The following is a 59,350-nucleotide window of genomic DNA, read 5'->3' as shown; positions in this document are numbered from 1 at the left end:
ATGGGGGAATGGGGGAATGGGAACGGGGACCGGGACCAGGAACCGGGAATGGGGGGAGGGGAACTGGGAACGGGGACTGAGAATGGGGGGACGGGAACCGGGAATAGGGACCAAAATGGGAACTGGGAATGGGAATGGGGGGGATGGGAACCGGGAATGGGAGGATGGGGACTGTGAATGGGAACCGGGAATGGGGGGATGGGGACTGTGAATGGGAACCGGGAGTGGGGGGGGCCAGGGCTGTGTAACAGTGGGGGACGGTGTCCTAGTGCACCTTAGTGAGGGGTAATGGGGTCCAAGTGAACCCCAGGGTGGGGACAGGGTCCTAACGCACTGCAGTGGGGGGAGAGGAGTCTCAGTGCTCTATAATAGGGGGTAATGGGGCCCTAGTGGACCTCAATGGGGGGAAAGCGGTCCTAGTGCCACATAATGGGGTAACAGGGTCCTGTGGGTGTACCAGCATGGGGGTAATAGGGTCCCAGTGCACCTTAATGGGGGGTAATGGGGTCCCAGTGCCACCCAATGAGGAGTAATGGGGTCCCAGTGCACCCAAATAGTGGGAAAACAAGAGTCCCAAAACCATGCAAACCACCTCCAGTTTGCATCCCTCCCAATGAACTTTACAGTTAATGAGTCTCTCATTAATCCCCCCCCCAATAATTTGGCCCAAATCTGCACTAACTCGGGCTAAAATCGGTTTAATCTGATGGGATTAACAGAACCCCTTCCTCGAAGCCTTGTTTTGCAGTGGGGTTTTTGCTGTGTTTGGGTTTTTTTGTGGTGAGCACTCAGTGAATTGAAGCAGGAAAGAGACTGAACAGCCATGGTCCAAAAATGTTAATCAGCAGGAAAAAAATCTAAAACCAGTCCCTGGAACAGCCATGACAAAAAGAAAAGAAGAGGCCAAACTTCCCTTGCTCTGTTGTGAAAACTCTGGGATTCATTTAGATGATTCCTTGCAAAACTGGGAGGAGAATCAGAGCAGAGAGTTGGACTCTGCTTAATTCCCTTTCACTTCCTCTTATCTTGGCTTTATATTCCCAGGGATCTGTATTGTAACCCTGATACACAGCAGCCTCCTGTTGCAACTCCTGTGTAAAGCAGGAGTAAAATAGAGCTGATTTCAGCCTATTATACGTGTGCAGGGGTTGTTTCCACTTTCATAAGACATAATTTTCAGGGAAATCTGCTCCTGGCTATCCATGGTAACTCCTGAATCACAGAGGATTAACACAACAACCTAAGGCTGCCATCCCTCACCTTCAAAATGCTCTGAAAAGTCTCGATCAAGGAGTGTTTGATGGTGAAACTGTTGTAGATGGAGTGATCTAAATCAACCAAGAGCCAGTGCTGGTTCCTGTAGATGCAGAATCAGATTTGCTTTTTCTCACTGGCTCTGTAGATGTGGTTGTTGCATCTTTAAAATGGTTTCAAAATGATTATTTGTAACCATTTCAGGAATAAAGCATCAGGTGGGAGCAGCAGAGATGCTTAGTCAGTGCTGTGGGTTGTTACACGTGCTTGTATCTAGCTCGAGACTTGCTCTGAGCAGGACACAAGGGAAATCAGGTCCAAACTACCCAAATTCATGTCTGGAAGACATGAAATTCAGCGTGGCCTGTGCCCTCACATCCTCCAAGTAAGGCATTCATACCACCAGCCTTTAAACCTGCTCCATGAGGCCTGGAAATAAACCATAAAACTTCAAAATGAAGGACCACTGACTTTCTTTTTAAGGAATTAATTCATTAATAAACTGATCATTCCTGGATGCAGGAAAGATGGTAGGTTTGGGATCAGAGCACTACATATCATCACCATGGAGGGGCACATCAGCCTCCCCAGCCTGGCTCCAATCTCAGTTTCCTCTCCCTGCAGCAGGAAAGGCTGTTTACTAATAACAGTTTATTAGCCCTCGATACCTGGAGAGGTTCTCCAGTGATTCCCAGATCCATGGCATTTGCTGGAATAAACCAGGGAAGGAGCTGTATTGATTTCCACATGCTCAGGTTTCCCAAGCTACTGGGTTGTCCTTTATTACTCTGCTTTTTCCGTGGAGTTGCAGTTCCTCAGTGAGGAGCTGAGGAGGGTGTTTTATGAGGTGAGCTTTGCAAACTCTAGCAAAATAAGGCTGGAAGAGGGTACGAAACCACCCTTTCAACACATACCTGGTGATGCTCATGCCTGGGGGAGCAGCCTCGGGCATCCTACATCCTCTGAAAGTGCCTTATAAGAGGAAACATGCCCATAAAATATAATTACCCCCAACTGGGGAGCAGCATTATGTGCAGCAAAGGCTGGGAGGATCCAGTCTGTAAATAATTTCCCCCTGATGGAACTACAGAGATGCATTTCTGCCCTCTGGTTTCCATTGCCTCTGGGATACAACTGTGAATATGGTGACAAAGAACTTCCCATAAGATTAACTTCTTGTCCCACAGTTTGCTTTCTTATCACACTATTCTTTTCTAAAAAGTTAAATGATGATGGTTATGTTGCTATAATTAATTAAGGGCTTTTCCCCAGCCTGGTAATATCCTGAAGCCTTTGGCATTGTTTGAAATTCCAATTATTCAACTCCAACCCAACAAAACAACAGAGTGGAAATGTGGGGGAAAAGCCGGGCAGGCTGTCACCTTAATGAGCTGAACCCCAGGGGCTGTCCGGGTGCCAGGGGAAGTCATGTGAAATGAATGTCACACCTGGTTATAAATAGGGTGGCAGGAGTCACTGTGCCCATGGACATGGGGACATGGCCCTTAACCCTTTCCCTTGCCCTCCCACAGGGGTGAACACAGGCAGCCTCTGCAGCATCCTTTTCCTGCTCCATCAGTACATTGGAAATCCCCAATGTATAGAAAATAAACCACAGCTGCTATTCAATGTTAGGCTGGGCTTTCTCCTAGGACAGGGTTACAGGCATCCAAATTACCCTGTAACAAGCTCATGCTTATTCCAATGAAATGGCTCCAAAATCTCCATTGCCAAATCCCAAATTCCAGCCCTCCTGTTGCTTCTGAAGTCAACCTATAGAGAGACAGCACCAAATTCCCACTGCCTATAGCTGTTACATAGTTAAGCCAAGGAGTCAACATCCCCTCTGGTTTAGCCCTGTTTAGGCTATATTTCCTCCTACAAAGTACAAGAATTATCTCTGTGTATAAATAACCTATATGATATCTGTCATATATATATATATATAGGTAAATATAGTATGCATATGTATCTATAATATATATGATTTATATATAGATATAGCCCTGTTTAGGCTGTATGTCCTCCTAGTAAGTACAAGAATTATCTATATGCATAAAGCGATATACTTTCTCTATGTTATGTATCTATAAAACATATGATGTATCATGTACCTATTACATCATGTATATATAAATATAATATTAGCATAGAACCACAGAATTCATATATAATAGAATTTATAGAATATACAGAATAATAGAATATATAGAATAAAATATATAACATAGAATATATAATAGAATGCATTATTATAAAACAGTATGATATAATAAAAGAATATAATACATAACAGAATTCTATAATATGTATTTAGAGATACACTGTACATGTATAGAGAGGAGGGAGGTACTCACAAGGCAACTACAAAACAGATGATTCACAATTTCAGTGGACTAATTTTTGCTTGTGGGTTTTGTCTATTCGCTCATGTATTTTCATTCAGCATCTTAAAACTGAATGAACCATTTATTTAAGGCTCAATAAGACAAGGAAAAAGGATATTTAAGTTATTGCTTCTGGGATAGAGATAAAAATACTATATCCTGAGAAAAGTGCAAATAGAGACAAATGCGAAGAGGTAAAAGGCAGGAAATCCTTTATTGAAAGGGAAAAGGCAGAACCACAAACAGACTGTTTTCAAAATTAAAAACAAATACAAACAAGAGGCTAAAACCTGAAAAATTATAATTTCCCCCCCCCCCCCTTAAAATGCAAGTCCCAAGCTTAATTTTAATTGGATTTGTTATGCTCACACAGTTCGGTTGGTGCTCCAGGGAGGAGGGAGACACCAAAGACCAGAGAGGTTAAATGATGAGCAAAGACATCCCTTCTCTACCCCACTGCAGCTTTTGGAGAGGGGATGTAGGAGCAGCATGTTAAAACACGGTCTTTTTATTTTTTCTCTCTTTTTTCGTGTTTTTTTTTTTTTTCCTCCTTTCCAGACGGCTACTGTACAAAACCAAACAGAAATTTATAATAAATACCTAACCCAAGAGGCTCAGTACATTGCTACAATCCTTCACTGAAGGGAAACATATATATACATATATATATATCCTAGTATATAACTTCTTTGACTTAAATCAGCATAAAGGTTCGTGTTTCTACGGAAGCCTAAGGCAAGAATCCCACTTACTATCACCCAGACCCCACACCTCAACCGAGCAGGGTCCCCATCCTCCTCCTCCTCACTGGAAAAACAGCAGGATTTGCCCACAACAGGGAGTTCTTAGGAAGCTCAGGGATTATAAAAAAACTGGAAGAGCCCCTCGGCGTGCATGACTCCTGTGTGATAAATACAGACAATTTCCTTGGCACTGGCTCAGGCTGATATTCCTGCTCTGTCCTAAATGCTGGTTGTTACACTGGAGAGGAGACACATGCTGGCTTGGAGTTAGAAGCCTCATAGACTCAAAGGGGGAAAAGAAAATAACCCTGCAAGGCTACATGACTTTAACATCCAGCTATTTGTTAGAGCTTAAATTCCTGGAGATTAATTAGCAGACACAGAACACTGCCCGAAGGTAGATCTGAACCACAGCCCAAACAGCTCTGCATCCAAACTCTGCATCTGGCCTTTAGTTTTCCTTCCTTCCCTAAAGAAACAGAGCCAAGCCCTCAGTACCCTCAATCCTGGACTGTAGCTCTCTTGGTTTTGACAGGAATCATCTATGGGAGATAAAACAGGAGTATTTCATATTTTCAGGCATGGCTTTAGGGGATCCCATCCCATCCCATTCCTGCCTGGACAGTGAGGAAAGGGTCTCACATGAGCTTAGCTCAGGCAAAAAGGTTCGCTCTGTAATTACAAATGGGGAAGCTCAGACATCAAAAATTCCAGCCCTCCTCCCCTTCCTATGAGAAAAAGGCAGATCCCGCTGGAAATTCAACATGCCAAAAGGGAAGCCAAGGAAGGGTACGAGAGAGGAGCCTGGAGACACCAAATTGCTTGTGATATCAAAACCTTCCCAAATTCCATCCCCGCTCCCCAGGCACCGGCTGCTGCCAGAACATAGATCACTTTGAAAGGGCAAAGTTCAGGGGCTGAGCAGCCTCCGTGCTGGGGCCAGGCAGCAGCCAGGCTGGGGAAAGGCATCTGGTTGCTTCCTGCTGCGAAAGAAGAGCTCCAGCCTCGCCAGGCTTGGTTTTGGACTGAGAATTGCTCAAGGAAGGCTGGAGCTGGCATCAGATCCGAGCAACTTCAATATCCCAGGAAAGCAGAGGTGGAGAGTGGCATCAGTGACCTCTGGCAAGGTCCTGGGCAAGGACCTCTACAGGTCCTGGGCTTATCCTGCTGCAAGCCAGGTTAGCAAATTAACTCCAAAATTCAAGCAGAGATGAAAAAAAATGAGTCTGCAGGGGCCTGAAAGCAAAGGATGAGAGAGGAAAGGCTGGTACACCAGAGTGTCCGCTCCAGAGAAGGAGTGGGATATTGCAATGGGCATTTCACAGTCAGAGCACTGCAGAATTAGCAATTAATTAATCCTCACAGCAACCCTGTAAGCCAGATCAGGTGTAATTAAGCCTTGGTTTTAAAGCTGGGGAAATGGGGACATGGATGGGGTAGCAGCTCTAGGAATAACTCTGCAGATGTTGGGGGTGTTCGGAGAAGAGGTTTGTCAGTTTGTGGATTATAAATTTAGCAGAAACCACCACGAACACCTCACCTGTTCTCCTGCCTCACTCATGCCATGATCTCGTCCTCAGCTTATTCCTGCTCCCATCCAAACAAGCAATTTATCTCCCAAGTTAACACACAGCTGATAAAACACTTCTCACGCTCAAGGACACCCATGCTGCTGCAGGGAGGGGACGGCAACCCATTCCACACCTTTTGCACAGGGATCCCAATTTTATCAGCAAAGCCACCCACCCTGGATCTCCTTGACCTGCAGCTGGGACAGGGTGATGGCAAACCCGGACTCCACATTTTCTCCCAGTGAACCTCCCAAAAGGAATCTGCAACGACGTTCAGCCACAGCTCTTCGGAAACACCCTATGCTTATTTTTCCCTTTAAATTACAACTTGCCTGTGAGCAGCCAGCCAGAGAGAAAGGAAGAAAGAAAGAAAAAGAAGTGATTCCTCCTCATTTTGCCGCCATTATTCCTCACTCTGAGGTAGACATCAATGGGGTGAGGATGAACCACTGGAGAGTGGTTGGTTGTCTGGTAAGCAAGCCTACGGCACCCTTGCTGTCCTGCCCTGGCATGGTGGGATCCCGCGGCATCCTTGGCTCCGCGAATTCTGGCGTGGCTCAGCACTGCTGCAGGACACAGGCGGCTGTGGCTGGTGGTGGCCCTGGAGAGCTGCATTTCTCCGGGGCAGTGATTTTCCCGGTGTAATCGATGCAAGAGGCATTCCGCGTCCGCACACCCTCACCACAAGTTTGGGAGCAGGGAGACCAGGGGCCCAGGCGCCAGAGAGGGCATGGCATGTCTCCACAGGGCTTTATGTCCTCAGGTTTGAGGGATTTGTCACAGGTGGAGGAGGTTTGACCCTCCACATCCCGGCAATCCACTGTCCGCCGCTGCCAGCCAGAGCCGCATGTCTTGGAGCACTCGGACCAGTCACCCAGGATCCACTGGGAGTTCAGCATAGGGCGGATGACATTGGGCGACTTCTTCTCTTTGCCCTTCTGCTTGCTGAATGGTATGTCCTTGGGGATGAAGAAGGTGTACTTGACTTTTGGTGGGAAGACCTCACTGGCGATGGTCAGCAGCTGCACAGTCAAGGGCTCCGGGAGCTGTCGGAAGCTCTGCAGCCTCTCCAGGGTTGTCATGGAGCCGCTGTATTTCAGGATGGTTCCCTTAATGAGGATGTCCTGCTCCATGGCTGAGATGGCAAAGTCTCCGTTCAGCAGGTACTTGCCCTCAAGGGTCCTCAGGGCCAGGTAATTCCCATCGTGCCGGACCCCGCGGTGGCTGCGCTGCTTGATGTCGATGTTGGTGGCTCCGGCTGGGATGGTGACGATGTCGTTGTAGCCATATCTGCACGGAGCAAAGGGACACTTATTTTCCAAGACTTATAAAGAGAAGACCCATGTAGTGAATAGCACTTGAGATCATGGCTCTGAACCCATCTCTCCATAACCCCAGCACTCCAGAACCAGAGGTATTGCGGATGTGCCAGATGTGAGCTCAGCTGGGAGATTTCACTGAATTAGATGGGAAAATGAGCAATGAAATCAAATGAACAGCCACATGGCAACCAGCCTTAGTGGAAAATTCCCCTTGCTCCTTTCCTTTGGAAATGGGTGAAGTATTTGTGAAAGCATGTCACTGGTGATGCTGAAGGCATAGATATAGAACAGCAGAATAGGAGAGAGCATCTGCACCCTCAGCATCTTTGGAAGGCTTTTGCAGCCACCACTACATTGCGGAAGCAATCCCACTGGAGGACACAGAGGGCATTTCCATGCCAGGGAAGCATTTCCCTGCAAAGCCAGCCAGACCCTATCCCTAGAGCTCCGGAGATAGCACCCTCAAGGCTTCAGCACTGGTGCCCTCAGCACTGTGACTCATGCCGTGGGGCCCCAGGACAGCTTTCCATGTGTCCCTATGGTGGATGCTGTGGTCAGTAATTAGGTTCAGAGTATTTTGTAAAAAAGCTTTTGAGTCAAACTCTGCTCTCCGTCATCCTGGCCTCCCTCACCCTGATCTTAATGGGATCTCTTCTTGGCTGTAGCTCCTGCACTAATCTCCCTTTAGTCAACCGCAAACAATTCATAGGAGGGTGGAAGCCCCATTTCACTAGTTCCCTGGAAGGAAACCATTTAGGAAATCTAATTTGCCTGCGTGAGTCAACTCTCCACATGGAATTGGATGCGTTGGCCTTTTGTTACAATCCTTCCAACAAAAGCCTTAACTTCTGCTCTTTGGCAAAGCGACAGGGATGTTGGGTGAGGGAAGTGTCCTCAATGTCCATGACCCAGGATTCCAATTCACCCCCAAACCCAGGGGAAAGTTTTGAACTATTTATATCACATGTCAGCCCTCAAAGATGTGTCCAACTCCCTGCACAGGGGTGAAATGTGCATTGTAAACTCCTCTGGGCAGCACATTTATGCGCAGTGGTCTTCTGAGCCCATCGTATTAGTTATTACTTTAGGAAATAAACTCAACTTGGCTTGTGTAAAGCTGCCCTGAAACAAACTGAGCGTAAGCCCTGGAGTCTGGGGAGGAGCCCAGGCTCTTGCAATGCCACCTGGCTGAGAGTGCTGGCACAGAGTCCTAATATTCCTAGTCTAGCACTTCAGCCATAAAAGAGGAGAATGAGAGGGGATGATGTTTTTTCTTCCCCAACCTATCCCTGCAGAATCCTTCTCCCTGGTGCCTTACTTGGATCTGTTGAGCGAGCCGGATATTTTCCTGCACGTGGAGCCATTACCACCACACACCCCACACTTGTCCAGCTTCTTGGAGGACCCAACGATGTGATCACAACCAGCCTTGATGCACTGCCCGTGGACACAGATGGAGAGGGTCTCCGGGCCACACAGCGTCCCATCAATCACCTGAGAAAGAAGGATGTAGAGCAGCAATTAGTGGATGAGTTCTGAAATGGGGTACATAGGGGTGATTCCAATCACCAGGTATCTTACTTTGGCCTCAAAGACTTTGAACTCGCTCCTCCCTCGGGCTCTGCAGAAGAGCTTGCACCGGTCCCGAGGGGACACTCCTGCATACTTGGGAACCCACTCCAGGCGATTCCCTTCCAGATCCGTGAAATTGTAGCTGTTGTACTTCTCACACTGCTGCTCCCGAAAGCTCTTCCCTGAAAGGGAAGGAGAAACACAACTCAAAACTGTGGGAAGCCAGCAGGAACCACTGTCCTTGGCCATCAGAGAGATGTGGAAGTGAGCTGAGGAGAGGAGGAGTGAGCTGAGGAGCATGTGGTGAGCATGCAGAGGCGGGTTATCACAGAGAAGAGATCCCACACACTCTCCACCCAGCCAGAGAGGGTCACAGCCCCCAGCAGAAGGCTGTTGCCCCTCCAAATATGAATATTCAACGAAGAGCAGAGCAATCCTTGGTGATGTATTCTGGAGGAGCAGGAGTGGGAGGTGAGTGTGCATTTGGTGGGCACTCCTTACCATCTGGTGGGCACTCCTCAGTGTGGCAGGACTGGTACTTGGTCCTCTGGCCCTCGCAGTAGCTCCCACCATGCTGGGGCTTGGGGCTGTCGCAGTGCCGGTGGGAGAACTGGACGCCTCCACCGCAGCTCCGCGAGCAGGAGCCCCAGGGGCTCCAGGGGCCCCAGCTGCCATCCACTGCCAGCTGCAAGAGGCCACGAGAAAGTTATTGATCCACTCTGAGCTTGTCCATGCCCGGCTGCTCAGTCCCAGGGTGAGCAAAGGTCTGGAGCAACACTAAAATCTCCGCCCAGCCCTGATCCAGAAAAGTACTTTGGCACATACGAAGCTAATACTGACTTCCATCAGTCTGTTCATGTGCTTAAAGTTAAGCTGGGCTTTAAGTCCTTTGCTGACCGACTCTGAAACCGCTGCTAATTCCCCCAGCAGGGCAAAAAGTGATGATTTAATTGCAGATCTGCACTGCTTGTTCTGGGTCAGACTCGTCCGTACCTCGGCAGCAGACTTTATGACCTGGACTTGCCGGTAATAAAAATTAATGAAGGAGAGACATCCAGAAATAAAGCAGCCAAATCCAAAGCCAGTCAAGGAGATGGCAGGGCTGGGGTCAGAGGTTTGGGAATCCCAAAGGGTAAGCCCCGGGCAATCATTCCCCAATTCCCCATTACCTGGGGTTTCAGGGCATCCTGTGGCACACAGCGCCCGTCCCAGCACAGCCCGTTGGCTTTGCAGGGCGTCCCGTCGGCCCAGGGCAAGCTGCCGTTCTTGGTGTGGCAGAGGGGCTCCCCACTGCCCGTCCTGCACCAGAGCTGGGCACAGATGTCCTGCTCTGTGGTGTTGGGGCAGTGCTGGAAGTCCTTCCCGAAGATCTGCTGGCATTGCTGGTCCAGGCTGTACAGGGCTCTTTGACCGGGCAGCTCGGCAGGCAGGGACAGGGCCTCAGCTGGGGCGTCCAGCAGGCAGTCACCTGGGAAAAGTTCACGAATTAGGCTGGAGTTGGACCATCAGGGCTTGGATTGCACCAAGCAGGGCACCCCCAGCCTCCTCTGAGGTCTGGTTTGACTCTTCCTTCACCCCACATGCCCCTCCAGGTGTTGCAGAGAGCCTGAACAATTAATGAAAAGGTGGGTTTGAGTGCTGAGGCTGCTGAGCTGAGGCTTACCATGCCCTCCATCCAGGAACTCGGTGAGGTACATGGCGCTGCAGGGAGACCAGGGCTGGGTCTTGTTCAAGTGGATGAAGAGAGCAGCCATCATATGGTGCTCACCAAGAGGTCCAAAGAGCCGCTCGCAGTTCTTGGAGTCATCATGGGGCATGCTGAGCACATGGCCTGGGGAGCAGAGGGCACTGTGAGTGCAGCCCCCCAGCATCAGAGAGCTGCAGCCCCCCCAGCCCAACTCCTGGGCAGCTGGGAGCATCAATAAGGTACCAAATAGCTTCTACTGCTGCAAAAGCCATTTGCCTCCATAAATCAAAACGAATAAAAACCTGCTTGCTCCATCTCAGTGGTATGGCCCATTGTATGCTGGCCAAAGCAGCACAAATTCATACAATCCCCAAATGGTTTCGGTTAGAAAAAACTTAAAGCTCATCTTGTTCCACCCCCTTTCACTAGACCAGGTTGGTCCAAGCCCTGTCCAGCCTGGCCTTGAGCACTTTCAGGGATGGGGCAGCCACAGCTTCTCTAGGAAAAAATTAGTCAGTGCAGGAATGACAAACCAAGGGAGATATGTGCTTGATTCCACATCTGAGCTCATCATAACAGGTAAATCATGAAATCATTAACATTGGAAAAGACCTCCAAGATCAACAAGTCCAACCTTTGACTGATCACCACCTTGTCACTAGACCAGAGCACTGAGTGCCACATCCAGTTGTTCCTTGAAGATCTCCAGGGATGGGGACTCCACCACCTCCCAGGGCAGCCCCTTCCAATGCTTGACAATCCTTTCAGTGCAGAAACTCTTCCAGAACCAGTGTAAATGCACCAATTTACAACAATTTGGGTACTTCTAACAGCCTTTGCTGCTGCAAACCAGCTTCTACCAGTGCCAGAAGCTCCCCACACTGCCCAAGGTCTGGCAGGTGGTCCCCAGCTGGGAGATGGTGGTGCTGGGCTGTGCTGTGTTATAACCCCTCCCAGCAGCAGGGCCGGAAAAATCAGACTCCCCCTCGGGAAGGGATGTGTTACCCAGTTCATGAGCCAGGGTGTAGGCTGCCTGCAGGCCCTCGTCCTCGATCACCGAGCAGCTCTTGTTGCGGTCGCACATGGTACCAATATCTGCCACTCCCAGCGTGTCGCAGCTTTGGTGTCCACAGAAGTCCTGTTTGTGAGCAGCACCGAGGGGGTCAGGGAGGGGGAAAGAGTCCCACGTTCAGCTCCAACATCTCTGTGGGCAACCCACTGGTGGTCTGCACCCCAAATGAAACCATCCCCCTGCAACTACTTTGCTGCAATCTCCATTTTTTGCATGGTGGGGCATCAACCTCCACGGTCAACCCTCTTCTCTCCCTCCATGGACACCTTGACCCCTCTACCGCCCAGAGCACTCCCCAGGAATGCTGACCTGTCTGGTGAGCAGGATGGCCGTGTCATAGTGCTCTGGGTGCCGGTCGCTCAGTGGGTTGAACCTTTGCTGCCAACTGCAGAAGTTCCTCAGGGTAAGGCCTCCATTGTCTGACACCTCTGGCCCCGCTGCTGCCTCCTCCACCACCAGCACCTTCACCACCACCAGGTTGATGGAGTTTTTCAGGCTAGGGTGCTTGTAGATGTGAGCAGCCATGGACATCAGGGTCAGGACGTGGTTCTGCAGGGAAGGAGTGGGGCAGGCAGAGCCTGGATAAAACCTTTGTTTTGGGGCTCTTTTTTTTGCTCAGAAAGGAGAAATCAGCCTCATTTATGAAGCCCACCACATCCAGAACACAAGTTGATGGACTCAGTGCTGCCTTTCTAAAGTGATGTTACCCTCTAACAGCAGAAGGGATAGGCAGCACAAGCCCATCCCTGCATCCCCTTCTCCAGCTACTGCGTCTTACCTGCCATGACCTTTGCACCCAGAAATCCCTAGGGAGGAATTTTCTTATGGAAAACCTGCGTTCTGTAGAGTTCCCTGCATATTCCCCAAAGCATTAACCCTGCCCTCGCCGCCTCGGGGTGGGAAATACTTCACAGATAACATTTCACTGTTGCAAAACCACCTGTGCTGGTCACAGGGTTTGAACCTGACATCCTTGGTGACAAACTGGGCCCAAAACACTCTGGTAGCCAAGTCTTTGCCCCGCAGCATCCCCTGCTTGCAGACTGGGGTGACCAGGGATTACTTCATATGTCAACCGCGCCAGTGATGTTTACGCTGATGTAAACATCTTATCGGAGCATCGAAATTCCTCCTCTGCTTGGCACTGCTCACAGCCCCGAGTCAGGAGAAAAAAATGCACCTATTACACAACATAGTGTTGGGAAAGAGAAAGTGGCTTCTCTCCTCCCCAGACAGATTACACCCTGCGGTCTCAATTCGGAGCCTAATTAAACTTGAAGGACTCAATGGGAGTCCTCTCTGATGGCCGAGTTTCACCCAAAATTCACCATTCCCAGAGCAGAGTGCTCTGTGTGCTCATCCATCACAATACTGCCAGGACAATGCCACTTTCTTAGACACAAAATGCCATTTTCTTAGTAAATGAGGGAGATGTTGAGAGAGATACAGCATATTTGCTTCTTCCCCAGGGCACCTGTGGCTATTTTAAATTATTCTGCCACATTTTATCCCATCACTGGCAGCTCCACGTAAACAGATGTTTCATTTCAGCAAGATGTATCCCAAGTACTCTCCAGCTCATTATCCAAGGGCAGGCCCCAGGGAGGCTGATGGGAGCAGGGAATAGACTGGTTTATTTAGACTGGCCAGATCTCCCTGACATGACTCACATCCCAGCCCCAAACATGCAACAAATGTCACGGAAAAGTCACCGCTGAGGCAAGAAACCCAGGCGAGATCCCCACAAGTGGCTGCTCCATGAGCTGGGGGAACTGTTTGCCCTCTAGGGGAAATCCATTGGGATCCTTCCTAAAAATATCACAAACCCTTCCTAAAATTAAGCCCCTGAAGATCTAGAAGGATGCTGTGCTGGAGCTGTGCATCATGGGATCATCACTCATTTCCAAGGGAATAAATCCAGCTGTATCTTTTTCTAACCTATTACAGGTTTTCCCAGTTTTTACCTGGGAGCTCTCAGTCCCTATCACAAATCTCCTGGGACGCTGACCCTCACATCCTCAGAGGTACATCCTCAGAGGTACAAGAAACTCTTTTGGCAGTAGGAACAGAGGGACTTGGAAAACATCCATCCATCTTCCCTGTGTCTGGAAAGGGAAGATGGAAAGCGAACTGAACAAACAGCTCTTTAGTGCAGATTAAAAGGTCAAATTCACTTGTTCCACCATCTGGTGTCTATTTATACCCATCCCTGGCCTGTGCAGGCATTGGTTGGGTTTCAGATGGACTCCGACTGCTCCAGGGAGAGCAGCAATCCACCTGCACGGCTGTTTGGCCAAGGGTTTGGAGTCATGGCCAAAAGCAAATTATGGGATCCCCAGGGCTCAGGAGAGGCCAACTGAGCACTTTCGGCCAACAAATGCTGTGGATGAGCTGAATTCCACTCATCCCAACCTCCCTGTGCCTCTGCAAACAGGCTCTGGCTTGATAAGCCACCTAGGAGGGAATGTGCCCTCTCCAACGTTTCCTTCCCACCATGGAGGCTGTGGATGTGGGTGTTGGGATCAGATTCAGGGCAGCATTTTGGGTCAGGTTTGGGGAGCCCAGAGCTGCAAACAGACTGGTTTCTGCCTCCTTGCAAGGCACTGCAGCCCCACAGGCACAAGGAGCTTCCCTGCCATTTCCAACCAGAATCCAGGGAGATCTTGGCAGGATTTCTGTCCAGCTGGTAAACACAGCTGGAAAATCAGCCTCTTACCTGCTCTGGGGGGAGAGGACACCAGTGTGAGCCAGAGAGGGTCACGGAGCATCCCTCCTCTGTCCCAGGTGTCCAGGCACTATGCAGGGTGATGTTCCCACAAAAGCTCCTACCTTGCTTCTCCCCAGCTGCAATCCTTGGTTCCTACTGCTCTCAAGAAGATCAAATTCCACCCATTCCACCACCCACCCCCTGCCCAAAAATGAGGAGGGATGCCTTTTTTCTCACACACCTGCACCACAGCAGCTCCGAAATCTCTCCTACCACAGCACTGCTGGGTCTGGGAGAGCCCTGAGTGAGGTACTGCCCTACAGGAGCCTTCCAGCAGCAAACAGCACAGGCAGAGGGATAGTGAAGGGAAAAATAAATACAAATCAGAGTGAGGGGAACTGAAGTGGTTGCTTTTAACCTCAGAACATTGAAGGATTTCACTTTCTCATATAGGGTCTTGCAAAACCTCTGCTTACATTCCCCTTCATGGGAACCACTCAGAAGCTGAAGTCTACAGAGATCCCCAAACTTTGGGGTTTATTTTTAATTATTATCATTACTTTGGTGGGTGAAACTGCTCCTACACAGACAGTACTACTATGGTATGCACAGAACGATGTAATATCACTGGATCCCAGAACAGGATGGCAGGGAGCACCCGTGGAACACCCCAGCACAACCTCCCTCCAACAGTGTGAGGGGATCAATGTTCAACCCAACCTGGGGCTGCAGGATTGTTTGTTGGTTGGATTTGGTTTGGTTTTTCCCCTCCTTTTTCTCCCTAGAAGCCAGAATTTCTGCAGAGAGGGAAAAGAGGAAAGAAATGCCGCAATTTCCGGAGCACAGACAGATGGAAGGAAGCAAACCAATGGTCAGATGCTGCCCAGTTTTTAAAAAACCACTGGTAAAAACACATTCCAGGCTGTCCCTCTCCCCAAAGCACTGTCTGTGTGCCACCCCCTGGCTCGGGTACCCAGGGGCTGCCAGCTGCCCTTCCAGCCTTCTCCTGTGGTTGGAGGCCAAGAATTCCCTTGCAAAAATGCAGAAGGAAGCCAAAGGAAATGGGGGGCAAGCCAGGGGAGACAGGGCCACCTTGCCAGCCTGCCCATGTGCCCGGCTGCCCTCCTGCTTTCCTAGCTCCCTGCCCATCCCTGTTCTCTTTGCCATAGGGGTTTTTTTCCCACCTTCCTTTCCCTCTTTGCTGGACTGCAAAAGCAGCCATTATCCCTGTTTGGGGCAGGGGAAACTGAGGCACATGCAGACTTTCAGCACCTCTCCAGAGGCATGGATGGAGTAAAACCCCATCCAGAGAGCAGCCCAGGGCAGGAACACTGCAGTTTGGGTTGCTCCAGTGGAAGCCAGCTCCTTTCATGCTGCATATTTCATTCCAAACCCCTGTAACACAGCAGCTGTTCAACATCCCAGTGTGACATGAGTGCATCAGCCAGAGCAATATTTAGGGAAGCTGCCTGGTCCTTCAACCCCTGGCACCAAAGTGGATGCAGGCTCGGGGTTACACCCAGGGGACGAATCCCAGAGGAAAAGCTGGCTGATGGCATTACCAGCACAGGTCCCCCTTTGCAAAGATCCCCTTTAATCCCACCCAGGTTGCCTTTGGGATGGCCTCAGGAGAGGCTGGCTCCTTTTGTCAAGGGATTAAGTGAATTTACCCACTCAAGCTGCAAAATATCCCAAAGCAAGTGGAGGAGCTAGACAGGAGGGGTGCCCTGAGGCTCTGGGGTAGCTTTGGATTTACCTCCAGGATCGCTTTGACAGTGGGAGAGCCAGCAGCAGGACCCTGGCAGTGCCCCATGCCATGCACTCCAGCATCCGTCTGCTCTGAGAGGGAAGGGATTGCAACAGCACTCCTAAAAACTCGTAAATCTGCCTGGAAAAAACACAGGAGTCAGCAAGGAACCCCGGCTTAGCCAGAGTGATCTGATTCTGCCCCGGTCCTCAGTCATTACCAACCCTTGGAGTCAGGGATGGCAGATTCCTCACTTGCAAGATGGGAAAGGAAAGGGGATTGCAGCCATCGTGTTTGCAGAAGAAAGCTTGGAAATGTGTCCCATCTGCACCCAAGAGACTGGAGAAATCCCACCACAGGAATCCCATCTGGTTGCCAATTGGCTGGGGATGCTGTGGCTGGTTTTTGGAACTGCCTGGTGTTTGAGGTGTCTAGGCAGAACATCCCTGAGCCATGGAGAACATCCCTGCAAGTGCAGCCCAGCTGCAGGTGCTCACCCCTTCTGCATGTCTCTAGCCTCAGCTTCCCCTGCCAAAACCCCCACTTAATTCTGGTAGTGATGCTCACAGTCCTTTTCCAAGCATTTTGGGTTCTCTGCAGGAAAAACAAGAAGGATAACTCATGTGTCCAGCCTGGAGCCTCACTCCCATACCTATATAAGTGGGCTCTTCCCAATCACTGCAGGCTACATCCTGCCACATCCTCACAGGATTTAGTGCTTAGCACTGTCCTGCTGTTAATGCCCCCTAAAATACCCCACCCCCTGCAAATCATCAAGCCGAAAGAATGACTAAACCCCTAAATTTCAAGTCTAGTTCTGCTCTCACTTCACCATCCCCTCCTGGTTTACACACAAGTATTGACGGAGGTAGCATTAAGCTCTTATTATCTAAATTAGGTTAACAGCTGAGCTATAAGGCTCAAATTGATTAGAAATAAACCATTAACAGCACTTCCCCAACAACAGCATATTGATTGTAACTTGCAATGCTTGAGTGCATGTTATGTTGGCTCTTCTGCTCGAGCTGTTACAGCTTATGTAAGAAAATAACTGGGAATACAAACGATGCTGGTGACGTTTAATAAATATTTGGTAACTGAAGTGTGGTTACGGGAAGAAAACTCATTATATAAATATGGTTTCTTCTGACTCGCCATTTCTGCTCCCTGGGCATCTCCTAGTCAGCTTTCTAAGATCTCACCAGCATATGCCATTGCTTTTTTTGGCCCCAAAAACGTAGGTATTTAGGGAGAAGTTGAGATGGCTATTTGGTCTCCTGACTTAGCAGTGACTGTGCATTTTTGTTCTTGAGAACGAAAGACACAGAAACATAGCAGGTGGCTTTTTTTTTTTTTTAACTGCTACATGAGAGCTGGTAGAAGTTTTCTCCAAAATATTAAACATTGCTCTGTTCATCCAAGACAAGACCTGCAAAGGTTTTCTTCCCATTCTTGAGAGATGATGCAAAAATATTGCTCCTGGGGGCAAAGAAATGATGGGGAAACGGGAGTCAAGCACGCTGGAGGCTCTCTGATGACTAAGGAGGGAGCTGGGAGGCAGCAGCACCCAGCCCAGGGCTGGAGCAGCCAAACTAGGGCAGGGTACTAGCCTTGCAGCCCCTCTGTTATGTTCACGTGCAGCTCATCCTCCTTCTGCCTTCCCAGATTTACCCAGAGGGTTGTTACTTTTTCCCTCGAGTTCAAACTGGGCATTATCAGGATTTCCCCCACCCCAAATGTATCGCTTTATTTGTAACAGGGTGTAACACCCTCGGGTGTTGCTTTAAAACTATTAGGTTTTAGCTGCAGTAGATGCACTGAAACCTGAGTGATGCTGAGCAGCTGAAATCAGCTGGAGCCCTAAGATTTAGCACTTCTCAAGGTCTACCCTGGCCTGAGCAGGGCTGGAATTAAAACACGGCTTTGTTAGGAGCAGAGAAGCCCCCAGGGGAAGGATAAAGCCGGCAGAAGTGGCAGAGCCCCTGGTTTCAGCTGCCTGACCACTCCTGCTGACCTCCAGCTTCCTGGCCTCCTCTGCCAGCCCACTGCAGAGGACGAGCAGTTTCGGTGCACAATTATCCCCTGCAAAGACCCCAGAACGTTTCAGACCGAACAAACCTGAATTTGGACCCAAACAACCCATCCCTGTAGGGTTCGGGTGGGGAGCTGACTTTGCCAGAGGCATGGAAAACAACCTGGTGCTGATGAAGAAGGCTCATCAACAGCCCTGGAGGTGGGTGTTGGGGGCTGAGGCACCACAGTCTCTGCTCCTGGGGCCTCTACAGAGAGAACTTTTAAGGAGAGGGGGAATTCTTGGCACTGGTGGCTGAGGCAAAGAGCTGTTCCTCCATCTGCTCGGTGCTAACAGGTGGCTCAGGAGCAGGACTGTGCATTACTCAGCTCTTGGTTTATTTACTATTTGGCCCCGGCTCCCATCCAGAAGAGAGTAAAACCCATCGCTTTGCAGCGCCGCTCTTTCCTTGTAGCAGGACAGGCATTAACTCCCTCTGTCTCTCCTCTTTGGGGGCACCAGACTGACAGGACATGACGACGGTGCCCAGCCTGTGCACACACAGGCTCGCTGGGTCTGGGAAAAGGTCCCCAAACATTGACTGAACCCCATAGATCAACCCTGCAGCCTTTGCCTCGGGGATTTACAGTCCCTACACAGCAAAGGAAGGTGGGAACAAAGCCAAGGTCCCCGCACCCTGTCCCTCTACTCGCTCACCCAAGGCGATCCCTGGTGTCCCAGGGCTGGGGAGATCGGGAGGACGAGGGAGAACCCGGCAGAGAGCAGGCAAGGGGGGGATAGGAAGGGGATGGAGAGGTTGTGGGGATGGAGGAGGCGGAGAGGCAAGGGGTATAGGAACAGGAGGGGACAGAGAGATGAAGGGGATGAAGGGATGTGTGTGCAGGGGGGATGGAGCACTGAAGGGGATGGAGGGGACAGAGAGGCAGCGGGGGCTACAGGAATGTAGACGGCAGAAGGCAGAGAGGACGCTGGGATGGGGACAGGAAGGGACACAGGATGCGGGGCGGGAGGGATGGAAGACAGAGGGATGGAGGGGAAGGAGGGGCAGCGAGATCAGAAGATGGAGGGATGAATGAGGATGGAGGAGTGGTGGGGACGGAGACAGGAGGGGACAGCGGGATACAGGGCAGGGGGACAGAGGACACCGCCAGCCTTACCTCCACGTCCTCCCCGTAGAACCGCACCATGGAGGCATCAGCCACCAACAGCGTCTCCACGTAGCGCGCCTGGGACACGAACCGCCTGGCCCTGTGGCGCGGCCCCCCAGCCCCGCGGCCGCTCCCGGCGGGACGCGCTCCCGGTGGGGCCGCGCGGCGCCGCAGCCGGTGCAGGCGCGTCCAGGGCGGCCCGGGCTGGGAGTGCCCGAGCGGCTGCAGCTCGTAGGCCGCCCCGTCGAGAAGGAAAGCGGCGCGGAGGCCGCTCCCGCCGCAGCGGCTGAGCACGGCGGGCGCCTCGGGGCTCCCCTCGACGGCGCCCGCGTAGAAGCAGCCCCGGCGCGGCGGGGGCGGCGGCGGGCGGCGGGCCCCCAGGCGCTGGAGGCGGAGGCGGGGGGCCAGGAACGCGTTGTCGGGGCGGAGGCGGAGGACGACAGCGCGGCCGAAGGCTGCCAGGCGCAGGGCCAGCTGCCCCGACGGCGCGGGCAGGCGGGCGGGCAGCACTGGCTGCGCGTCCCGCGGGGGCGGCGGCGGCAGCGCCCACGCGTGGCACAGCAGCAGCAGGTGGAGAGGGGCCCGGCCCCCCAGCAGCGCCCGCCGCCCCATTCCCGCAAGGCCCCGAACCCCCCGGGCTCTCCCCCGCAGCCTCCGCGCCGGCCGCCGAGCCCGCTGTATTTATACTTTCTCCCCCCGGCTTTGACATAAGAGGTTTATTTTTGATCTCTCGCTGTTCTCCCCACTCCCCTCCCCTGCCAGCCGGAGCCTGGGGGAGGAGGAGAAGTGAAAGAGAAAAAAAAAGCGGCGAAAAGGAAAAAAAAAAAAAAAAAAGAAGAAGAAAAGAAGAAGAAGCAGAGAAAAAACCCACACACACACAAAAAAAACAAGGAAAAAGAAAAGACGACGACGAAGCGGGGCGGGGGGGGGGGGGGGGGGGGGGGAGAGAGAGAGAGAGAGAGAAGAAAAAAACCCCAACAACCCACTTTTGGATGCGATTTGAGGCCAATCAGACGCAGGCAGCCCCGCCTGCCTCCGAGTGTCAACTCCAGCCTGTTGCTCTTCCAGCATTAACCCCTTCTGCAGGCCCAGCTCTTCCCGCCCGGGGTCTGATCCTGCCCAGGCTCGGGGGGAAGGAACCTGGGGGCTAATTCCTCTCCCGTTTCCCTCAGCATCCCTTCTCAGTTGGAAAGCACCCGGCCCTTGCCAGCTGGAAAACATCTTGTTTCAGAAGGTGCCTCCGGAGGTTCCCACGTGCTTCCCATAGCCAGGGACAGAGAGGGCTTTGGGCCCCCGGGGAAAACTCCAACAGGGACACATGTACAAGGAGTTTCCATGCCTTGAATCAACAGCTGGATCCACATGGGGTTTCCTCCAGCTGGAACAAGGCAATGGGCTAAATAAGACTTCTGCAAAATACCTATGAGATTAAAATAATGTAGCCAGCTCTCATATTGCCTTGTTTCTGTTGGTTTTGTTTCTCAGTGTGTGTTGTGCGACTTCATTTACAAAGCCTTCATTCACCCCCTTTCAGACTGAGTTTGAATTCCCATTCGTGTTCTCTTGCAGTGAGGGAAAATCCTACAGGAATATCAAAGTCTCAGGCTGTAAATCCAGGTAGCTACTGTGTGCTCAGCGTGGCAAACACCATAAGAAGGGTGGAAACACTCTGTCCCTGGCTGGGAACTCGCTCAGCCCCAGGGAACAACTGTCTGTCACGGAGAAAGGGAAATCACTTACAGGGAAATCACTACGTATATATTACTCCTTCTTTCCTCTTAAGCCCTCCTTCCCCATTAGTTCATGAGATTCCTGGCCTCTGGAGTACCCTTTGTGCAGCACTGGAATATCTCAGGATGTGTTTGCTGCAGACTGGGGGTTGTGGGTCCTATCCTGCTCCATACTCTGATTTTTGAAACATTTTACAGGGAATAGCACACAGGACCAGGCTTGTGCTCCTTTAACCCTGCTGTGGATGCAACCCAAGGACCTGCTCCTCCACACTGAGGTTTTTTTCCCCTCAGCCTAATCCTGAAAAGATCCAGCATTTGACACCTCAGGATTCCTGGGAAACCGAAGTCTGACCAGGGCTGAGTAATGAGGCACAGGGTTAAAGGCTGCTCTCCCTTTACTCCAGGATGTATTTACATCTTTCTCTCTATTATTATCTCCACTTAAAAGCCACGTCCCTACCTATATAGTAAACACACTGCCTTGGCTCTAAATAGAAGCTGCCCTGGGGCCAAGGCTCTGGTTACTCCTTTTTTAATGTGTGGGGTTTGTGCCCGGAGGAGGGGAGGAAATAATAATTAAAAGTAGTTTCGGATGCTTGTGGGAGACAGTAATACAGATGTGGAGGGGGACACTTCCAATTCAGATGTTGGGTGGCCAGAACACTGCAGGGAGAGGGGAAAGCACCCCCAGGCACGGTGTAGTTTGGTATAGGATATCTCCCCACGGCTGTGTATCCAACGTGTATCCAATGTGTACAGCCCCCTCCTCTCCTGCAGCTGGAACCGCTTCTTCCCGTTGCCAAGCGTGGATTTTCCTCCCTCTACAGCTTCACGGGGCCGGGGAGAAAACATACGTCGTGTTTTAATACCAGAAAGAAAGTGCAGAACCCAATAGTGAGCCCTGACTCAGCCTTCCTCCAACCCCACACCCCACTGAAGGTGCCAGAATGCCCTCGGGCTTTGCCTTCCCACAGGAGGGGAGTCAGGGAGGAGGTGCCCCTGCTCTGAACTAGGACAGGTAAGGCTGCGGGCGACAGGATGTAATTTATTCTTGGCTTTCCGCTCCCGGAGCTGCATCTTTGATCTGGGAGGACGTGCTTGCATCCTAGCTTGGAGGCACCGCTGGTTTTCATTAGCAGCTCGTTCTGCTAACAGTAGCTGGAATTTCTTGCGGCCTCGTCGGCTCGTTACAAACCAGCTCGAAGACGCACTGGGAGGGAGTAAAGCCTCACCTGGCTGCACCTCTGCATCTCCTCCCTACAGAGGACGAGGCACCCCAAGGCTTGTTGGGGTTCCTGCTTCTTAACCCCTTGCAGGACGCGCTGTCACCAAACTCTCTTTTCTAGGGGCCGTCTGAGCATATGAAAGCCATTAACTCCCCAGTCAGTGTGATTTAAAGACCCTTTTGATCAAACAGCTTGAAAACGTCTGCCCCACTCCCCTCTGTGTGTCCCCAGCTCTGCAAAGCCAGGCAGAGGGCACGTCCCTCCTGCACCCTTCCCGAAGGGTTCTCGCCACCGAACACCCGTTTCCCAAGGGACTTTGGGCTGCCAGGATGAGCCCTACGTTGCATTTGCTGTTCCTGCTCAGCAACAGGGAGGATTGCCCCATTTCGGGGGTCTCTGGGGTGTTTTGTTGTCACCTCCTTGCTCTGAAAACGGGTTCACGTCCAAATTTTGAGTGTCAGGCTGAGTTTTAGGTATTCCCGCTTGCCCTCAGCCCAGGGAAAACACTTGGGAGAATTATTTGAGCTATCACTGAAGCAACTATAATCCCCAAAAATGAGACCACTAGATGTCAGTGCCGCCCTACGCTGCTGTGGGAAACCCTAAGTCTATCCCTGGAAATTTTCTGGGAGAGCGAAGTGGTTCTGCAGCCACCTTAAACACCACCTGATGTTAAAACAAGCAGTTCCACTAGTTTTCCTTTTAAAGTAAGGAGGTGGGAGGAAATCTCTCCCAGCAAAGCAGCTGGGTTTTAAATCAGTGTCCAGCCAAATTATGTTCAGTGAAACCATCCTACCTGCAAAGGTTGGCAAGTGGGAGTCAGGAAAATGGTTGCTGGCCTGAGCTTTCCAGGGAAAGGGGAGATTCGGGCTTGATTTGGAGCCAGTGAGTGAATTAAACAGCAAATGTGTCAGTATGAATCAGTAGTCGCTGCCTAGCCCCTTCCCACTGCATGGTCACAGCCACGAGAGGGCCTCCCTGCCTTAAAAGTGGTGGTGATTTAGGGTTTGGTGCCTCCAAACCCTAAGTACCTCATAGAACCCGGGGTTTTCTTCCCCTTCAGGGCAATATTTGGAACCTCACCTAACCCTAACCCTCCCCCACACCCCCCCCGCCACCCCCCCGTGCAGGAGCTCATCCCTGGAGATGGTGCATCAACAGCACAGGAGGTTTGGCAGTTGTGAGAATGGTGCTGGGCAAACACTGATTCTCCTGGATCCCTGAAACATGGGAAAAGCAGATTTTGGGAGGTAGGGACATCCAGGCTGGGTCTCAGTTTATCAGATGTTGATGAAACACTTGGTGCCCTTGATGCTGGAAACATCGAGAGCCACGGCCATTAATTTGATTAATTAATTTGATTTTATATTATTTGAAAGGATTCCATCTCTGATTTCTAAACCATCTTTAGGTTTTTTCTCTTTTTCCCATACTTGTTCTCTATTTTTAATTGCATTTTGATTTGTAACACCATCATTTGTAATGCCTTCAATTCCATTTCATACCTGGATTTGATTCTGTTTCATACCTGGATTTACAGAGCAAGGAGGTGGCACCAGAGGGCAACCTTGCTTCAGGGTGGGTTTGTAGCTCCAGTTGTGTCCAGATGTGGTTGTAAGGGAAGCAGGTTTATGGCTTTCCAAAGTCAAGGGCCAAGTCCTAATTCCAGCACCGCAATCTCCTCCCTGGGGAGCTGCTTCTGTGCTTCTGAGATGGGCCTTGAAGCTTCCAAAGTATCCTGAGACCAGCACATCAACGAAAAGATCCTCCTAAGATCGCCTGGTCCTTCCTCAAGCCCCAAACCTGTGTCTGATCTGGCGTTAAATCCCTCTGAATTTGACAAAGATCTCCAGACCTGCCCTAGAGCTGCTTTTCCTAGGGACCAACCCATAAACAGCTCTAAAAAAATAGGGCAAGTTATAATGAAAATAGTGGGTTTTGGAAGAAAAAATCTCCCCTCCTCCATTTTGCACTCTCATATGGTTTATGGGCTGATGAACATGAATGAACTTCACAATGGTTTGCCTGAGTGATGAGTATCCTCAGCAGCTGGCTTGGGGAGTCTCCATCTTCCCAGGTTTATTCCCCCTCAGTGAATTTATATGTCTTTGTTGCCTGTATTCCCACCATGATCATCCCATAAAGGGAATTAATCACGGGTGGATCCTGTCTCAGGTGGGAACAATACAGAGCTATGAGTCCTGGGTCATAAATCTCCGGGCTGAAGGTGATCAGAATCCCGTGATATTGTTTCTTGGGATATGTGGGACCATCATCAAGCTCCTCTAAATTTTCTCGTGCTGCCTTAAAACATCCTGGAAAAAAACTATTGAAAAAAAAACAGGAGAGAGCCTTAAATACCAAGAGGAGTGAAGAGAGAGGGGAATTTTGGATGCTTTCAGGGTAAAGGAACAATCAGCATCCCCAGGACCTGCAATACTGAATGGAAACTGGGCAAAATCGAGCTTTATGGTTTTTTCAGCATACCATGCTATTCCCATATGGAATCCCTGCGAGATTCTAGTGGAGACAGTATGTATTGGGACCGTGTGAGAAGGCAGCAGAGATGCACAAAGCACAGGGATCCTTCTTCTGTGTCACCTCTGCATGTGGGGAGCAAGCTGGTTTGATTTTTGTGGTGGGACACATAGACAGGTGCTTGAAGATGTTTAAATCATACATCCTTTTCTACCACAAGGTTGAAGTGCTGCTGCCATCCCTGTTGCATAGAATAACCACATGGGAAACCCCAGGAGGAGCATCTTGCCCATCTCCCATCCCATCATCCAGCCAGAACAAATCTAATTAAATCCAGCATCTTCCTGGACCAAAGATGGTGCAGGTTTTAGCTTACAAAGTCCTCCATGTGCTCAGGTTTCTTGCCTATCTCACCTTCAATAACCTCACCTAGACACAGCCAGATTTCTCTCTCCAAGCCTTTCTTTCCTGGAAAACCACCTAACAATGCACTTTGACTCATCCTCAGTCCCTGGAGAGGATCCTCCTTCGTGCCCATGTGGTGGGGAGTAGAGAGAGCACAGCCTGAACTTTTGGGAGGGAGCCCAAGCTTTAGATCTGCCAACCTTTCAGCCAAAGTCAAGTGAAGGGCCTAAACTCCAGCTATTCCCTGCCTTAACCACCTTTGCACTCAATCTTTGGCCTAAAATTTTCAGATGGTCTATTTAAAACTATTTCTTTGGTGAACTGGAACATCCAGTAGGTATGTGAGGTCTGGGGGAGGAGGAGGTGTGTTTCTTTTCTTATATTTTTAAACTCATACTCTTGGTATCCCAATGGTGAATAAAAGAAAGAAAATAACTTGTCACTGTTTCCTGGAGATGCTTGGGATGAAGCAGGAGGAAGATGGGAGAAGGAGAATCCACGCTGTAAACCATCTCGCACTGATATTTCAAGATGAGGGTGAGTGATGGAGTAGGTCTGGGTGAGATAAGTTTTACCTTAAAGTGGTTTCTAGGCAAAAATCGAAGTAGGAGCCAAATTTACCTTATATACCTCAATATACCTTGTTATCTGTAGCTGCCCTGAGGTTCAAAGGCATCTTCCTTCTCCATTCCCTGCTTAGGGTGTGCTCTCCTTCCGATCACCTATATCCGTCCCATTTCCATCAAATTCAGACAAACTACAGGAGTGAGGAGCAGCCCCGAGCACCTGGAAAGCCACATGGAGTGACACCAAGGTGCCACCTTGGACCAGCTCCTTCCTGAAGGTGTAAAGGGCTGTGGGGTGCAAACAACTGCTGGTTGGTCCTCAAAGAAAAAAAAAATCACATCACATCCTTGAGCTAGAGAAAAAATAAAATAAAAATGTGCCTCCCTTCTGGTCTGGAGTGCTCCGAGACATTCCTGTACCCCCTGGAGCTGCCTGGAAAGGGTGAGCAATATTCCTGCACGTACTCCTCAGCTTTTCTACTCACTGTGGGCAGGAAAATGAAGCACCAGATGGTTTGGTTTGGAAACAAAGCAACCTACCTTGGGGTAGGTGATTCCCAGCTGCTCAGAGAAAGACAGTGAGGACTGGGGAGGCTGTGATGGAGCAGCTGATCCATCCCTACACTTCCACCCCAAGGACGTTGGCACAGCGTCAGTGTCATGGGACACAGTGAGTCCTGTGCCTGATAGGATGGAATGGGTCTCAGCTCAGGCACAGCCAAAACACTTGCATTTTCTGCCTGTCTTTCCCCATCAGGAGGCAATCAGATGTTCTCCAGGCTGGAGATGAAGTCCTGCCAGTTCACTTTGACTCATCCTCTGCTGCTGGAGATGTCCCAGATGGAGGGGCTGGAGCTCCAGGGCAGCAATGACTAACTCGGCTGAGGTACCTGGTGGCACCTCTGGGACCATGTGCCATCCTGTATGCTGCTGTTGTCTCTGGATAAACTCATGCTGTTGAACAGGGCAATGCCATGGGAAGAAGTTCCCTCCTGGCACCTCAGGACGCTCAAGGTTATGTCCCTCTCCCCTTTCCCCTCTGCTCCCTGTGCTGCCCATTTTCTCTCTGTGATCTTATCCACATCCCTGACCATGTTGCAGTTTGGCCAGCAGACAAAATCCCTGATTCCCTCAACCCAGTGCAGTCAGCTGGTTATTTGGGGTCACAAGTTCAGCTGCAAGGCACGCGACCAAGCAAACCACAGCACAGGGACGCGTTGGCATCAAAACGAGCCAGGCTGTGGGCTCTGCCTCTTAGGCAACAGCCTTGGCTTTTATTTCATACATGCACACATTCCTAAGCTGTGCCTGCAGCCTTTGCTGGGGCTTGAAATCACATCAAAGCCAGCCTATCCATGAAAGGCCTTACTTTTATCATTAAACCAACCTGTGGGGGTTATTGGTGCCGATAAATCTGTTCCTCAGCCATAGATGGTTGCTGAGGACTCTTCATTGCTCTTCTTTTAACTGTTCTGCTTCCAGAAATCCTACCCACGGTGACATCTTTGTACCTCCCAAGAGCATCAGCTGCCCCAGCATCCTCCAGACACTGTTCTGGTGATCACTCTGGTGGGCGTAGGGAAATTCCCATGTACTCCATTGGGTGTCTCAGAGGAGAGGATATTGCAGGTGTTAACACTTCTGGAGTGCTCCCTTTGGTGACCCTGGGGATGAAAAGAGGCTGAGCTCTTCCTCAGAAATGGAAATAACCTTTGCCCCTCAGCTGGAGCCACTGAATGGCACTGGGGTGGAGTAGCAAGGGATGCAATGAAAGCTGGTTCCCTGGGAAGAAGAGTTCTGGGATCCCCCTGATCTGTAGACAGGGACCATTTAGCTGGGCTGGCAAGTCTGGAGGTGCATGGAGGGACACAGCCCAGCCCTCATTGCTAAATCACCCAGGCTGTGAAAAACATATGTTAATATCTTCCCAAATAAGTCTGGGAACTAAGCCCTCTGCGTCCAAACAGCAGGTCCCCCACTACACTGAACCGTCCCAAATACCAGCACAGAGCAGAGGATGGGGGGCTGGACTAACTGACCTTTAAAGGTCGTTTTCCAACCCAAACTATTCCATGATTCAATGATTCTCTGACATTTCATCTTCCCTGCACACCCCCGTTGCAACCAGAGTACCTCCCCCCCCGCCCCCCCTTCCCCCCGTGGGGTCACAGAGCTCCATCCTCTCCCAACGCTTAGAGCAGGACCCAGAACAACCAGAGTGGCAGGAGGGAGAGTGGCAGATGGGAGTATCCCTGGGGAGCTGCAGAGTTCCCCTCTAAGCTGCAGGAATAAAAGTGAAGAGGGTCTCCCTCCATCCCATCCTATTGCCCAGCCCTCCTGCTCCCAACTCCCCCAATCCTATCCCATTCCCACCCTCCCACATTCCACCCCCCCATCCCACCTCATTCTATTCCATCCCACCACCCACCCCATCTCACCTCATCTCATCCCACCCCTACCCCACACCATCTCGAGCCCCCATAGCGTTCCACCCAACCTCATCCCATTCCACTCCGTTCCAACCTATTCCATCCCACCCCCCATCCCATCTCACCCTAGCCCCCCATCGCATTTCACCCCATCCGCGCCCCCCATCCCACCTAATTCCATTCCATCCCATCCCACCACCCACGCTATCTCCCCTCATCCCATCACACCCCCTATCCCACCCCATCCCCACCCCACCCTCTCCCACCATTCCACACCCCCCGGCGGTGCCGCCCGCCCCGCCGCTCCGCCCCAGGGAGGTGGTGGCAGCCCCGGGCGGAGCGCGGTCCTGTCCCGGCCCCGCTCGGCTGCTCCGGCGGCCCCGCTCGGCCCCGCTCGGCCCCGCTCCCAGCCCCCCGCCCCGGAGTGGCTGCGGCGGGGCCAAGCCGCGCCCCGCTCCCCCCGCTCCCTCACTATAAAACCCCGGCGCGCCCCGCAAGGCAGGTACTGGCGGGGTCGCTCCGCTCCCTCCAGCTTCCGCGGGTCCAGGAGGAAGAGGAGGGAGGAAGGGGGGGGCCGGGTCCTGCTTTCTCCCCCCGCGCCTCCCCCGAACCCCGATGCCGCCGGCCTGAGCCCGCCGGGACGATGCTGCCGCTGCTGCCACTGCTGCTGTTGGGCGCCCCGGGGCTGAGCCTGCCCTCGGGGGGACCCCCAGACCCCGACACTGCGCTGGTCACCCCTCTCCGCCTGGACCCCGACATCAACGGGCCGGCTTATTTCAGGGGGGGGCCGGCCGAGCCCCCCCGGGGAGGGCAGGCAGTGGTGATCCAGCTCTCGGCTTTCGGGGAGGATTTCTACCTCCACCTCTCCCCCGACGCCCGTTTCATCGCGCCCTCCTTCGCCGCTCACTACTTGGGAGCGGCCGGCCGGCCCCTTCCCGCTCTCCGCCACTGCTTCTATTCAGGGGATGTCAACGCCGACCGCGAGTCCTTCGCCGCCCTCAGCCTTTGCGGGGGGCTCCGGGGGGCCTTCGGCTACCGGGGAGCCGAATACCTCATCAGCCCGCTGGCGGGGGGGGCGGCCAGAGGAGTCCATCACCTGCAGCGCCGCAGCCCCGGCCGCCCCGTCGGGTCTGGAGCATCCCGGTGCGCCGTGGGCTCCGGGCTCACACCTGGCGTGCTGCAGGCGCTCGACAAGTACCGGGGGCGTGCGGGGGGGAAAGGGGGTCGGGCCAAGCGCTTTGCCTCGGTGCCACGTTATGTGGAGACGTTGGTGGTGGCTGACGAGTCGATGGTGAAGTTCCACGGGGATGACCTCCAGCACTACCTGCTCACCCTCATGGCCACAGCCGCCCGCCTCTACAAGCACCCCAGCATCCGTAACCCCATTCAGATCTCCGTGGTCAAGTTCCTCCTCATTGGGCAGGATGACAAGGGGCCCAAGGTCACCAGCAACGCTGCCCTTACCCTCCGCAACTTCTGCGCCTGGCAGAAGAAGTGGAACAAAGTCAGCGACAAGCACCCCGAGTACTGGGACACCGCCATCCTCTTCACCAAGCAGGTGGGTGCAGGGGGGTGGTCTGGAGGAACTGTCCCCCATTTCAAGGAGCCCTGCACTGTGCTAAGGCGTTCTGCCATCTGCACCCCACCTCTGTGGTGCTGCACGAGGGAGGAGGTTGTGCTTCTGGCCGATTCCCCTTTCCCAAGGGAACCTCCACTCTCAGATGCTGTGGTGGGGTGGAGCAGAGGCATGGAGCCAGCCCTTGCTGTCCCCTGGGCAGGTTTTGGCCAGCAGTCTGGAACAATCCCTGCCAGGGGATAAATGAGGCCAGGAGGTGCCCAAAGACAGGTTGCCCCACAGGGAGAAACCTTCTGCTTCATCCCCTGTCTCCTGGCAGCCAATGCTCTGCGGCTCTGGCTTCCAGCAGCCACCACTCTGAAATGAGGGGGCTGAACCCAGAAGAGGAGGAACATGGCCCCGCTTCCCCCTCCCCAGTTGGGAAGAGCTTCTGGTGCCACCTGCCAAGAAAAATACCTCTCCCTGCTTCCTCTGACTCATGCATGAGGTCCTCCTGAGAACCTGGAGCTCTCCTCCATGCTGGCTGCGCTGCATGGACCCGGTTCAGGGCTGGAAGTGAAGCACCAGAGATTCAGCCAGTGCTACAGCCATGGGCTACAGGGGAGGGGGGACAGGGGAAAGCGTCCCCCACATCTGCTGTGGGCTGGACACATCCCTGTGCAGGGAGAGGGGCTTTGAGCTTCCTTTGGCACAGGCTCTGCAGGCAATGTGGGGTGTGGGATGAACTCTGCCTCCTTCCACCCCCACAAACTGGGTGATACTGCTCCAACAACCTACTTCCAATGCTCCTCCTTCCTTGTGGTCCTGTTCCAGCGTGGACATCAATTCAGTGCCTGCATCCCGAAATCACTGATGGGATGGGAGGAGGATGAGCCCAGCTTGGAGAGTACAGTAACATCCTACCCTGGCTGCAGCAGGCTTTGGCAGCAAAGGCTTCTTCTCCTTTCGCTAGCCCTGACGAGATGTTTTTGGATTAGGGACAGGTCAGGCACTCCTCTCAATGGCAGGGAGACCATTCCCAAAACATCTCTGCAAGTCAAACACTTCTGAGTGGGAAGGATATAACATCCCGCTCAGTTCAGCTGTCCCTAGGCTGAGGTCAGCGTAGGCTGACAATGGCCCTGGAGCAGGAGTGATGCTGTGCAGGACGTGCAAGACCTTGTCCTTCCCCTCTTCTTGTCCCCCTGCCCCGGGCCAGCTGTGAATCCTGCGGGAGCACAGGCAGGATTGAAGCCCCGGCTGCTGGAGCAGCTCCTGCCTACATGGGGAGGCTTGAAGAAGTGGACACTGCTAACAGCCCTGCAGGGATGAGCCAGCTCCATCTCTGGTGGGAACCTGGTGAGGTCACCAGAGCTGCAGGTGGGACAGAGCCGGTCCCAGTGATCCAAAAGCTGTCGATCATGGCTGGGCTGCATTTTTTACACATTGCTAAACCAGCCATTCTTGAAATCCCAAAGCAAGCTCCGTGCACAGGCACACGATCGATGAGACATCTGCCTTTCTTGAGTGCATCCATCTGTGGTCCCCTGAAACCTTGAAGCTTATCTCCCTGCCAAAAAGCTGTTACATAAGCCCCTGACTCAAATTTCACCTCCAGCCCAGTTGATAGGCAGTTTCCAGTTATGTCAACGAGTTGCTGATGAATGGGGCTGTCCTTTCCTGCTTGGCTTTGCTCCCTCCCAACATCAGTCGTGCTGGATGGTGGATTTGCCTTTGGGGAGCTCAGTCCTGAGCCACCTGAGCTGGTGCTGTTGGAGGGTCCCGCAGAGCATCCAGCCTTCAGCTGCCCTCCTGTCTCTTGGAAATATTCTTGCACAGCACAGCAGAGAGCTCAGCCATTCTTCCCACCCATCCTGGACCAACAGATGTTTGCTGAACATCTTTGCTGTGCTGTAAAACCGAAGGGGTGCTGCATGAAGGAACTGCAGTGTAGCAGATGCTGCAGGGGAGTTTGGAAATGCTGTAGCTCAAGGCTCAGCTTTTTGGAGTTGCTTTGGATGCCCACAGGAAGCCTCCATGGAAGGGAGAGAGAGCTTATGAGCTGGTCTCTGAGTAGGTGAATTAATGCACAAGCCACAAGGATCCTCGCAGCTGACTTGGAGAACATCTTGAAGTTCACAAGGGATGAGGAAAAGGGATGAGGAAGGTCCCACAGAGGAAGAGTCAAGCTGTCAGGAGAGTGCCAATGGTGCATTCAGCAGGTTGTCTGCAGCCCTTTGGGGCACTGAGCATCCTCCCCGTGTCTGTGCTGTCAGCGGAGGATATCAGGGATGGTGAGCAAAGGCAGAGCCGGCACTCTGCACGCTTTCCTGCCTTAAACCTCTTCCAGTTCTCTCTCCTCCCTTCTGTAGCTCCATCCTTGCATTGCCTCTCCTCCTAAGCAGGCTTATGCCCAGCAAGGCTGGAGGAGGTGTTTTATGGGGCTCAGCACCCCTCATTAAAGCCCAGAGATGCTGCCTGGCGTCCCTTGGCCGCCCCAAGGAGGTCGTGGTGGGGGAATCAGGGCGTACCCGGTGACGAGCTGCTTGTCGTGTATCCCAGCTGGTGAGGTTCAGAGCCAGAAGTGGGTCAGTGTGTCAGTGCAGGTGTTAGACCGGGAGCCAAAATCTCGCTGCGCCTGTGAGGGAACTCTTCAAAGAGCGGCCACCTTGTCCCCGTGATGCTCTGTCATCCCTCCCCACGCACCTTCCTTACCCCCAAACACTCAGCGCTGGGGAGAGCATGGGCGGGGGGGCCTGGGCCAGCTGCATCCCTGGGTTAGCTCAGCATGGTGATGGCACTGGCTCTTGGTGGTGTTTTGGGACTGGGGACCCTGTGCTTGGGCTTGTCAGCACCATTAATCACCCCATGCCCACTGGTGGTGGCCCTGTATGGGGCTGTGGGTTTGGACCTGCTTCTCCCTGCCAGCATTGAGGCAGGGGGTGGGATCAGGGATGCAGCAGGGTCCCAGCTGATGGGGAAAGTGTTGCAGAGCAAAGTGCTGAACCCACTTGTATGACGGGGTGTTCCACCACCAGCCCAGACCCAGACATTTCTTCACCTCTCTGAAGATCACGGTCTTGCCTGTGCCTCAGGTCTCCTGCTAAAGCCATCTCAGCCCTGGCCAGGGCTCTCTGAAGTCATCAGGACTGTTATTTACCCGCAGCTGAACCTGCCTGCACGGGAATGCCTTTCAGCTTGGAAACCTTGCTGGAAATGTTGGCAGAGCAGCTCCTGCAGGATTTTGAGCAGCCCAGGCTCTTTGGCTGGGCGAGCGTTGAGCATGAATCACACTTATTTATAGCATGGAAGCGCCCCTTGAGTCCCTTACGTTTTCTTTTCATGTGGAAAGCAGCTCCCTGCACCCCATGTAGCCTCCCCAGCAACTTTGGGACAGGACCGAGGGATGGAGATGGTGCTCTACCCCTATCAAAACACTGATGCACCCCAGCAGGGGAAGGGAGCACCTGAGGGCAAGGTTATTACCAAGCTGCAGCAACGGTGTGTCTTAAATGGACTTTTTATTTACACAAGCACCTTTGGATCCTGGAGAAGGGTAGATTCACCTACAACAAGATCCTTTCCATCCTCTCCCCTGGCAGCATCTGTGTGGGGTCAGGCTGTCCTCAGTTTGGGGGTGGAAGGCTGGGCTAATTCCTCTTGCTTGCTCCTTGAGGGATGGCTGCGGAGTGTCTTGGAGAGGCAGGAGCGCTTCCTTTAGCCTTGGAAACCTCTGGCCCTGGACCAGTGGCTTCTTCTTCCTAGGAAAAAGTTGAGAAATGAGGTTGGGAAGTGGGTCAGCTGTGGGTCCAAGGCCAGATGTAGTCCCATCCGCTCACCTGGGTCTGGTCCTTGAGCTCACACTTAAGAAGATGGGAGCCAGACTGGCTTCTCCACGCTGAAACCAGCTCCGCCCTGGCTGGAGGAACTGTTTGGGTGGGAAAAGCTGTTGCTGAAGGCACAGCAGGATGCTAGACACACCCCTGGTGCCAGGGTTAAATACAAACATACCGTTGCAGCCTGGTCTGGGTCAGGATTCAAATTTCCTGCCTCTGTGATTTCCATCCCTTTGTGCTTTCTCCCCCTCAGCAGCGCCCCTTGGGGTACCAGGTACGGGGTGCGGATGGGGAACTGCAGTACCTGTGCCGTCCTCAGAACTAACCTCTACCCTTTGTGCCTGGCAGGACCTATGTGGTGCCACCACCTGTGACACTCTGGGGATGGCAGATGTGGGCACCATGTGTGACCCCAAGCGCAGCTGCTCTGTCATCGAGGACGATGGGCTGCCCTCAGCTTTCACCACCGCCCATGAGCTGGGTAAGGCTCCCTGCTCTCCTCTCCTTCTTGGGAGGAATTACAGGAGCTGGCAGGGCTCAAAATAACCCTGGTTTTGTCTTCTGGAAGATGAGACAATGACCGGTGTTGGGTGATCGGAAAACTCCACCTCGGGGCACGAGACTGCGCCCAAGCCAGGTGGAAAAGGGTAGCTGAGGAAGCAGAAGGCTTTGCTGTTGTCGTTGCTACCACAGTGGGTTTCCAGGATTCAGGAGTCCTGAAATAACAGGCAGAGGGCACAGCTGGGAGGAGGAGGAGGGAGGGGGGAGAGTGCTGAAGTCACCTTCTTTTTGCAATTTCCCTTGTCCTTCCTTTCCTGAGTGCTTTCCTCATGCACAAAGCACCTGGGAAAGAACTGGAAAGCTCACTGGCTCTCCTGGTCTGCCCACAGCCATTGTAATCCTTGCAAGGGCCTGCACCGCTCCGTGCCTCAGTTTCCCTTGTTGCAGGAAGCTGTGGGGGCCCTGCTCTGCCTGGCCTGCACGGTTATTCACGCTGCCCCCTTTGTGCAACCCCAGGCCACGTCTTCAACATGCCCCATGACAATGTGAAGGCCTGTGAGGAGGTCTTCGGCCAGCTGAAGACCAACCACATGATGTCCCCCACCCTCATCCAGATCGACCGGGCCAAACCCTGGTCAGCCTGCAGCGCTGCCATCATCACTGACTTCCTCGACAGTGGCCACGGTGAGCCCTCCTGTGCCCCTCGCCCTCTTACCTGTGTCTCTGCCCTGTGGGAGCAGGGTCCATCCCTGGGTGTGTTTACTGGGAGACATGGGGGGCTGTAGAGCAGTTCTTCTCCTGGCTCTGCAAACAAATTCAGAAGGAAAGGGGGAGTTTGGCAGCATTTCTGTACCATCCAGGCTTCCTAGGTGCTGGGGTGCCTTCAGCAGTGACATCTGTGCTGAGGCTGCTGGCACAGCTCCACAGCATCACCAGGAGATGAAGTCACTCGGGTCTGGGATGCAGCTGACCTCAAGGGTATCCCTGGGGTAGCACCTGGATAGCTTTGGCCAAATTTCCAGCAGCCATCCCTCACTCTCCCTTCCCACACTGGTCCATACAACTCCCCCAGGACCTGGTAGACCCTCTCTCCCTCTCCATTCCTGCAGGGGACTGCTTGCTGGACCAGCCCACCAAACCCATCCCACTGCCCGAAGACCTGCCGGGGACAAGCTACAGCCTGAACCAGCAGTGTGAGCTGGCCTTCGGGGTGGGCTCCAAGCCCTGCCCCTATATGCAGTACTGTGCCAAGCTCTGGTGCACGGGTAAGGCACGTGGGCAGATCGTGTGCCAGACTCGGCACTTCCCCTGGGCCGATGGCACTGGCTGTGGCGATGGGCGCTTCTGCCTGAAGGGAGCCTGCGTGGAGAGGCATAACATCAGCAAGTACAGGGTGAGTACCTGTGCTAGGAGCCCCAAAAACATCCCCTGGGGTCGCTCCGAGTGGGTGCTGGCTGAGCAACTCCTCCACCTCCTGGTGCTGGGAACCCAGCGTGAGGTGACTGATGTGGGAGGAACTGGACATCCTCTGTGCGGCCTCACCTTGAATATTATGGCAGTTTTGGGCACTGGAATATAAGAAAGATATTAAGCCATTAGAGAGTGTCCAAAGATGGAGATGGGCCATGAGGGGAAGCCGTGTGAGGAGCAGCTGAGGGCACTTGGTCTGTTCAGCTGGAGGAGACTGAGGGGAGACCTCATTGCAGTTCCAACTTCCTTGGGAGGGGTGGAGGAGGGGCAGGCCCTGAGCTCTGCTCTGTGTGACCAGTGACAGGACCCCAAGGAATTGGCCTGGAGTTGTATCAGGGCAGGCTTAGGTTGGATCTTAGAAAAAGGTTCTTCCCCCAGAGGGTGGTCGGGCACTGACCAGGCTCCCCAGGGCAGTGGGCACGGCCCCAAGGCTGCCAGAGCTCCAGGAGGGTTTGGATGATCCTCTGGGGCACAGGGTGTAACTCTTGGGGATGGGCCTGTGCAGGGCTGAGGGTTGGACTCGATGATCCTTGTGGGGCCCTTCCAACTCAGCACATTCTGTGATTCTGTGGTATTTCTCAAAGAGTGATGCTGCTGCTCTGCTCTGGTCAGCCCTGGGCAGGTTTGGGGGCAGCTGGAGGTTTTGCTGGTGAAGGGATGGAGATAGTGAAGGGGATGCAGCATCTCATCCCCTGTATCCCCTCAGGTGGACGGTGGCTGGGCCAAGTGGGCTCCCTACGGGCAGTGCTCCCGGACGTGCGGTGGTGGGGTGCAGCTGGCAAAGCGGGAATGCACTGACCCGGTGCCGGCCAATGGGGGCTCCTACTGTGAGGGAATCCGCGTCAAGTACCGCTCCTGCAACCTGGAGCCCTGCCCTGCTGCAGGTAAGGGGCTGGAGCTCAGCTTGAGCTGTGACAACCCCATAAAACCAGAGCTGGAGGTCCAGGCTGGTACTCAGCCCCACATCCCTATTTTTTCCAGTGCCAGGGAAGAGCTTCCGTGAGGAGCAATGTGAGGCTTTCAATGGCTACAGTCACAGCACCAACCGCCTCACTGCCTCCGTCTCCTGGGTCCCCAAATACTCCGGAGTCTCACCCCGGGATAAGTGCAAGCTCATCTGCCGGGCTAATGGCACCGGCTACTTCTACGTGCTGGCACCCAAGGTAGGTGAGAGACCCCCAGAGTCAGCACCTGGGCTGTGGGATAACTCCAGTGAGTCTGGAAACGAATGAATTTTCTTTGTCTGGTGGGTGGATGGTGTTAGATGAGGTGGTAGAGGAGGGGAATCCACCAGGCTGCTATGAATCAACTGTATGTGTCTGCTTTACCTCAGGGTTAGAGTTGATCCAGAGGTCTTCCTCTGGGTTTGTAAAGGTGCCTCTGGGATATTCCCACAGTCCTGGAATAGAGGATGATAATTATGGTGCTGGGGAAGCGATGTGCAGGACAGGGTGGGCATCCGGACATGGGTCTGAGTGGGGTGATGTTATGGTGTCCCTGCAACGGAAAGGACAGGAAATTCTATAGACAGAGCAGAAAAGGGATGTAGCCTCATCCATCTCTCCTCAGAGACCCCCAAAAATCCTGACTGAAAAACAGAGCCTGAGCAAAGGGCGACATAGTGCCTGCTGGCATCTCCTCAGACCTGTTGGATGAGTTGGGGTTGGACAGCCACCTCTGGGGGAGTTTCGGGAGTGTCAGAGGGAAATGAAGCAGCTTGATTTGCTCACCCTGGTGCAGGTTGTGGATGGTACCCCTTGCTCCCCGGACTCCACCTCGGTCTGTGTCCAGGGCAAATGCATCAAGGCGGGCTGTGACGGGAAGTTGGGCTCCAAGAAGAAGTTCGACAAGTGCAGTGTCTGTGGAGGAGACAACAAGAGCTGCAAGAAAGTCTCGGGCTTGTTCACCAAACCCATGTGAGTGTTTGGTGACCACATGTGCTTGCCCTACACCCAGCTGTGCTTTTAAGGGTGGGGGATGCAGGAAGGTCATGAAGAGGATGATAGGGGATAAGTCCAAGTAAAATCTGCTGATGCTCGTGTACATCACTACATGGAGACCTGGGCTGGCTCTGAAGGAGAAGCAGGACACATTAAATGTGCTACTGGCTCCTGATGATGGAGTTAATCCCTGGAACTGTTGAGCTGAAGCATCTTGCTTGTATCTGTGCAACATCAGCCTTGACAAAACTCAGTGTAGGGAGGAGGTTCAAAATGGCCTTCATGGGAAGGAGGAGACAACTGTAGGGGTGAGAGGATCTCAGGGCTGTAGCTGCAGGGGGCTGAGGTCATGTGTAGCATGATGTCCCTGATGTCCTGCCCTGACTGCTCTTCTCTTCCAGGCACGGCTACAACTTCGTGGTGGTCATCCCTGCAGGTGCCTCCAACATTGACATCCGGCAGCGGGGTTACAAAGGGCTGATCAGCGATGACAACTACCTGGCTCTGAAGAATGCACAGGGCAAGTACCTCCTGAATGGCCACTTCATCGTCTCGGCCGTGGAGAGGGACCTGATGGTGAAGGGCAGCGTCCTGCGCTACAGCGGCACCGGCACCGCTGTCGAGAGCCTCCAAGCCTTCAAGCCCATCCAGGAACCCCTGACTCTGGAGGTGCTCTCCGTGGGGAAGATGACCCCTCCTCGGGTACGCTACTCCTTCTACCTCCCCAAGGAGAGCAAGGAGGACAAGGCCTCCTACAAGAAGGAGGGCAAGACCCCACCAGACCTCAACAACAGTGTGCTCAGCCTGTCCAACCGCCTGGATGGCGGGAGACCAAGCTACAAACGTCCCTCCTACAAGTGGGCGGCGGGTGGTTGGGAGGCCTGTTCCGTCACCTGTGGCGATGGGCTGCAGAAGCGCTCGGTGGCCTGTCGCGATTCCTACGGGCAACCGGCTGCTGAGTGCGACGCGGCGCAGAGACCCCCTGACGTCCGGCTCTGTGGGGAGCCCTGCCCGGCCTGGGAAGCTGGACCTTGGTCTCCCTGCTCCAAGAGCTGCGGACGGGGCTTCAAGAGACGGGCGTTGAAATGTTTGGTCCCAACTGGGCGCCTCCTACCCCGGGAGAATTGCAATTTTCGGAGGAAGCCGCAGGAACTGGATTTCTGCACCTTGAGGCCGTGCTGAGCAGGTCAAGGGGTGTCTGCGAGGAAGGGCGTGGTGTTCCTCTAGCTGGGTGCAGCTGAGCAGCAGCCAGGGGTTGGGAGATGGGGAGATGTCCATAGCACATAGCAAATGGGGGGAAAAGTAAGAAAAAATGGACAAAAAAGGGAGCTGGGTGTTGGGACACCCCACGCACCTGGGAGAGAGGGCTTTTGCCGACCAGGTCTCTCAGAGACAGAGCGGGAATGAACATCTACCTCGAAGCCACTGATTGACACGGAAACCACCAGTGGAGGCAATGGGAGTTGGGGGGGACAGATGGAAATGAGGAGCATCATCACTGCCAGAGATGGATCTATGTACAGGCAGGGAGATGCCCCTAAATTGCACAGTTGAAGCCTCTCCCCACCTTCCCAGGGCCAAGCCTACCTCCTCTCTCCCCTGACTCCTTCAACACTTGTGCTAAGCGGGATCAAAAGGATTTTACCAATGCAATGACTGACAAGGTGCTGGGACTGAGGCCTCCAGGGCTCGCTGGTGGTGACTTTGTGGTCCCAGCAGCGTCCCCAGGCCAGGCTGGAAGGTGGTGGCTTTATTTTCGTTCTCTCGTCATGTTTATGACCTGACCAGTGTAAATTTTATGGTGCTTAACTCTGTATTTCTTTAACCTCCTTCCTCCTCTCCTGATGGATGTAAACCTTGTGTAGCAGGGCCGGTGTTATTCCCAGTGGGATCTCACCTGCCTGAGGGTTTTCTAAGGTGCTTTGGGATGGGGCTCTGTGAGCATCCGGATGCTCCTTGACACCCCAGTCCAGGGCAGTTTGTAACCTGCCCACCTGAAGGCTTTCAGGGTTAAAAGGGATCACTGTGGACCTGAGGTTTGAGCTGTCATTGTAAAAAAGCAACAAGCAACTGTACTGTAGTACCACAGGGTCAGACACAGCCCCAGCAGTCACTGGTGCTTCATTCCACTCTGGAAATGGTGCTTGATGCTTAATGAGACCAGTATGCCATGCCCAGACATCCCACTGCCCTCTGACCTTTGGGCCAGGTTGGGATGTTTTTCCTCTGTGTTAAGCCCCCCTGAGATATCCTGAGCTCTAGCAGAGCTGGTGTAACTGCCTAGCATTGCTTCTGAGCTGCAGAAAGGGAAGATCAATTTGGGTTTCAGGCCCTCCTGGGAGCAAAGAGACTCAGTAGAGTTCAGTAGTGCAGGAAAAGAGGGAATGTTGAGCCTCTTGCTGCTGCAGAGCATCTACAACCACTTTCTCACTCCAGAGTCTTGTGCAAGTGGTTATTCTGTACCTCTGGTGGTTGTGCCCATTGTGGTCAGAGGCTGTTTTACCTCCCTCCAAAAATCATTTAACCATTGTTTAGGTCTCTTGCTAAGATGAAACAAGCAGGGACCATTTAATTTTTTGCTTCATCACTGATGAAGGTGCTTCTTAATTAAATTAGCTGTGACTGGGAGCAAGCCAGAGCATCTGGGTTGACCTACACAGTTTTGGGATCATCAGAAAGGGATTTTATGGATGAGACACAGATTTTGGGTAGGTAGAAGATGCTGTCTCAGCAGGTAAAGGCTTGGAGCTTACCTTGCTTGCTCAGTCCCATGGAGGTACAGCGTGGAAATGCCCCTTGGTTGGCTCCCAAAGGTCTCCAGCTGTGGGCAAGATAAGAACGATGACTACAACCAGGACAGTGGTGGCATGAGGGTTCCCTTGCTAGATCTTTCCACTGGCTTCACAAACTGCATATGACAATGTTTGTGGGCCCATCCTCCCTGGATTGATGTAATTCCTTTTTCAACACAATAGTATTCTGCGTCTCCACACTGCTCCACAGAGCCAGGAGCAGATGTTGTGGTTGCTCTGCACAGCAGGGAAGAGGATTTAACATTCTTAGGAAATCCCTCCCAGGTCTCCATTCCCGTGAACATACCATCCATTTTTGGAGAGTTTTCCCGCCGAGCCTTTCCTTTGGGGACAGAGCTCTGAGGAGCTGCACTTTAGTGTCTTGCCATCCCACAGCTGGTTTCCAAGCCACCAAGCAATTGTCACCCTTGATCCCAGGGAGGGCAGGGATTCCTTGTGTGAGGTTCTTTTGCTGAGAGTGCAGCAAAAGGACGGAGATGCCAATGGAACTGGCTGCTTTGTGTATACCATGTATACTGAACCTTGATCTCTGCTGTTTGTGCATCAATAGCAACCTGAAATAAAACTGTATTTAAAATTACACCTGCTTCCCAGTGGCACATGGTCCTGCCAAAGTTATTATTTGGTGGCTGCAGGGCATTTCAAGTCTTATTGTGAACCCAACCTTTTAAAGCCTTGGCTCATTAATTGAAGAACAAAACAACACCTTTGAAAGCCCAACAGGTTTATTCTGACTTGGTTCTGCTATAGGATTTGTTGTTGGTAAAAAAGAAACCCAAGCTGAAGGATCCCAGAGGAGGATCAGTCCCTGTGAGCCCCAAGGGTCACCACCAGCAGAATGTTAAATGAACAAGGCTGGTTTGCTGAAATCAGGCTGTTCTTTTGTCAGAGAATACAGAGTTAAAAGGATTGATGTAAACTGAAACAGCACTCACACATCCTGGAACAACCACGGCTGTGGTTGTGGAGTCAGAGCCCTCCTTCCCTGTTCCCCTGGGGCCCTTCCTTTTACTGGGACACATCAGCTCAGGGCTGCCTGATGTCACCCCCTCCAGCTCTCAGCAGACTGCCTGAGATTTTATTTTCCTCCAGCAAATGCAACTTATTTCTCTGTTACGTTGTATGATTTGGCAAATTTCGTGTTTTATTGGGGGGCAAGCTGTGCAAGTTTGGAGTTGGCTTCCTGCCAAATCTCCGAAACTCGACAACAGGGTCTCCTTCCCAGAGAGGGAAGGAAAAAAAAACGAAAGACCAGGCAGCCAAAGTTCTAGCCAATATATATATATATATTATGTATAAAACAGAGATATACAATGAGAATTATATATATGAATCTATGACCCCAAATAGCTTCCCGAAGTCGAAGGGAAGAGGGGGGAAGGGAGAAGGGAAAAGGATAAAATAGGGTGAAAAGGGACAAATAATAAAACAGATCTACACAATCTAAAAACCCAGCAAAGCTGAAGAATTGGCAAGAGCTCACCACTTCCCTTGAAAGAAAGCAGTACGTCTGGACACGGCCCAGCACTCCCCCCTCACGCGTGGCCGATAACAGCAGTCACTGTAGGCCTCAGCTCCAGATAAGCCAGGCTCAGACAGGGACCACCGTTCTCCAACCTCGCCGGAAGAGAAGAGAGCGAACTCTCTTATCAAAGCCTTATTTATACCCTAGGTTACGTAAAGGAATAGCATGGAATACTTCCTTGGTCACCTTCCCAGTTCCTTCCTGGTTACAAGCTGGTTTCCAGGAAGGCCTAGACTGAAACCATCACATTCTCCACCCCTTATTCCATACTATTTCTTTACGTAACACCTGTATATTGTGTTCGTCTCTATCCCGCACATATACATATACACATATACATATATACATATATAGTCCATGTTTATTTTTTCTCGAAGGCTGTCGTCTGTCATTGAAGATCAGCACCACCAGCAACTCGATTTGTGTTCTTGGCCCTTTCGTCATAATCACAGTTCCGGTTTAGGGCTGGCTCATTGGTTTGGGCTGTGTCATCATCAGCCATCCTTGGATTCTCGTATCAGCTTTGTTCGGGTCTTTTTCCCATCTGGTGTCTGGTCTCCTGTAAAACACAACTCAAGGCACAGAATTAGTTTTTTCCCAGGCTTAGGTTTCCTTGAGGCACACATTGGATCTCTCCATCCTTCCTCATAACCCACCAGGTATATCCAGGCCCTTGAGCAAAGACAATCCCACGAATGGGTTTGTCTTGGCCTGAGGGAGGAGTGATCCAAACGGCCTTACCTAACATACCTTTTAGATGGATCGCTGGAACTTTGTCTCCATCTACAGTGTGGAGGGACTCTGCTTGGGCAGGACCAGCTCGGTTGACAGAGCCTCGGGTGTTGACTAACCAGGTGGCCTTGGCTAAATTCTTGTCCCAATTTTTGTAAGTTCCCCCACCTAGTGCCTTTAGAGTCGTCTTCAACAGTCCATTACACCTTTCTACCTTTCCTGCAGCAGGTGCATGATATGGAATGTGATATACCCATTCAATACCATGCTCCTGTGCCCAAGTGGCCACTAGACTGTTTTTGAAATGAGTCCCGTTGTCTGACTCAATTCGCTCTGGAGTGCCATGTCTCCACAGGACCTGCTTCTCAAGGCCTAGGATGGTGTTTCGGGCTGTTGCATGCGGTACTGAGTATGTTTCCAACCATCCGGTGGTTGCTTCCACCATGGTAAGCACATAGCGTTTACCTTGGCGGGTCTGTGGCAATGTGATGTAATCAACCTGCCAGGCCTCTCCATACTTATACTTATCCCATCGTCCACCATACCACAGGGGCTTCAGTCTTTTTGCCTGCTTAATAGCGGCACAAGTCTCACAATCATGGATAACTTCAGAAATTATATCCATGGTTAAATCCACCCCTCGGTCTCGTGCCCATCTGTGGGTGGCATCTCGGCCCTGATGACCGGAAGCATCATGGGCCCATCGAGCTAGAAACAATTCTCCTTTCTGCTGCCAGTCTAGGTCTACCTGTGACACTCCTATCTGTGCAGCTCGGTCTGCCTGTTCGTTATTAGCATGTTCCTCATTAGCTCGCTTCTTGGACACATGGGTATCCACATGGCGGACTCTTACATTCAGATTCTTCGCTCTGGCAGCGATGTCCTGCCACAAGTCAGCAGCCCAGATGGGTTTTCCTCCACGCCTCCAGTTCATCTTCTTCCATCTGTCTAACCATCCCCATAGAGCATTGGCTATCATCCACGAGTCTGTGTAGAGGTAGAGTCTTGGCCATCCTTCTCGTTCAGCAATGTCCAGGGCCAATTGGACAGCTTTGAGCTCTGCAAATTGACTTGACTCGCCTTGACCCTCAGCAGCTTCTGCCACTCGTCGGGTGGGACTCCAAACGGCCGCTTTCCACTTCCGGTTCCTTCCTATGATACGGCAAGAACCATCAGTGAAAAGGCCATAACGCCTTTCTTCATCTGGCAGCGGATCAAATGGCGGAGCTTCTTCAGCTCGGCTCACTGGTTCTTCCTCTTCTTCTGCCAGGTTGAAGTTCCCACCTTCAGGCCAATTTGTGATAACCTCCAGAATTCCAGGGCGATTTGAGCTTCCCAGGAAGGCCTAGACTGAAACCATCACACAAGCTCACTTTGCTTTCCATTATCACAGAGTGAACTAAAAGATCATCTCGTTCCACCCACTGCCATGGGCAGGGGCACCTTCCACTAGATCAGATTGTTCCAAGCCCCGTCCTGGCCTTGGACACTTCCAGGGATGGGGCAACCACAACTTCTCTGGGCAACCTGTGCCAGGGCCTCCCCACACTCACAGGGAAGAATTTCTCCCTAATATCTCATTATAAAGAGGCAAACACAACAGACACGTCTGAGCACCTTCCCCCTCACCAGCTCCTTCAGGGATTCATTGCATGTGCCTCCCCCCACAATAAAGCTCACTTTCAGCCCCAATATATCCCATACTGCAAACAGCTTTACTGGGAACAGAGAGGGAGATTTCCACCCAGCACAGCCATAGCTTTCCCCTCATGTATCTATTCAGGAGCAGAAAACCAAGTTAAAACCATCACCTTGGCTCCTCCAGCACCAGGTGACAGCCACATTTTTAACCAGATGCCCTTAAAAAATCACTCAGAGACAAAAAATTGCCAAGCCCCAAGTATTTACCCGAAAAGAAAGGAAAAGTCCTCAACCCTGGTGCCAGAAACACCTACTCAAAGGGAAGGCTGGTTTAAACAGGGAAAGCTGATGGTGACTTAATGGGGCTGAGACAAACACTGACATCTGGCAGCAAGTAGATGACACAGGTGATGTTCTGCATCCATATTAGGCCTGAAACCACAGGAATAGGCTCCTGGTACAAGAAGAATGACATGGAGCATCATATGCTGTGTCACTGGGGAAGGGGTGGCTTTTCCCAGCATCATGAGATGCTCCCATTGGTGGTTCTCAAGAGTTCCTTGTTTTCCAGCACTGAAAGTTTTTGTGTGTTGCTTCCCTTCACTGTGGGGAGGGGAATCTTCACTGTGGCAGAATCCAACTTCTTTGGATTCTCCGATATCTAATAAAAGGCTGAGCTGCTTGCTTTTCTCTTTGGGGAACACTGAATCTTCACCTGAATCCTTCATCCATCCTAAATGTGGAGAAAATCTGGAACTTCAAAACCTCAGCTTTGCTGCTGTTAAACTGGGGTTAAAAACAACAAGGGAAATGAAGGTGGAGAATGGTCTAATAGAGCAATGAGCATAACATTCATCCCCTCAGGCCAAGAAGTCATGCCCAGGAGTCTCCATTGTGGTCCAAACCCATCCCTAGCTGAGCTGGAGGACTGGAGATGGCTCGGGCAGATCACCCTCAATCCTGCCTCTGGGACTGGCTGCAAGTCTCCTTGTTTTCATTTGCTCCATGCTGAAAATCAAGAAGTTTGGGAAAAAAAAAGATTAAAAATAAGGATTACCTGGAGTGTAATAATGGCGAGAAACTATCAAAGGTGAGGGAAACGCTCCTGCCTCATTTTTTGATCTGGTCCAGGGCTTTGACATGGCTGCAGATCAGCTCCCTAAGATTGGGATACTGCCTTGCTATATATATATATATATATATATATATATATAATTGCCATTACTGTTAATAATAATTCTAATTACTGGCCTTTGCCAGGAGACAAAAGCAAAACCAGACGTACATTGAATGGACCTAATTGATAACACATGTCCTGCAGGAAACCTCTACTGGGAGGAGAAATAAACTGGGAAGGGCTCTGCTGTGCCTGGGAAAATGGGAACGTTCACTTGGGCCGGGGGATGTAAAACAAGATGCTGACATGAAGTAGGAGTGGGAGACCCCAGACCCTCTCCCTGCTTTTCTCCAACACCTCTCCCGGCGCTGACACTGCGATAACCACGGTTCTTCCTGAGTTTGGCAGGAAAAATCCTGCTCTCCAAGCAGAAAAGGCCTTTTTCCCACTCTGGCACCTCTGAGAATGATCTGAACTCTGGGTCAGGCACCCAGGGAAGGCTTGAGCGGCTTTTCTGATGGGGATGGAGCCCAGCTCCAGCACGGGACAGGCTGGGAAGGGATGCCAAGCCCCGGCAATGCTGACCCCCTGGCAATGCTGACCCTTTGCAGCAGACTAAACTTCCCCTGTTCTCCCAGCCAGCAAACTGACACGTTCCCACAAGCATTTCTGCTGGTTTGGGTTATTTTTGGGTTTATGTTGTTGGTTTGTTGTTTTTTGGTTTTTTGGGGTTTTTTTCCTAATTATACAGGACTCTCAGTGCCAAATTTATCTGGCCAACACTAATCTGGCAAGCAAAGCTCATGGATTTATGGCAAGAAAGCTCCCACCTCCTTATTGACCAGTGGCAGGGGCAGGATTTTATTTTTTTAGAGGTCTCCCTCAAATATTCTCACTCCCATAAATGCATAATCCTTGGAGAAGTGATGGCAGAAGGAGCAAGACGGTGTTTGATGGGATCAAACTCAGCTCTCCCAGGGAATGAGCTGAGTAAATCAGGCAGCTGTTAAAGATTATAATCCTTAACTAGGTAAAACCCTTGGAAATTGAAGCTTTCCAGCTGACTCTTGGGGAAGGTGCTGCCTTTGGATTTAGCCTAATTAATATCAAGTTCAGCCAAGCAAGCCTGGGCTCCCAAATGGTTATTTAATGTGGCTTGATTATATTTAAAACATTTTTATTTTCATCCCACTTGTAAATGAATTTAGCGCTGGTGAAAGGTGTTGGATTGACAACCCTGGAAATATAAGTCCTCAAGGAACTGTGTTTTGGAGTTGTAAGGGAACAACACTGTGTGTAATACAGATGTAAGGGTAATTATTTGCAGTAACAGCTGCTTTTTGCTCTAAATTAAAAAGTAGAGACCATGGGGATTCACCAGAACATCTGAGACACTTTCAGGTGGCCCAAGCACTGGGCACGGCCAGAGCTGGATAAGCAACACTGCCTCTGAGCCACTGAGGCACTCAGGGCCACATTTTAGTGTTTAATTGATATTTTTATTTAAATACTGCACATTTTTTCTCAGCCCTTAAGCATGGTCTTCATTTTGAGCCAGGACCTCAGCACCTCCCTGCTTGATACAGCCTGTAAGCAAAGTTGCAAGTTTACATCGAGGCTGAACAGCCTTTGAGGTGCACAGAAAGGAGAAAATATCCTAAAAATATCCCTCCCCACCTCATAGAAGAAGGTTTTCTCTTACTAATGTTCTCTGTCGGCCTTTTCTGCAGCTCTGTATCATTCAGAATGTTTTCAAAGCACGGCATCCAGGCTCTGGAGAGTATAAAAACATCTTCCCTAAATTCTGGTCACTACAGGGAATCACCACGACAGAGATAGTTAATTATCACTGTGTTTTCCACGACATATGTTTTCCAGAAGCAGCCCCATATCCTATAGAAACCCAGGCGTGAGAGGTAGAGAAGGACATCTGCACCAGGGATGGAGGGGAAGGAGCAGCAGGATGATGAGTAAGGAATAGACTGAGTCTACTTAAAACTGGTCTATCCAGAAATCTTAAATAAACCCCAGGGAATTTGGGGGAAAAGGCAATATCCCCACACTAGATGTGAAGTGAAATTAGGGAGACTAAAAGGCCAAGTCTTCATCCATCTTCAGATGCCTCCAGGATTTAGGGAGAAGCAGGATCTGAGGTTCAGTGTCTTACTTGGGGTTACCAGGGCAAGGGATGGCCTTGATCACAGTTTTCCCAAGCTGCCCATTAACCCCCAGCCTTCAGCACTTACCCTCAAGGTGAGGATATACTGGGCAGAAAAACAAACATGGAGGAGGACGGACACTGAAAGACAGGGAGAACCTGGGCTGGGCTGTTCTCTCCTAAAGGCATGAGAAAAAGGAGAGAGTGGAGAGAAAAGGAAACGGGGAGAAAGAAGGAAAACAAGGGAAACCTCAAGAAGGAGATGCTAAGGCAAAGCAGATGTTATTCCACCTGAATCCTGGGTTTTTAAGCTTTTTCCACATCCCTGGAGCATCTCAGAACAGTCAGAGCCCCTCCATGAGTCAGTCGCTGCCTGCGTAGCTACACCGTCTCCTGAGGGGCTGCCAAAATGGGATGGGGAGGAAAGGAAAATCCCTTTTGTGTTGTTCCCAGTGTACATTTTTGGGGTGTATAAAACAGTTTGAAAAGTGTGGTTTTTTGAAAAGGAGACCTGTAGCTCAGTCCCTTCTAAGCTTATTTTTTTCTGCTTTTGAGGAAGAGAGGACATATCTGCTTCTTCCTGTCCTTAGGACCATCTCCTCAAGAGCAAGGACATGACGTCTTGAATGAAAGATGAAGCACATAATTATAAAGCATTTAAAAAAGTCTGTTTCCAGTATAAATGAATCAGCATAATTCCTTCCTTCCTTCCTTTCTTCCTTCCTTCCTTCCTTTCTTCCTTCCTTCCTTCTTCTCTCTCCCTCCATCATTCCCTCCTTCCTCACATTTCCAGTTACATGCTGTTAGAAAAGCTTTAGGGATTTTGGTTCTTAATGTGTCCAAATGGTTGATGGAAGTGTTGGTTTTCCAGTCACTGCCCATGTTTCCTATTTGGACCTGAAAAAGCAAAGTTTGCCTTAAGCAGTGCGTCGCATGTGCAGGAGTCAATGCTTTGTTTCCTTCTAGTAAAGAAAAACTGAAGCCTGGTACAAAGTGAGGGATATCCAAATATTTTCCTTGGAGCTGCCCCTGGGGAAGGCACATGGGGCGGTCCTTGGTCCCCAGGGTGATGCTGAGCTGAGCATCCCACCCAGCCCCGGCACGTGCCACACTCCTCCACGCCCAGCCCTGGAAATTACTGACCAAATCCATCTGGGATTCACTCCTAACAATACCATTGGAGGGATATATATTTTTCTTGGGAGAGGTGAATTTATACGGGAAAGGAATCACCCTACCCTTGGCTTTGCCCAGATTGCAGGGCTTTGCTCTTCTCGCTGCCAGGGATTCCTCTTGCCTTTTATTTTTCCGTTTTTTCTGCTGATGGGGAGCCAAAAGCTCTAGGGAACCTGTTTCTGATCTATCCTCTGTCTCCTCTCAGCTGCTGGGGACTCTCAGCCTCCTCCATGGTATGGAGATGTGGCTCCATCCAAGGGTTAACTCTTCCAGCCGCCTTTCCACATTTTTCCATTTAATATTGCCTCTGAAGAAACAAACAGAGGCGAATCCCACCCTCTCCCTGGAGACGCTTTCTTGGCTTGTTCCAGAGAACATGCAAATAATCATTATTTGTCCTATATTTTCTTTTTCAGTGCCTCACTTCAGCAGCCTGGGGGACTGAGTAAATGAAACGACAGAACGAACAAGGAAAGCAATAAACCCAGATAAATAACCAACTGATAAAGCTGGAGTAGGAATAAGATAAAAAAAACCCTGACAACATTCCCCTTGTGGTGTGGAGAGGCTGGAAAGGAGGGACAGATGGATGGGGGATATGGGGCTCCACTGATGGATGCCAGCAGTGTACTGCCAGCTGGGAGAGATGTGAGCACAGACATCTAGGACAAGGCTTTAAATCCTCCTTGTTGTGGGTAGAGAGCCCAATTCTTTGGGGGTAAATCCTTCATGGAGCAGCAGTGAGATGTTTCAATTTGCTTGGATGAGGGCGAGACCCCCATGGGATGGGACCTTCTCGTTCTGCATCCCATGTGCTGCTATTTCCATCCCTTTTAGTCACCTTTTAGTCTTTTCCACTGGCTTTTTCTCCCTCAGATTGGTTCATCTACATATATAGATATATAAATACATAGATATATACCTTTTCTTCTCCCCTGGCTGTAGGTTGTTGTGCCAAACAACCTCTAAACCCAGAATCAAACCTTAGCTCTTGCTCAAATCCAGGCTGCAGAGTCTCAATCCCTGTTCAAGCCATGGTTGCTCCTGCTGGAAAGACTCCAAACCCATTGGAATTGTTTTAGGGCTCGGGTTTGCACTGTGAGCAAATGTCTATTTACAAGAAATCACATTGCTTGGCTGTATCAGAGATGGTCCAGCTGCAAGGGATGCACAAAAACTCCTCTTTCAAGTCATTTAAGTGGGTGCCTCTTAAAATAAGAGATCCTGCAGCAAAAAACAAAATCACAAATAAAAAAGACATTAAAAAAAGTGCACAAATATCACAAAAGAATTTACACTTTTGTTCTTCCACAAATGGGAAAAAAAATATCAAGTTGGTGGGTGCACCTCAGGACACTGAGAAATTCCTGATGCACCCTGTTGTCATGTCCAGGCTGCAGGTCCTGATTGTGTCTGTGGCGCGGAGGCTGAAAATACCATGTTATAGATGCTTTATAATATATATAAAGGCACTATGTAATATTTGTAATAATATTTAATAATGCAACGCAATGATAATAGAATCATAATCATAGCATCACTGAATTTTCTGTGTTGGAAGGGAACCAAAAGACCCACAAGTACAAATAATAAAATAACAACAATAATAATCATAACAACAACTCCAACAATAACAACTTTATTATTTTAAATAATAATAATATATAATGTATTATACATAATAGATACAGTATACAATGTATAGTATATACTATATATAACAATAATATACAATGATATATAATAATACAATGCAAATAGAGCCAATATCTTGCTCTGGATGCAGCCACTATTTCCAAGGCATTTTCCCATCCCACCAAAGAGCAATCCCATATTTTTCTTTCCCGGGGCAGTGGATTTGTGCCTTTCCCCCTCATCTCTCATCTCCGAACTCCTCGGAGCCGATAATGAAAAACTTCCCGCCTCCTTGGGCCTGTTGCTTTCCCAGATCAAAAAGGCTCCTGGAGGAAGCCAGCAACCATAACAAAGCCATTTGCTAAGATAACATTATTTCAGGATCATGACTGCTTTCCTACATGTGCCACAGCTCCCACGGATAATAAACAGCCTCGCCCAAAACCCTGCAGCATTCCCTGCAAAGGTGATTTCCATCCCAGCACATCCCATGGGTGATTTGAATCACACAAAATCACAGAATGGTTGGGGTTGGAAGGGACCTCTGGAGATGACCCCCCTGCAAAGGCAGTGTCACCCAGAGCAGGTGACACAGGAATATATCCAAGTGGGTTTGGAATGTCTCCAGAGGGAGACTCCACGCCTTCCCTGGGCAGCTGTTCCAGTGCTCTGCCACCGCCAGCTTAAAGAAGTTCTGCCTCATGTTGAGGTGGAACTTCTTTTGATTTAGTTTATGGCCATTGCTCCTTGTCCTGTTGCTGGGCACCACTGAAAAGAGCCTGATACCATCCTCTTGGCACCCACCTTTGAGATATTTATATGGATTGATGGGATCCCCTCTCAGTCTTCTCCAGACTAAACAGGCCCAGATCTCACAGTCTCTCCTCATAAGAGAGATGCTTCAGACCCCAAATCATCTTTGTGACTTTCCACAGGCCCTACTATGGGGTTCATAGTAACAATATTCAGGTAAGAGTCCTTCAGTGCTGCTGAGAACAGAAAAAAGCACCTGTCAGATTTCATGGATTCCTCAAATCAGCAGCGGGACAAGGCCGTCATGAATGTACATGAACTGACAGAATCAGACACAGCTCCCACCTCTTCCTGCAATCCCTAATCTCACTAAATTTTTTTCCTCCATTCTCCTCATATAGTCAAATCTCTCATACTCATTCTTTGTTGCAGTCATGGGCCAGAGTACGGATCCCAGTCCAACGGCTCCCTCCCCCTCCCCAGCACATTGGGAAATGTTTATGACCTGGCTCTTACAGCTCTAGAGGTGCTGAATGCCCTTTTCCCTCAGCTCCTGATGGGCAGCTACAGACCAGCTTTTAGCTCCGTGCTGAATTGGAGCCAAACAAGGTTACAGGCACACGGGAGTGGGTCTGAGGATGCTCCAGCTGCACTGCTCCTCCTGCATCCCAAAACCTGTGTCTTGCCCACTGAGAAGGACCAGCTCTAGAGGCCACATCACCTTTCCCTCCTTACTCGCCTTTTACTTCATCGTCTTGGAGGAGACTGAGGGGAGACCTCATTGCAGTTACAACTTCGGGGGAGGGGCAGAGGAGGGGAAGGCACTGAGCTCTGCTCTGGGGGGACAAGGGACAGGACCCCATGGAATGGCTGGAGCTGTGTCAGGGCAGGGTCAGGCTGGATCTCAGGAAAAGGTTCTTCCCCAGGGGGTGACTGGGCACTGAACAGGCTCCTCAGGGCAGTGGGCACAGCACTAAGGCTGCCAGAGCTCAAGATCATTTGGATGATCCTCTGGGGCACAGGGTGTGACTCTTGGGGATGGCCAGGAGTTAGACTTGATGACCCTTGTGGGTTCCCTTCCAACTGAGCATATTCTGTGTTTCTGTGATTCTGTGATCCCTGCCTGCGAAACAGGTACATCTGCCTGGGATAATCCGGGTAGCCGGGAGTGTTTGTATCAGCTCCCCAGTCTGCACTTCCATGTTTACTCACATCGGGCTTGTTTAAAACCCACTTGACAGAAGAATGGATGTGTGTGGGTTAGTTATGACTCACGACAAGCTAAAATCCCCTCCTCTCAAGTCTGACATCACTTCAGAGCAGGGACAGCAAACCCAATCCGCAGCCTGGAACTCATGAATCCATGTGTCACATAAAACAGAAAGGTAAATGAATGGTGCAGGAGGATGATATATGGATTTTATCATGCAGGAGGGAGAGGAATATCCTTCCCAGTTGATGTCACCCCCTATTTACACCAGCTGGCAATGAGACCTATCCCATCTCAGGGTTGGAAGAGAGGGAAAGTTACGTTTGAGGGCTCAGCTATTGGGTTAGAAAAGGTGCTCGGCATCCCTTTCCCTTTGGAAAGCAAAGCTCACAAATCTTCCTGGATGACACTATTCCCCCTGTAAAGGTGGAAGTCCAGGTGTAGGAGAAAAGCAGGAGGGAAAGGAATATTAATGGAAAAAGTCTAGACACGCAACCACAAATTGGGGTGCTCCTGCTTAAGAGATTAGAGGAGCTCAAAAAATGCATGTTTTCCTAAATTGTGTAAATCACATCCCAACAAATCCTATAAATGCCTGGTGGAGGAGGAAAGCAGGTCTGATTCCACCTGATGGCACCAGGACGGTTTCCCAGCAGGAGGCTTTTGTGGGCAGTGGATGGTGGGAGGTGAGACTGATGGAGGTTCCCCATGGAGGAAGGAAACAGAAGCCTCAAAGTAGGGAGAAATTCCTCCTTGTTCACTGATTTCTTCAGAAATCCAAATATCACAAATAGCCTGAGAAGGAGGCTGTGCAGCAGATGGGCTTTGGGCCCTTTGGGGAAGCTGGGAATCCATCATGGGAATGTGATCTTGGGAGGCTGCAAAGCTGCGAACCCAGGAGATTTGGGCAGCTTGGGAAACTCAGGAGTCCTGCCTTGCCCTGGACCTTGGACCAGAGCCCAGCTCCAATCCTGCTCCATTTAAGCTGTGCCACTAAGCCCCTTCCAGCCTGGGACACTAACCCTTGCCTTGGTGAGTTCAGCTCTGCACAACCCCCCTGAGTCCCACAGATCAGACCCCAACAATCCAGAGAAAGCTACTTTTGTCCCAAACCCACGTCCTCACCCCCTTCCTTCTTCCAAGGACTCTTGCATCCAAGCCAACGTCATCTCTGCTCCCATCAAAGGCTTTCCCAGTGTCGTTTCCTGGCACTGCTAGCTCACTCCAGCCACTTCTGGATGCCCCTTTGCTGGGGATATCTTGCTCTCATCAGTACAATCCCAGTTCATTGCACAACCCGGGTCAAATGCTGAGATCTGGGAACTGGATAGCGTTTCTCCCGCGATTGCTCTGAGCAATTACTTCAGGGAATTTATTTATGTCCTTTGTGGTCCCTTGTGCAATTTGTATAAAATCAGGGTGCTGGCCTCCAGCATGACACACAGAAAGGATGGGGCTGCTCAGATTTCCCCAGATTTGGACATTTTGACTTGGGGGGGCAGGGGGGGAGTGGGAAAGGTTGAATTTTCCACTGAGTTCAGGAACATTTGGTGAGGGATGTAGGGATTCTGTGATCAAAGCACATGATCCAAGGTCAAGTGGTAGCAAAGCATCCTTGCAGAGTATCCATCAAAGGCTTAGGAGAATTAAGGCTAGGGATGAGAGTCTTCCATGTTCTGTGAGATTTTGGGGATTGCTTCAACCTCCTGACCTCTGGCTGGTTCATTCCTTTAGGTTTCCTTTGAAAAATCCCAGTTTAGCATCTTCTTTGTAGAGCTTTGCCTTTTCCCAGCTCCCCATGGAGGGGAGAAGGGACCAAGTTGAGCATTTGGTGGGTCCCAAACCCACACCACAGAGTCCGGCCCGAAGGGCTGAACCTCTGGAGGTGCTGAGCCTCTGGAAGTGCAGGAACCCCCTCATAAGGGGATAATTTTGGGTGTTGTGCTTTAACAAAGAAGGTTTGCCCCTATAGCAGTGCCTCCCCAGAGCTTTGCTTTTCACTCTCAAGTGCTTAATGGCTTGTGTTTATGAGACCTAAAAATATTTACTTGGGGAAGAAGGGGCAGGGAGAGGAGACATCACTTGAAGATTTTATGGGGCGTGCTTAGGAAACAGGCTTGTATAAAAATAATGTGGTATTCAAGTTCCAAAAATCAAGCACAACCAAACAACAACTCAGGACAAAGCCCCTGAATGACCCCGAGGATGATGCTGGAGGATGGAGACCCCAGCAGGAGCCAGCCCTTTGGAAACTTTGCCCAAATTTCATGGCCAGGAGGGTTTATGTTGTGACCTAAGCTCTCCTCAGTATTTTACCTTGTCCCAACTCCTCACATTCTGCTAATGAGCTCCCAGGAGGAGGGAGATTTTCAGAGTGATGCCGATGTTGGAAGGGAAAAGGGTTCAGACAAAACCCAGGGACTGCTTGAGAGGAGCAGGAGGAATTTCGGCATGGGACAGCAGTAGCCTGGATGTGTCTGGCTGGAATTCTTCTCCCAAAGAAATATGAAGTGCTAATTCCCTTCTCCCTGGGGGCTGGGCCAGCATGAGCCAGGGTTATCAGCACAGGCAGAGCACCCTCCAGAGAGGCCACATGAGGGGGGACGGGTGGTATTCAGACCCAAGGCAGAGCCAGTTCCGCTCTTTTGCTTTATTTTTAAAGGGCATTTTGTTTCCAGTGAGAAAAGGGAATAAATCAATGATGTCCATGGCCCCGAGAAAGGAACGCCTGTGCCCCACCACCATAAACCCCTTTTTGTGCTGCTGATGGTCTGACGATGCCATATCGGTGCGATGATGTGCCGGCAGGCACAGTCTGGGCATTGTGTGAGACATTTTCAAGGGTGGATCAGGGCCTGGTGACACTGTGGAATGTCAGCATGACCCTCTCCCTTGGCATGAGCTCCTCAGACACTCAATGGGATATTGTCAGCTCTGAGCTCCGGGTGGCACAGAGCAGTGTGGAGCGGTGGCAGGGGAGTCAAGGACGTAAAGATGACCCAAAAGTACTTCACTTGTGGTTTTTAACCCTCTCCATCTTCATCCCACTCCAGCACACCTTGTGTTTTTTAGCTGCCAAGCACCAATATTGAATATTAAAACTTGATAAGACCATTCAGCTATTTGCTGCCCAGGCTTGGCTCCTCCTCGGAACCCATTTAGGTGAGTGAGGGGTGGGTCAAGCTCGTTAGCAGGTGCTACAGGAGGCTATATAAGGGCCTCCAAGGTTGCTCTGCACCCAACAGGAGCGGACAAACAGGGGCGTGGCACAGCAATTTGCACGGCATTTTGTGCAGGCAGGGCAAGCAGGCAGGGCACAAGCAGCTCCCACTTCTCGTAGGTGAGCATGCTTTTTAAAGCTAGAAATGGTCTCCAGAAAAACAAAAGCCGTTGTTGCTGTTAATACAAGGAGTGTGTCTACACAGAGACTCCCCTCCAAGAAGGATGCATCCACCCAGGCCTCTGACTGTGCAGAGTGTCAGAGCCTGTCATTGGTACCAGAGGATGGTGTGGGAGGCACCTGTGTACGATGCGAGCAGGTGAGTGACTTGCTGTGCCTAGTGGCAGAACTTAAGGAACAGGTAGAGAGGTTAAGGTGCATTAGAGAGAGTGAAATGGAAATTGACTGGTGGAGTCAAACCCTTTCGCCCCCTAAGGAAGTCCAACCAGAGACAGCGAAGCCCTGCCCCTCCTGCCATAAGGCAGATGGGGCAGACCAAATTGATGGGGGGGAATGGAAACAGGTCCCTAATGGGAGAGGTAAAAGAACCCTCTCTCGACCCCCATCACCTCTCCGGGTGCCCTTGAAGAATAGGTATGAGGCCCTGGACCCAGAGAACCAGGTAGAGGACTGCCAAGAAGATCTGCCTGGAGAGCCTCTTGGTTGGTCCTTTCCAACCCGTCTGATTCTATGATTCTATGATTCAGTTAAGAGTTGGACTTCATGATCCTTGTGGGTCCCTTCCAAACTCAGAATATTCTGTGAAATTTCTGTGAAACGAAAGAGCTCAATGTACTCGAGGCATCTTCCAGAACAGGAATAGATCTCTCTGGGGTGGCAAAGGGCAGCAGAGGCACAGGGAGCTCACACTGCTGCTCCATCAGGAAGGGATGAGCACAATGGAAGACACAACATGATGCTCAAGGACTCTGGCAGTGCTGCCAAGCCCTTTGCTCTGGACCAGGACTCATGGATGGTTTGCAAGAAGGCACATTACTGGAAACAACTCCATGTTGCAGTTCAGAGCCGAAATATGGGTCTGATCTGAATTTTGCTACTTTGCCCTTGTTTCTGTCATAAGCCAAACCCAAAAAGGGTCTGAGTCAGCCAGTACTAACTTATTGGTGATGCTCAGGTTTGGTAGTGCACGTTTGTACACCGAGGACAGGAGTGAAGGCAAGGCCCTTCCACAGGGTACAGCAGTTTTAGGGGGTGACAGCCTCAGCCTCCCTGGTTATTTAGGAGCCTCATGCCAGCAGGTTGTGGGGCAATCAGTGACAGCAGCTGCATTTCTTGAATTTTTGGTGTTTGGTGCATGGTGAAATCAACAGAAACCTCCTGCAAATTTTAATGGGAACAGGATTTGGGCCAGAAGGAATCTTCAATCTAAACACCCACAGACCCTGTAGACATCTGGACATGGATCTGACATCCTCTATAGCCCTCAGCCACAGCTGAGGTCACTCACTCCAGGAGGAATAAGCCTCCAGCTGCTACAGACAGGAGTGGGCTTGTTCAGCAAAACCCTACCTAGAATCCCACCAGGCTTCAGGGAATGACCACCAGGAGTGTGTCTGTTGTTGGGAAGATTGCACCACCAAGAACTGTGATTTGATGCTTTGTGCGGCCGAAAGGAGAAATCCTGGGTTGCTGAGGTTGATGAAACCCCAGATTCCCCACTGCTGAGCTTGGGGGGCATCTGATTAAAGGACGGGGCCCTCCCTTACTAGATAACCCTGAGGTGGAGGAGGCAGCGGCAATGCCAGTACAGAGCGTCTCTGTTCCCAAATTCCTGCTTCATCCACGTGGTATGATTTTCCCCACTTGAATTCCTCATGTCTGCTCAGACCACATCTGACTTCTAACCCCAGCACGTCTGGATGACTGGTGAGAGTTGGGAGGATGGAGATAAGGTTTCCAGTGCTGAGAATCTGTTTATCCCCTCAGTCCCAGGGGCTACCTGCAGTACGTAAGAAATTCTCTATGAAAAATCACAGATTTCTCCAAGACTCCCAGGAAAAATGTGCTTTCCTGCCTATCTCACATCACCCTAATGCTCTGCAGACAATCACCCTCTGTGCCCAGCACAGATGATTTTTTTTTTTGTACATGTTGGCCCCACCAAAGGGCCCTGAAACCTGGCCATAAACAATGAGTCAGCTAATACAAACCACATGGCAGGAAAACACTGGAGGTCAACCCAGTGCATGGTCCTGATCATGAAAAGCACAACTGCATCTCCAGCAATGATATCGGACTTGGATACAGAAACACCCTCCCCCTGGCAGGGCAGCAGAGCTGAGGCCCTGGGAGTGGGTGGGACAGCACCCAGTATCACCAAGGAGCAGTGCCAGGTCTGGTGCCACCCACCTGGGAAACAATTCCCAGAGAGATGTTGGCTTCCCACATTCCTCAGACTCTTGCTTCGCAGATGCTTCCCACTATTCAGTCTCTGGACCAAATTCTTCATTTCCTTGCTGCTCCGTCCCTATTCCTTTGGGGGTTATTTCCATCCTCACTTCCCTGGGCTCCCCTCTCTTTTGTTTCCCCCTTCCCCACCTTTCTCTCCTCAGAAGGCCTGGCTTGGATAAGCTTGCAAGGAGTTAAACTCAACCTCCCAGCTGCCAGCTCTGCCTTTGGCCTATTGCTCTGTTTGACTAATTCCACAATTTATACAGTGGAGAGCTGTGGGCCAAACTGAATGTCTCGGAAACCTGCCAGAAACCTCAGCTTTTCCTAAGCTTAAGAAAGAGTTTCCTGCCTAAATCCCTGCACCTGATGCCCCTGCTGTGCTGCCAGCTGGGATGCTGGTCCATCCAAAGAGATGGGATGCCCATGGGGTGCCCCACACTGACTGATCTCACTTGCATTGGGACTGCCTGCTCCCTGTGCTGATGGAAATGAGCTAATGACACTGTTCCCTTGGGATAACACCATTTTTCCTGGCAGGTTGGGCACGAGCCCTGTCCAAAAAGTACATTTCTGCTCAAAGTTGTTTGCACAGTTTTTTTATCATGTGATGCTTCACAGGCTGGAGCATTCTTGGATGGTGCCCTCATGGTACCTGGTCTCTATGCCCAGAACCCAGAGGAGGTCTGGGATTTTTGGGAGATGGATTTGTTAGTGTCTTTCTCTTCCTGAAATATCTGTGGGTTGTGAAATGCTTGAGGCTGGAGCAGGGAAGAAATTCAGTGTCACAGGTGGCTCCTGTGTGACCTTGGGGCAATCCAGGAGGAGGTGGGCAAGGACAAGGTTATGAAAGCAGGGACAGGGACAGGCATGCAGGTGTCCCAAGCAAAGGGACATCCAGTAATCATAGAATCCCAAAATAGCTTGGGTTGGAAGGGATCTTAAAACTCTTCCGGTTCTACCCCCTACCATGGGCAGGGACACCTTCCACTATCCCAGGTTGCTCCAAGCACGTCCAAACTGGCCTTGAGAAGGAAAGCACCAGCTTTTAAGCCATGGAAAGAGAAAAAAGGAAACCTCTTCTGACTCCGAGGCCACCTGCTCATCCAAATAATTGCATTTCATCCTTTTCCATTTGAACATGAGAAACGTCAAAGCAACTGCTGGAACAGATGGAAGTGGAACATCCAAGGGAGATAAACTCGATGGCATGAGTGGGAGTTTGATCTTCCCAGGGCACTGAGGGATTCTTTTGAAACTGAACTGCAATGTCTTTTTTTCATGTTATTTTTCCCCCTCCATATATTTTCTGACCAAACAAAACCTTGGGGTTTTGTTGCACCAGCGGCAATAAAAAGGTGATTTTCTTGTTAAATATCAAAATGTGTTAAAAATAAAGTCAGTACAAAGCAATAGACGGGAACTCAGCTTGCAGTGGTTCTTTTGGTGCAACAAATGGTTTTTAATCCTCCTTTTTCCAGAGGTGGACCAGTTCATCCCAGCCAGGATGCTGCAAATTACCGAGCATCATCTGCTGGCATATGATTTATTAACTGGATTTATTTGTGTGCGACACATGA

General features: G+C 51.1%; 2 protein-coding genes across 2 annotated transcripts; one reads left to right on the top strand and one right to left on the bottom strand.

Moving 5' to 3' along the window:
• Window positions 1-3,836: 3,836 nt before the first annotated feature.
• Window positions 3,837-19,951, bottom strand: ADAMTS8 (ADAM metallopeptidase with thrombospondin type 1 motif 8). Its single transcript, XM_051812413.1, is given in 10 exon segments — window positions 3,837-7,245; window positions 8,596-8,771; window positions 8,859-9,031; window positions 9,351-9,534; window positions 10,019-10,317; window positions 10,513-10,680; window positions 11,542-11,674; window positions 11,918-12,157; window positions 19,252-19,891; window positions 19,893-19,951. Coding segments are annotated over 10 exon segments (2,805 nt in total). The 3' UTR covers window positions 3,837-6,512.
• Window positions 19,952-28,450: 8,499 nt separating this feature from the next.
• Window positions 28,451-40,774, top strand: ADAMTS15 (ADAM metallopeptidase with thrombospondin type 1 motif 15). Its single transcript, XM_051812412.1, has 8 exons — window positions 28,451-29,637; window positions 33,819-33,951; window positions 34,488-34,655; window positions 35,081-35,364; window positions 36,148-36,325; window positions 36,423-36,604; window positions 37,182-37,357; window positions 37,783-40,774. Exons 1-8 carry the CDS (start codon window positions 28,723-28,725, stop codon window positions 38,561-38,563), a joined length of 2,817 nt encoding a protein of 938 aa, XP_051668372.1. The 5' UTR covers window positions 28,451-28,722; the 3' UTR covers window positions 38,564-40,774.
• Window positions 40,775-59,350: the final 18,576 nt, after the last annotated feature.

The sequence above is a fragment of the Manacus candei genome, unplaced genomic scaffold (assembly GCF_025592945.1).
Source record: "Manacus candei isolate 608988 ecotype Guabito, Panama unplaced genomic scaffold, ASM2559294v1 h1tg000086l, whole genome shotgun sequence".
Classification (NCBI taxonomy): Eukaryota; Metazoa; Chordata; class Aves; order Passeriformes; family Pipridae; genus Manacus; species Manacus candei.
The sequence above is the reverse complement of the archived record's forward strand: the minus strand, read 5'-3'. Positions and strand labels throughout refer to the sequence as shown.

Coding starts and splice junctions, on each gene's coding strand:
- ADAMTS15 (XM_051812412.1), top strand. CDS start 28,723: ATGCTGCCGCTGCTGCCACTGCTGCTGTTGGGCGCCCCGGGGCTGAGC. Junction 29,638..33,818: donor CCATCCTCTTCACCAAGCAG/GTGGGTGCAGGG, acceptor TGTGCCTGGCAG/GACCTATGTGGTGCCACCAC. Junction 34,656..35,080: donor CTTCCTCGACAGTGGCCACG/GTGAGCCCTCCT, acceptor CCATTCCTGCAG/GGGACTGCTTGCTGGACCAG.